Consider the following 60948-nt stretch of genomic DNA (forward strand, 5'->3'; position numbering starts at 1 on the left):
AGGCGCCAGACTGCCCAATGTTACCGAAGAACACTCTTGGTGAGACCTCACCCAGCATCCGGTTTCTATCTCCGGACGAACAATGAACGTCTCTGCAAAACTTTCTCCTGCCCAGACGGAAGCCCTCCTCCTCCTAGATGCACCTGCTATTGTCACCGTGCTGCCACAAAGAGTATTCTTAATAGAAGAGAAAGTTCCAAGGGAGCTCGCATCGTGACTCCGGCAAATGGTGACTGGCGTGCGCCGATCGCACCGAAGGGCTGCCAATGAAGACGGCTGCCCCTACCGGATTCTATAAACGTGCGCGACCGAATTCGTGACTTTCGATATTTCTTGACGCCTTTCTGGTCCTTCCTCGTAGTGTCGTTCCGGTCGTCCGATAATCGTGGATGGACGCTTTTGGCAATGCGTCTTCTCTGCACGTCGTGCAATTCGATGCACTTTCCTTTAAAAAATCAAACGCGGGACCAGTTCGGAAGGGATGCTTCGAAGTGAATTTTAAAGACGTTCGATCTCAAACGTCCGTACAGCGGTTTTGTGGGTCTAGCGTCTTTCACAAAAGTACTTCTACACATGCATTTTAGGAATAACTATACCACCGAACGTCACGATATTTTTCTCTCATCAATCAACATGCCTCGGAAAAACTTTCGACTTTGCTTCAGCGGATTGAAAATATTGTGCTGAGGGTGTTGAGCTGTCCCAGAGTGTCCCACATATATAGTGAAGACATCGTCATCCTACAAACATTCGTTTACGAAAGTTGTGTCCCTAAAAGGTCCGATACGGAGAGAGCTTGGGCTTGTCGTGCAACATTCGCGAAGAACACGATCCACTGTATGGATCAACAGTACCTCAAGTAAATAACTATAAGAAGGCTTAGGACCGGACTCCAGAAACCTACCCTTCCCTCCTCGGGGGGGGGGGGGGGGATATAGATTTATTAGAGCTTAATAAATGTATCCTCGCTTCCTTTGTTGCCTCATTAGATAAACTCATGCATCGTTCAGCACTCACCCCAGTGGATCTGAACTGCTAGTTTCACTCCCCTACACGCAAAAAACAACAACTTTATTACGGGACGATGGCTGGGGAGTTTCATCACCGGAGGCGATACTCTACCCCATTGCTGGTGGTGCCCTCACACGTATGAACAAATAATGAGGTTCGAAGGCAACGCTGAATCTGAAAATTCAGTCTCTCATCACGTTATAAAACGGGGGGAAATCGAAGGGAAGCAGAATCTTTGTCCTAAATGGGCATACTGGAAGCGCGCTTTAAAATAAACCTGCTTCCGCAAAGCCTCCAATTAATGAATGGCACTTGACGTATACATACGCCAGGAACGTGATACCAACCCGCACCTTCCGATTTCTCGCCGGGGATGCTATCGGTTACATCATGCCAGATACCCTCTCCCCTATAGATGTTAAGCCACACCAGGAAACACAGGGACACGCACTCATCCTCAGTACATCATCCTCTCTTACATTGTTGCCAGAATCACTCACACAGACACGAACACACCCGTCTCGGGCATTCAGAAACTGAAGTCTGCAACTGGACTGTTGTGAATTGTGGAGTATAGTGTGAATTGTGTGAGTATTGTGAATAGTGCATACGTGAATATTGTTGAGTATGGTGAATGGTGAAGTTTCGTGAATAGAGTGAGTATTGTAAATGCTGTGAATAGTGTTCATCATGCTATATTCGTTGCCTCAGCTATACTACTGCTTTTCCGCGAAGTATTTTCGCCGAAAAGAACCGAACGTCACTTTTACTTCCTTTATTTGTCACCTACCTTACATTTCTTTTTATAGATATATTGAAAAAAGGTGAAGCATTGATGTTGAAACCACGCTTTCAGTATAATCGCACACGCATTCGTTTCGAATATCGAACACGACTATATTTAACTCCATCTGGATCAGGAGAACCACAACACGCTATCGCTTCGGCTCTGACCCTTCTCAGCCGTTAACCTGCTCATCATTAGGTGTAGCGGCCATTTTTACTTCAATCTCAAAACGGCGACCCTTCGAGGAAGTCGCAATTTTAGTGGCCGTAGTTTTTTTCCCCTTCTTGTCCGAGGTCGTTAACGCAGGGGTCATGCGCGGGTGCAATCGAGCCGTAAAAATATGCGCGCCATAACGTATATATATGCATCTTGCCCAGGGTGGAAGTGAGGTAATCGTTTCCGGGGCTCTCGTGCCTTGCATCGTTGAGGTAATTCTCGCTCCTATTTGCCTGCCTCTTTTCTTCCCTTCGTCGTTTCCGCGGAATTCTGAGATAGGCACTCGTCATCGTTAGGATAGCGATGTGGTTTAGCAATATCACGCATCCTTTGTTTCGTTTTGATTTCGTGTTAGCGTCGCGAAGCAACTGTGGCTATATCCCTGCATCTTTAATACGCTTTAAGTGCCCACTAAGGACTAACTCTCGCGTCTACAGTGTCCTACCAAACTTATGTCACTGCACCATCTTCGTGTCTCACACTGTATAGACGACACTCTGTTGACTAACATGTGACGTCACGAGAAGACCGGTTCGAGGTTATATTTTGCTGTGGTGGGCAAGAAGCGGGAAGAACGCGTCGGCTGATAAGGATGATAGGTGTTCACCAGCATGCATTGCGCGTCAGCGTTACGTAATCGATGACGCAGAGGCTCAGGCCATCTATGTTCCCAAAATGTCGTTTCCGCGCGTGACGTGAAAGTTTTGAGAATGATGACGTCACGGGATGCCCAGTCGGCCACGCGTCTCGCAAAATTGGTCCTCGAAGGAGGTCAGTTGCCGCCTCTCGACACCACAGCCGCCGACAGTCTTCCAACATGGGGCGGAGAGCTGAGACGCACGGTGTCGCTGGGAGACAGACGCCAAGGAGCTCTCTGTGACGTCACCTACTCTTGGAGAGTCCGAAACTATGAAGCTTTGCGGGTTCTTTCGGAAATTTGTGGAAGCGCGTAAAGTTCACTGGAGGCATTACATCCGATTTTGGGGTGTTCCGGCAGATTTTCCAGGCGAATGTCGACACGGTTCCCCCAGAAGCCGACCCAGGACTGATACTAACCCCCCCCCCCCTGTCCCACATGCTTTCCTGCTGTCCTCTCTCCATCTGTCCATGTCTATACGCCGCTCATAGCCACAGTTGCTTCACGGCGCTAATACGGAGTCAACAACAACGTATCGTATTCTGCGTACTGAGTCTAGCGAGGTTGACGTAGAATACAAAATGAAATCAGCATCGTTTTTCGTTTTTTAGTCTATGTGGTATACTTTGTACGGCACACACTTGGCGATGCCCGTCAAAGGGTTTCAGAGTGCTACTTGGTCCTATATACAGCCAACTAACCTGGACGTTTCCTGACAGATGCAGGTCTTGTCACTTGTCTTTAACCGTGTCACGTCATGTCAATGCTGGTGCAGTGCACTTGGAAATAGCGTACCAATGGACGCTCCTGTTTTCGTTTTCGTACCCCCAATTGCTCATTTGCTAACCGCTAGCAACAGCTTTTAATTTTTGTTACCTCTATATACATGCGTGTGTCTATGAAAACGTCCGCGGCCCTGACGTTCACGTAGGAACGAACGCGTGCGTAAGTAATTGCAACTGTCTTCTTGTCACGTGCATCACTCGTAAGTACCTCACTCGTCGCCACTAGATGTATTTGTTATTCTTATTATTGTATGTAACGACCAGCGAAAATTATTCCTGAGCACTACATATAGCGACCTTCTTCGCTGCCGCGCAGTTTGTTTTGACAGCATTTCCAATGGGCGGCGATAATGTCCTGCAAATCAATCACCACCCATGATATCTCCTCTTCCCGTGATAACCGCATATTTCAAAGATGCTCACAAAGGCGAACAGAAATCAAGTCTGATGCCGCACGGATGCCAAATGTGCTATATCCTTACAATAGATTGTGTGGTAATTTACATTTAGTTTCTTTTCTTTCTTTTTTATGCGAGTTGTGCAACGGCACTCTGTGTCATGTGTCTCAGTAATTACTTTACTAATGAGTTCAATGCAGCTGTGGCTTACAGACACGATCAAGACATAATGTATGCTTTGATACGGATACACACACACACACATAAATGGGATGATGAGATAAACGGATAAACGTTCGGAATAAAACAATGCAAATATCGGTTGGAACAGACAACGACCTGATATTGTCACGCGGGCTAACAGGCCCATTTATTACATAACCATTGGCCCAGAGACTTGAATGCTTGCTAGCTGAACTATGACATGTACTGCTTGCGACACGCTTGTCTCCAGGTGTCTCAAGGTCATTTATTTTGAGTAATGAACACGTGCAGCATATCGTCTTTCTTTAAATGCAATATTGAAACAATGTTTCCGAGGACAGCCAAGAAAATATGGGCTGCAGATACTACTGACAACGGTGTCGCAAGCAGTACCGTTCCGTTGGAGATTCGTTTGCAAGTCCGACTGCGCGGATAAACCACAGGAGTACACGGCTGACGCTGAACCACGCGTGCTCAGCGGATCATCTTCTCGACTGTCCAGGTAAGCAAGGACGTGGACTTGACATTATCGGAACATCGATACTTTAGTCGTTAGATTCTTCGGTCGTCGGTGGCACATCTAGAAAACCTTGGAACTGGACATGAGACGAACCGTCGCGTGGCCCTCGCGGTCGTACATTATATCTACACGAGACCACGTAACTCTGCTGAATGTGCTTCCCAACTCTCGCAGCGTGACTCACTTCGTGATCTCGGAATCATAGAGTGCATCAACATTGAGCGCCTCACATACGGAACAACTTTCACCCCCACTGGATATTCTGCGTGTTGAGAGGCCTATCCCTTGGGCAACGTCGACTATTTCGTGGTAATCGATGTGAAAGTGAAGTGGACGCCTATAGACAAGGATGCTGCTTTCGGGGAACGGATGAAGCTCTGAGCCACACGACAACTAATAATTCCATTTATTTCACTGCATTAGCATTTACTAATACAAAAAAGTCAATAACTGCTACACCGCGTCGACACAGGTTGCTCTACTTTCGCGTCATGGTACACCGACCCAGAGCTTGCCGCTGCTTTCCCGACATCGTTCCCTATAGGCCGTTTGCGTCACTTTACCACCGGCTCCGCCTCAATATGCACTACAGCCGACGTCTTCACAAGCTTGGAAAGGCAGATTCACTTAACTGTGGCACCTATGGGATTGTTGAGGGCACTGAACACATCCTATTATCCTGTCCACGGTATCAGCAGCACAGACTATCTCTACAAGCTTCTTTAGCTCGGCTGGACGGCACACCCTTCGATGTTGTTAAGGTTCTGGGCTCTTGGACATCCGACCGTCAGTTCCACGCCATGCAGGCATTTGTGCGATTTTGCGCGGACTCCCATTTGGTGGACACGGTGTGACTGACAGTGTGTGTGACAGTGTGTATGAACAGTGTGTGAGAGATTCATTGTTCTTATGGTAGTTAGCTATTTTTGTTTTCCTAAGTGATCTGGAGTGGCCTGCTCTCGTAATGAGCATGTACCTATTTCTCCTTTTTTTTTTCTTTTCTTATGAGCTCAACTCAACTCAAAAATAACTGAATACCCGCACGTTTCGTCTACTCTTGGTCATTAAAGAGCAGTGCGTTCCTTTTCGCGGCAGACCTCAACGTTGCTATTCTCGGTCTTGCTCTCGATGTTCCGACGGGCCGGTGACTGACAGAGACAGATCGCAATTTTCCTGAACCATCTTCCACCCTGCCGGGAATATCGTTCAGAAGCGACACGAAGAGCATACTGTTTATCTTTGGATGCCATAGATCACGTACTGTGAACGGGATGTTTTCAACACCTTCAAATTTCGGCCGTGCGTTGGCGTATGCGATGGGAATGTAGAACGACTGGTTGCTTTCTCCGCTTGAAAGGCGGCTGTCGAGGTTCGTGGAAGCTGTGAAAGTGGTACCCTGGAGACGTTCAATTTATCAGGGCCTGTACGGTATCGAAATCGTATGCTTCTCTGGGGACTGTGCGCGCTCCTTCTCCGTTTCTAAATCGGAAGCAAATGCTGTTTTTTTTTTGTTGTTGTTTTTTTCATATTCGACCGGAAACATTGTAAAAATCGGGCCATTCCAGAATTCCGGTATAGCTTCTCCAATTCTGCATTACAAATCTTCATGCCGTGCTGCGTCTTCTGCACCGAGCTTTCCTCAGCCGTCGCATCCTTGAAACTAAGGCAACACAAGGCAATTACACAGCGCACGTTTGCTGGTTTTGTCCTGCATTACCTCCGTCTCAAGGATATGACACCTATAGGGGATATGGCACCTTACACCCGCTACAGTCGTGTTCAACGCACTGATCTCTATTTAGAAGGCTGGATAGCGGATGGGTGAGGGTATCGCGGGAAAGGGTACGCCAACCGGCCGCCATATTGCGGTGCTCAAAATGAGCGATTACGGCCCATAGGAATGCATGTAAGCTGTGACATGTTTTGCTGTTTGTGAGCGCTTCCCTTGCTGCTTCGCTAAAATTTTGCACGGGTCAAAAATTCCTGAAGAATCCCTGTTGAAGAATTATTTATTGTCTCTAAGTAAACATGCTGGAACGCACCCAAAAAACATGTGGCTGGTGCGTTTGTATATCCCACTAATATGAGTTTGTAAGGCTAAATTTTCATGCAATACTTTTTTTTTACTTTATATGCTTTTGCCCATCTTAGTATTGTCCTATGCAATATGGAGTGGCTTTTAACTGCATATGCATGCATAATTCAGGAGTGTTTTCATATATTGGACTAGCTGGCAGCTTTAAGATGCCCTTCATGCAGTACTGATTCCAATCAGAAACCATCGCTTGAACTCTTAACTAGGGAGCATGGTTCATAGAGGCGATTATCGTGCAAATACATACTTTCAACTCTGCATGCTTTTTGTACACTGCATAATGTAAAATACTGTTGCTCCAGCGAATTTGTTGCGTGTTTTAAATGCATGCAAGTGTATTTCTAGAGGTGCATATTTTGAGCAAGTTTAATGAATTTTTCATGCATGTGTGTGCAACCAGCTTTTAGTGAATATAAATCTGGCCTCTACATATGACTCATGCATTATTACTTTCTCGAGGTGCTCTTGGACGTCGAACTTGGTGGACACAGCATCAGGCCTCAAACAAACGGTCTGCCCCGTTCTGCCGAAGCAGCTGTCTAAGATGTTTGCTGAAGACCACTGATGTCTTCGACGGCGTCCAGTCCTTTCGCCTGACATTCACCACCCACTTTTTTACAAGTTTTGAGCGGCTGTCAGGGAACCTGCATTGAACAATTTATGCCATGAATTACGGCAAGGGTGACAAGGTTGATCCAAGGCAAACAATCGGCGATACCGTGACCAACAACTCAGCGGTAGATCCCATACCTGACAAGTGCACTTCAACGCCTACTGAGTGCCGAGACCGTACCCGTGAACTGCAGGAAGTCTGGATGATCACAATGACACTATCCAGATAACGTACTGCTTAAAGTTTAACGTTTAGATCTTGAGATACGAGTCACAAAGTGCCGCGCATGTGCTTCAACAGTAACGTTTTGTCGCCCCGCTCGTGGACTAATAAACCACATTTATTTGTAAAACTAAGTCACTTACTTGTGAAATGTCGTCCCCGGTGCCTTGCCAGTACGGGCAGCACATCCATAACTACAGCAGGCGGGCATATGACACCACAAAAATGCTACGCAAAGGCGCATGCAGAATATGCAGCTGAGTGTCACAGTCCTCGAACAAAGGCAGCACCCCACACGAGTATATTGCAGTTCTGTTTCCCCGGTTGCTTAAAAAAACATCTGTCCGGCACAGCAACACGGGCAAGAAACTGCGCGAATGGCCTGCGCTCTGTTAGCAGCCATTCGCACACATGTGATTCCAAGAACTATTCCCCTATATGGTGTCTGGTCCACACTTCGGGCCTCTGCAACTGGACCCGCAGTGTTGCACGGGATTTGTTGCACGGGATTGCACAGATTTATGGAGGGGGGTGTTCTAGTCCCGAAGCGGGACAGAATAATGAACTGTACGCAGTTGGTATCGGGCTAGCTCACGAAGAAGTCGCACACTTTCACGTGGCGTATCGGGCGTCTCGATGTTGTGCCACCAGTATGGGGCTGGTGTATTCTTCAATCAATCTGTGCAATAGTGTTCTCTGCTTCAAGCTCCATCTCCATCCTCCTCAAGTACAATCAGACTTTTCTTCAAGATCATCTTCTCCACTGCGCATCTCGTCTCTACGAGGGACCTCACTCACCGGCTATTGGACAGTCTTTGACCGCAAGTTTGCTTTGTTCTTATTCTTTGTATGTTGCCCTTCTGTAATGCGTAACTGTAACTGTCAGGCAAATTTCTCTCTCGTGTTCAACTAGTGGTTCAAGTAACTGTCTATAGCTGATTGTTTCTTTGTTAATTGCTTATAAATGTGTGTGTTTCCAAAAACGATTGTGTGACTTGGTCTGCTCATTGGTCGGTGACAACACAGCTCTTCCCCAGTTACGTCGTCGCGTTGGGAAATCCCTGGCTCATCAAACCACGTGACACTGAGTCACGGACGGCAATGTTTTGAGCTTCGCAAGATGGCGGCCGGTGACCGTACGGTTGCGCCCTCGGTCCACTATCCAGCCTATTACTATAGAGATCAGTGGTTCAACGTAAGAAGGAAAAGAAATTAGTCCGGCCGCTCTGAAAGTATTACTGCGCCGCGGATAGGATGGCTGGGCACAGTGAGGTCACGCCGCCTCCTTCCGCCAGATAATGTAATCCATCACGCTCACTTTGCTTCTGTATTGGCTGTTAAGACTGGCCGCATTACACTACGCTGCGGCAAAAAAGTGCGCCCCCGCTGATGGTGCATGGTGGCGCTGCAGTGTTTCTCCTGACGCGCAATTGCTTCCTCGTATCTCCAACGGCGTATGTATCTGACAGACTAGATTTTTTCTTGTTGAACACGACTATAGCTTGCATACTTTTGCTTTCAACGTTTCCACAGCTGCCGTTTCCGTTAGCCTCTGTGAAGTAGAGTAGGGCCATGTGGCTACCACGGGGAAACATCCCACGTCATCATCACTTCCCCATCATTTATTATTGTTGTTGTTCCACAGCTCTTCGTATACGACATTTCGCAGACTCGGCAGCATCATAGGCAGCCATGAAATACGCTGGCTTTCCATAACTATTTCATCTGGCACATCAGGGTTTGTACACGCGCTGCCTGTGAAGCATGTTGGCATGCTCCGGTACTGATGTGATCCGCACCCTTAAAACGGAACTTCACCACATAGAATGCTGTGAATATTTGTTTTAATCGTGCGGATTTCATCGCACGGTATTGCCGGATCTATCCTGCACCCGTTGCCGCGTTCCGTTTCCGTACCGACTAAATAACCTCGTGTTTGCCGCAAACAGGCACATAACGAACATCAAAACGCTACAAGAATAAGAGTAAAGCCACTACAAGGCTAAATGCTCCAGCGATCAAGAAAGTACCGTCTAAAACGAAAAACTGCATTTCCTTAATACGAATTCACGTGGAACAGCCAGTGCTGCAACGCACGACCTAGCGGTGTCGACGGCAGAAGGTCAAGTTCAAGCGCGACAAATTCGCCGGCTTTCACGGAATGCAAACGATAGTAATATATTTAATCGCCGGCGCCGACAGGGTATTAGCATAAATCGACTGCATTTTCCTTTTCTGTAACGTGATATTGTAAAAGATAAGCCTCTATTCGCACAGGGGAGCTTATCTTCACACAGTAAAACAGCAGCGGGTAACACAGCAAAAGGTAATTGAAATTCAAATGCTGTTCTCGTAAAACACGGCTGACTGCACTGGTCTTATCTTATCTTGAATGAAGTTGTACAAGGTACGGCACAGACCATTCAGTGCTTCCCTTATTGAGACGAGGTCTTCGTCGTGAATAACAATCGACAATGCACTGTTGCTATATCGCGACGATGTAGTGACATTTATTACACCACACGGGATTTTTGGATTACATTGGTTCATTCGCGTTGAATGTTCCCTAAGCGACCGGTTACTACGCAAGTTTGGGACGTACAGACATGGACAGATGGAGAGAGGACAGCAGGAACGAGTGAGGGACAGGAGGGGGGTTAGTATGCGTCCTGACTTCGGGGGAATTGTGCCGACATCCGTCTGTCAGAAAACCCAGGGATATCCTGAGACAGCACAGTGGTTTGTAAGATTTGAACCCATCACCTCCCAGTGGTGGTGGTGGTGGTGGCGATGGGATTGCTTGCTGTATTTGGCCACGCCCTCAGGCGGGCAAAGCCCAGAGTCTCTATACATTTGTAGTAAGACATGAACCAATAAAACCGTTTTGCACACTATATATATTGTTGACGTAATAATGTGCTTTGAGTAGGAAACAAAAAGCTGTAGCTGCTAACTGATCCATTAGTTTTTTGTTTTCTTTTTCACATACATGTAATCATTGAACAGCATCTTTGTCACACAACAGCCATTACACACCACCCTAATGCGCACCCTAATTATAGAGGAGTGATCCACATTTTTTCCCAGGCTTTCTTTCTTTCTCGTTTCGATCAATTTAATATGTGGGCCGATAAATAGTCTTAAGCTCGAAACCACGTCCAGCAGTAATTACGTCCGACTTCCAATAACAAGGATTCCCCGGAAGTAATGAGAGCTGCAAAGCAAATGAGGATAGGAAATCTCACGCCGGAACTGAGACGTCCTTAGAAATGGTGGAATTATTACGGATTGCGGTTGCAGGAAAAGGGGGGGAGGGGGGGTGACGTAACACGGCGCCCGTGTGAACGCCGTTATGTAGAGCATCGGCAAAGCGCAATGCCCCTCAGCGGTGTTTTGCGTGTTCGCAAGATAAAAAAGACGTTTCCAGATGGTGCCCGCTAATGACACAAACAGTCAGTTTCCACTCGCGAGAAGGGCGCGTCGTTTTGCAGTCGTGAGCTTTGAAGCTCCACTTCTAGTCAAGCATTGTGCGCGATGCCGTAATGTTCCGCATGTCCTACAAAGACCCGCAGGACATTGATCAATCGAGTTCTTGTCTCTCCGTGCTTTTGTGGCATGGGCACGATTTTGCCAGGCCAATGACCATTACACATGGATCCCGATTTATGTTTTGTTGAACGAAAGAAGTGTTACAGACTATGCTTCCCCGGTTCCCTTCGGGACCCTCCGAACTGTAGAGAGCGTGGCGTTGTAGAGGACGTAAAACACATCTTTCTCAGATGTCGTAAATACGTTGATGCTCGAAGGGTATTAGAGACGAGCCTCTCCCGTGTGAACTCCCGAGCCTTCGACATCGCGAAACTGTTAGGTCCTCCGTCGTCCGAGATGGCGTTGAGGGCACTTGAAGATTTTCTACGTACAACCGGGCTTATGGACATTCTATGACTCGCTGAATGTGTGCGCTGTGTGTGCCCCCAGCGATTCCGACATTTTACACTCGCTTGGTCGAAACTTTTGAACTGCACGGTGAACTCCATCATCATCTCTTTGTTTTCTCATCACCTCACGATGTGTTTGTACTTTCTGTGTGTAAGCGTACTGGGGTAGCCAGTTCGACATCTTCAAAACTTACATCCCCATTTTTTTTTTTTTTTTTTCTTTATCGCATCACCATCACCGGTTCGCTTCGGACTGCAACAGAGCCTTCTCACCTCCACATCCAATGTCCAGAGACAATGTCCGATATTCAGAGAAAACTTCCACAGGACTTCATGAGACCTCACCACTTTCCATGGCTTTCTTTTTGGTTTTTAACAAACCAGCCAACCTGATCATATCTGTAACGATTTCCGAGTTGACCAAACCGAAATATGGCAGTCGTCGAGAAAGAAACTGACATCGGGGGGATTCGGATCTGCCCCTCTTGATTGCATGTGTGGGAGTGAGCTGTCCTTTTCTTTCACTTTTCTTTTATCTGCTTGTTTTTGTAGCACTGGATTGGATTGCACGAGAAAATAAAAACAGAGATGTGTTCATCCATCGTTCGACGAATATTCTGCATTGCCATGCTAGCCTCCCATCTCTCCAATAAAGAAAAGAAAAGGAACTGAAGAAAAGGCAAAGAATTTCGTTTATTTCGTGTATTTTCTATACAGTTTACCGGACTATTTTCCTTCTTTTCGTTCTCCTTCCCCAACCTTTTCCTGCGGTACCCGGTACCTTTCACTTGAGTACGTATGTCATATTTTTTGTCAAGTACAGCGTTTCAAAGCAAGCTTAAAGAAAGCACGCAATCATATATAGTGCAAGAGGAAAAAGAACATGGAATGTCGTCCACACTGCTTGTCAGTCCTCAAGCGTGCCAGTGTCGCCAAAAGACCGGACCCTCTTAATCGACTCTTATAGCGACAACTGCAGATAGCACTTAAGCGGGCCAGCGGATGCTTAAGCGCAACCAGACATAAAGGCATAATCTCGAACCGGTTTACACCTGCTTACGTGTGACAGCATGGCTTCCATCCCTCATACAAAGATATGTACAGAGTTCTTTATAAAACAAAGAAAAAACAAAACAATGGAGAGTTGCTGGCTGAGCTTTTTAACGTCGCACTCATTTTAAGACAACCACATGTATACGAATATATTTATATACACAATGTACATAGAACTGACTAAAAATAGGCACGCCTTGTCAAATAATACGTTATATAACGAGATTGTTATGTCGGTCTTCTGTCGGACTCCGATTCAAACATAGATACGAGTACCAGAATGGCAGTTTCGCTTCCTCCGGCTTTGTTCGGATGTTACCATTCGTGTACTTCCTGCAGGGTTGCCTGACGGTTTTCAAACGCAGAGAAGTGGTGCGACCAGACGCAATCGCTTATAGGTAGAACAATAGTGTCGTAAATATAGATTCGGAATTCACCGCCGGGGTGGGCCTGAGATGTTACAAACAAGCTGGAACCGGACATGTAAGCAGACCGGTTGAAATGCTTGCCATAGAACGGTTCCCTGATTCGTAGTAGATAAGATACGCTTATGCCCAGCGATTCTTTTTTTTTTTTTTTTTTTCGTTTCTGACATCAAGCACAGGTAGGCCCCCGTGAGCTGTTTAGGGTGGACGGCGTGCCCCCTGGAAGCCAGAAACAGAACCAGTGGTGCCAAAGGCACACTGGAAAATGGTGATGGTGCAATAATTATTATCTTGTAATGTAAAGTTAGGTGTAGTGAAGTGTTCTATAATCTGTTATTTATTCTATGCAATTTCTTTAAATCCTTCGCTGTAAAACGTAATCATATATAAAAATTGCACAGATATGCCACTATTTCTGGAAGAGTCTAGGACTTTACAACTACTCGTACGTACGGGATACTGCACTGGAAGCGCAAGCAAAACACATGAAAGCGGAAGACTGTTTTCTTGTTTCTTCTTCGGTAATATGATGAAACAGCAAACAGTATCGTTGTCATTTTGCCGCAAGGCACTTACAGCAGGAACTGTAAGGACAACGTTTCACTTCCAAATACAAAAAAAAACATAAAAATTTACAAATCCATTTGATTTGATTCGATTTGAAGAAAAAATAAAATTGAGATTTCGGCTTCACTATATAGTGTGAGGCCCGCAACTCCACATGACTTGCACCACTTACTTTTGTTGGAAAACTCCTGGAATAATGATGCCAATGAAGAGGATGATGATGGCGATGATGGTGATGATGATTAGTGGTGGTGGTGGTGATTCTGTCAGAAAACAGCAGCAAAGACGCACTGAGTTGTCACGGAACATGTAACACGCAAACAGTCGAACAGCAAAACCCACAAAACACCGGCTCCCGTGGCATAGTGGTTAGGATGATCGCTTTCCACGCCGAAACTAGGTAGTTACACGGGTTCGAATCGCTGTGCTGTCTGAGGTTTTTTCTAGGTTTTCCAAAGACTTTCCAGACGAATGTCTGCACAGTTCCCCCTGAAGTCGGTCCAGGACGCATGCTAACTCCCCTGTCCCCTACTCCTTCCTGCTGTTCTCTCTCCATCTGTTCACGTCTGTACGCCGCTCATAGCCAGAGTTGCTTCGCGGCGCTAACACGGATCGAATTTAAAAAAAAAGGCCCACAAAACACTCATAAGCTCAAAACTTATTGTCTGCGTCAATGTCCCGGAAAAATTTCACTACGGCCCTGTGTCTGCCAGTGCGAGGCCAGGGCCCAAGTACTTTTGAAACATTCAGCGGACGGTACAAATCCACTCTGCCACGCCCGCCAGTACTTCCATCTGTATTCCGTTCACTAGAGATCATCACAACTTCGCAAATACGTTCACTTTCTTCGATGGGCAAAAGATATTAGAGAAACACTGAAGCCGCATGGCAACAGAAGGTGTGAAAGATGAAAGTCACTGAAAACGTTAGCCAGCTGTAGGACTCGAACCCACATCTTCTGGATTGCCGGTCCAGGGCTCTACCAATTGAGCTAAGCTAACACGCCTTCTCAGTCACTTTCAGGGTGCGTCATCTGAAGGGACAAACCTGCCACTCTCGCTCACTCATCCTCCTTTCACTCTTACATTTTTGCTCACTCAAACACACACATTCATACGACGGGATCGACGCAGGCGGCAACTGTTGAACATGAAAGAACTGATGTTCTGAGGCTGGAACAACATATAGAAGGGACAAATACATACAAAGCCATACAGACAAATTGAGGCTTTGTATGTATTTGTCCCTTCTATGTTGTTCCAGCCTCATAACATCAGTTCTTTCATGTTCAACAGAAGGTAGTTCGTGCAGCTATAGTTCGGCGTTCCGTGCAAACGACTCCATATAAAAATTGATCACGGCGACGGGGGCACGTCTTTGACACGGTAATACGTTCTCATCGCGTTCGACTGGCGAGGAACATGACAAGAATGTGGAGCCCTTCTTTCCAGTGGACGTATCGGGAAGTGTGTGCAGGATGTGGGCCGAGACCACCTATGGTTGCGGAAATCCATGTATCATTCTTTTGTCGATACCGTTCAGATCGGTGTGTCTCAGTTCCGTACGGTAGTGCGTCTACGAATTCTGAGAATTATTGAATTTCCTTTTTTTTTTCTTTTTTTTTCTTTTTTTTTTTTGTGTGTGTAACGTCGAGGAAGACCGTCACTTTTACTATCCTTCCTGTTCTTAGTTTGTCCCATATAGTTTTGAACAAAGATTTCAAAAAAGGAAACGTAAGAGAAATAACAACTCGCGGAACATTAACTCCTTCCAGAGAGCTTCCATAATTGATTATAGTCCTTAAAGTATCTATAGGTAACGTTGTAACGCGGGGGTGACTGGGGGTGGGGAGGCTGTCACCGAGAAAAAACATATACTCGTATCATGATGCATAACTTGATGGGAGGGGGGGGTGATATGAAGATTTACTAAAGCAAAATAAAGAAAGGTCAGTCCGACAGATGTCGGCTTGCTATTGGAAAACAAAAGCCAAAAAAATGTGAGAAGGAGGGAAAGAATGAAAGAAAAAATCACACGCACAGTCACACAATCACAAGGCGTTGACAAGGTTCGAGGCGTGGAGAAAGCAGAGGAGCGCAGTGATGACGGCCCGCTGGGTCGACGGAGGAACGGGACCCGGTAAGGTAGCCAATGTCGGAGTGCTGTAGCCAAGTTGGGATACACGACGACAGATGACGTCGCGGTGCGGAATGTGTTGCCGGCAGTGTAACGCATTGAAAGAAAGCCAACAGTAGAGCACGAATCTCTACAAACCATGAAGCAGTAAACGATGTACCCAACCTACCAACGCGCCGACAACGTTGCTTCTCGAAGATCGATTTCCAACGTAGGACGGAGGGCGGAGACGCGGGCTTCGACGCAAAAGTTCACGACGACACCGCCTACCTTTGGCGAATCCGAAACTATAAAATTTCGTGGGTTCTTCCGTAAATTCGAGGAAGTACATATAATCTTCACTGAAAGGCAATATTTCGCGTAATATGTATTTCAGCTTTATTTCACGAAATAAAATCAAAATTTTCAGTCCGTAGTTTAGCACTTCAAACAACGCAGACACCAGATCGTTATAGAAGTCGTTCTGCGTTCAGAGTGAGACTACGTAGACGACTAAAAACGCCCACTTTACAATGTCTCAGACTTCGGTACCAGATAAAACTTACACGCGTCTTGTCATTTGCACAATCCTCGTCGTTAACCGCAGCACCCTAAATATATCGTACAAGGATAGATGTCGCACTCTCTACATCTTTACAATCACAGCCGTACCAGGAACCGCAGCCCTCTGAATCGTCATGTCCCTCTTCTTCCATAGAAATGCCGTACACGTTCTGGAAACACTTTCTCCAGAACACACATCCTATCATTACTGCTCTATTCGACCGCCTCCTTTATCGCGCATTCCTCAAAATATCCTGCTATCTTTCACCGGCATCATCCATTGCCGTATTCGGCACTGTATCATTATGACCCTCGATGACTGTTACCAGGAGTCTCCACCTCAGCGTTCCATCTTCCTCCAGCTGAGGCAGTCCGTCAACCTTCCATCTGCAACACTATGCACTTCGTGCCAATCAAATCACGAAGGTCGACTCAAAGAACCACAACCATGGGTAATGATGGTTCTCGAGTGTGTTCAAGGTCGTTCTCTTCGTCACTTTCTCCACTTAGAACCCCCAAAGTGTGCCCCACACTGGATTCGGGCGGACCCAGGTCAGTGCACTGGTACACCCGAAAACTGGGCCTCTGAATTCAAGGTTGTATTCATTTGTTCACTGTGGAAGTCGTTGCTTATATGTAGCTTTTAACGCACTGCACGAGGTCAGCGAGAACGGACATAAAATACGAGGGAGAGGGAAGCCTTTGGCGATGCGGGAGCACAACCTACTAGATTATAACGACCATGTCATAGGCACCCCTTCCCAGCGCCGCATTTGGAAGTTAGCGGTGGCGCAACTCATCGTCCCGGTTATATTGCTACCTCAATTTCTGCAATACATTGTACTTCAGCATACCTTAGTATTTTTGTACAAGCGGTGAGTGTCCCACGGGAGATGCTTCTTTCTAAAGTTGATTCTCATCATCATTCTAGGCTTTTCACAGGAGCGGTTGCTGTCGTCTGCTACGGTAGTCGTACGTCCGCTTCAGCGCGTTCAAAATTCAAATTTCCATTGTCCAATCATGTTGTAGATCTTGCGGGCCTACGGGTAGCACCCCTATCAGATTGTGCGGACGGGCTCCTCATAGGGGTTGCCGATTATGACATGGTAGTTATAATCTAGTAGGACGTGTGCAGGAGAGTGCTACTGCGGCTTGGTTAGTCGTGACTGAAAGATAAAAGATTAATATGTTATGTGTAATTGGGAATGAAATTAGGTGCTGTTTAACCTCTAGTGCAGTGTTTCTCAACCGGGGCTCCGCACGCCTTGTCCGGAGGTTCCGCTCAGCACCCGCAAGTGTAACCTGACCGCCTACCAAGACTCGCTCTCGAGAAGCCTTATCTACGCGTTACACCCACAACCGTTATCGACCACAACGCGTTATCTGCGGGGAAGTATTGTGAAGCACTTGAATGAATCCGGCAAACCCTAATTAACGAGTCCTGGAGTAGCCAGTCTGGAGTGTTTTGGGGCTGACATTTCCACTTTTGTTATTTTTCCAGTCAACTATTCAATCCGGAGAGCCCCTCAATCGACATCTTGCGACGAAAAAAATAAACGATTAATAAGTTATTATTAAACAATTAAACAATCAGATGAACAGAATAAAAGTGCTGCTATACTTGTACGACATCTAGTTCGCCTCACCCAATTCTACACAGCTGTCCCAGTGCGATAGGTTCCTTGAGATCGTGGTTGCACAATCAGTTCTGTGGACTAAAATTAGTTGAGAACCACTGCTCTAGGGTGTTACTCTATGGGGCGAGAGAACCCTTCAGCCCACGCAATTTTTCGTATAGAGGTGTGTTGGCATCAAAGTGGAAGACCAACCACAGGGGCTGGCTCACAAGCGGTACGCCCACAGACTTACCCTATGTATATTGTCATCAAGCAGGAGAGCTACCTATGGAGGTAGCCCCCTTTGCAAGGACACTACCTTAGAGCCTACATGCCACGGAGAGTTGGTGCGGAGGACAGTACATGCAGTCCTAGCGAGCTGGCTAGAACACGCAATAATTCGTATGTGTATTGTCTTTGTATTCCCAACTGTAGAATGTGTATTGTCATCAAGAAAAATATTTCCAGTGTGCATTGTCATCGTGCACGGGATTTAAAGGAAAAAATCTTCCCGGGAACAGCACCGCAAAGTGTACTGCCCCGGCGACCGTTCAGAGACACGGCCCACACGGGGGCGGACCGCGTTATCAAGAGGCCCTTCTCCAAATTATGAAGGACCAGCTCCCAAAGCGTACGCGGATTTGAAGGGAGACCAGAGCACGAGATTTTAGGAAAAATCTTCCCGGGAACAGCACCGCAAGTGATACTACCCCGACGACCTTTTTATCGGACGCACATTCAAAGACACGTCCCACCTAGAGGCGGACCGCGTTATCAAGAGGCCCTTCTCCAGCATATGAAGGGAGACCAGATCTTAAGAAAAAATCGTCCCTGGAACAGCACCGCAGGCGATACTGCCCCGACGAGCACTACGAGCAGATATTTATTTTGCGTGAGGTACATCTCGGCTGGTAGATTTCCGTGATTTCTAGCGCTTAATGACGCTAGATTTTTGTGGTGTGAGTCTTAGAACCTTTCCAATACTGTTCAGAAGAAGACAAAAATCGCATATCGTGCTTCGTTCACTTTTATTATCACTCACAAAATAAATTTGCATCAAACGCGAATTATAACCTCATAATGCGTTAGAAAAATATATTTCGAATCAATAAGTCCTACAATATTATGCCTATACGTCGGGCCGTTCTACCACCTACACAATTTTTTTTTTGTCGGAGAGATTTTGAACATCAAGTTTTGAGGTTCAAAATCCCAGTATTGCGCATCGCTCTTAATACTTTTAAAGGAAATGTGAAGTTAAGTTGAGTTTCAAGTACAAAAACACGAGCAAGGTCATATAGGAACCGTAACAACGTCCTCACTATAGGCTACATCTGAGGCGTTTAGCCTCCATCAACGCGGAGTCCCTGCGTTTGACGGGAACTAGTTTCTTGCGCGCAGGAAATTGGGTTAGATAAATGTGCAATGTTCCTCATCTTGCAACATCGCCGTTGCGCCACACAAACAGAACGGCGCGATGGCACCAGGAAGGGATTTTAAGCGGAGCTACCAGCACCGTGACCCCCCGAGTGAACTTATTTCGTGCTGCAGGAAGTTTCAGGCGCCCTGTAATAGTTTCATCTTATTCAAGAACGACGGTCACGTGTGTCAGAGTCTGCTCTCAACGACGTATGAGGGCTATTATTAAGCGTTGCAGCTCTGATCACCACGTGCATCTACGCAGCGATATATTGCTTCGATTACCGGTTTCGTTCTCCCGCTGACGTTTTTTGTTGTTTCCAATAAAACCAGTAAAACGCAGGGGAAAGACTGAGTATAGTCATCGCGTAATGCGACAGGTGTGATCATTGTTCCAACGCCTGGAATAAGAAGAGCTTTAGCGTTTAAAGTGTAACTATACCGGCTAAAGAAATGAGTAAAAGTTTCCTGTCCAGATTGTTTGTTTCCGTGGAGGGAATCTCTGGATTCGTGCTCTTCTGCAGAGCCATCTGCCAGCCTGTGCAGTGGCATGTTGCTGGGAGGGAGGTAGTGAGTCCTGGGTCGAATTCACAGGAAACTACGGCGACACTGAACTTGCAGCTTTCTAGGAAAACCTTGGAAAAACACACATCGCTTAAGAGACGGTGACGTAACAGTAAATGGTCCGCCAATCAAGACCGTACTTTCGGCAGCCGTAGATATGACGACGAGCCGACGTCAGCCGCTTGGACAGCCATTGGTAGCCACACAAAAGCCAGTGTTTGAAATCGTCAGCCAATCGTGCGATTGGCTGACATCCTGACTCAATGCGTCCGAGCGTCAATGAGTGGGAGGGGGCACTACGCAGGCCATCTGCCTCTTGGTATGGTGTTGGTTCTGTCGTCAGTCTGACGTAAGAGTGCGTATGATTTCCGGTATCCGCTCTCCGCACCACGTTGGAAGACTGCCGGCAGCTGTGACGTGGAGACAGAAAGCGGTGGTCCAGGAACAATGTTGCCAGACGCGAGCGGATTGCAATGGCTTCAATTAGGTGCAATCCTGATGACACAACGTGTGTACAATGCTGCAATGTGTACAACAGTGTGTACAATGCTATAGTATTTTCGCCACACTTTCTACTGAGAAGTGCCTATGTACTTTTTTTAACCAATGGTTCGGATATAGTCTTATAGTTTTGTAACTCACAGAAGAACGATAGTAATGCACTACTTCATGTGTAAAGGCCCGTGTTCTTCTTTTTCCCTTGATTACACACAGGAGTGTCCACAAGATATGCCAGTACTTAACTGTTCTCTTTCCTTACCGCCACAAAAATGGCAATTTTTGGGGCGGTTTGACAAATATATTTTTTTGCAGCAGTCAGTATCACTTCAAAATATGTTGCTAGTATATATGAAAATATAACCACATGAATGCCCTATCGAATGATGAAAGCTTCAGAAACAAAACTGTCCATGTATTTCCAAAATTAATTTTGGAACACAAAAAATCGGTGCAAAGCTGCGAACAACAATATCAATCTACAAGTTCCAAAATATACAAAATGCTGCAAATTTTATCACAAATAATATCTGCAAATATCAACACTCTCCATCAAGACGTTCATGAGTTATGGAAAATAACGTCAACAGCAATGTGGTTCATGTAACTGAGTGGCGGGGTTCATTAAATGAGTAAAACAGAAATGAACATCATAATTTCTGCAGAAAAAATTAGTTTCATGCTCAACTTTTCTGTTCTTGTACATTTTGCTATTTCACCGCTTTTCTATTCCACCTGGTTAGTGTTGCGATAGGAATAACAGCAATAGCGCAAGTTATACATGTACACACATTCAGAACAAAAATCTGATTGTCTAACACCTTCACAGTCGTTATTTGCGTTCTAATAAAGCAAAATCGAACCCAAATATGTTCAAACGCCAGTATTGTGCATTTGCGTAAGAGGACCGCCACCGTGACCAAGATAATATCTCCACACTGTCTCCTTGGCTTCAGCTTCTCAGCTCCATAAATCACGACCACGAGGAAAAGCTAAAAGTGAAAACGAAACTCATTCCGTAGTGTTTATGGTATCCAACAAATGTGACCACCTGTTCGTATCTACTTTAGAGGCTGAGTGGCGCTGCTCGTAAACCGTCGATCACCGCTGACCGATGTTCTATGGACGCGGTAAGGAAAGTGTTAAATCAACGAAGACAGAGCACACCGAAAGGAAGTGTTCCACAGAAGATAGCATATGACGCGTGATTCGTACAGCTGCCGTCAATGTTAATAACAGCACTGGAAAAAATTCAGTCACACTTCCGAGCGTGATAACCGCCAACCTGGGGGGGGGGGGGGGCACTGGGGGAATATTAAGTGAATAAAATCCTCGCGTTAAACTAACAGAATAAGTTTGTTCAATTAAGATTTCCTCATGGCCCGAAGGGTTGCTGTAATCGCTCTCGGGAACCAGACCACATTTTTTCCAGCGTTATTATTAACTTTGACGGGAGCCGTACAATGCGAATTCGCCTGTATCGCCCGAAGCCTTGCAGAAAAACAAGCACGTAACTCAGAAAAAGTATAACCGCAACTGATATGGATCAGATGGATACCAGGCGATATGGGGCGTCGAAACGAAATCGTGATGATCACTGACGCTGATCGGGCACGCTCAAATGCGTCCGTCGATTCTGATCACGATATGACCACTTGGTGCGTGCATCGGAGCAACCAAAATGCATGACGTCGCGTTGGCAGATACGGCCATCTACCGGGATGCGGGTGAAATGTGAAAGCGGGGCAAACTTGGACGACGTTCAAGCAGTGACGTCGTGATCTGAATCGACGGATGTAATTGCAGACTGGAGAGACAGATATCGAACAAGTTGATGAGAACGTGATATCACGGCATTGTAGCTTGTCAATTTTTGTCACACGTCAGTGCGTCATAACTTCGTGATTCTGCACCAGTAGGTACTTTGGTCCGCATGTGCGTTAGAAAATGCCATCTAGGTCTACGGTTCACTTACTGGTTTGTCCTGCTGAGAGGGAATCCTACCTAAAGAGGTCTTGACCAAACTTCTTTTGCTCTCAGTTGCTCTAAAGAGACGCACACCATGCAGAAAAAGTTACACTGGCTGGAGTGTGCGTGTCACACGGTCGATTCAATCCTACGTGCGCCACGCTTCATTGCTCCTCTTCTCATTGGTCGCTCTCGTTCGTTTCTAGGCTGAACTCACACAGGCACACTGCACTGCACTGCACGAAAACGACCAGCTGAATCCGCTACAAGTGACCCACACAAACATCCACAAAACTAAGACAGCACCAGGGTGCCTGGTTACTGTACCTCCCTCTGTGCTTTCTCTGTGCGCAGACGGCCCTAGTATTGAGGCACCCTACACGCCCTAGACAGCAGCACAGCAGACAGCCCTCTACCGGGTACGCTGTCTACCAGATAACGAAGGCAACGTGACATTGTCTACTCAGGTAAGGATCGGTCGCCGGAAAGAAAGGTAAATAATTCGTGGCTTTACGTCACGAAGCGACTATTACCACCACTGATGCAACAGCGGACACTTCGTTGACCTCTTTTGGTACCTGGAGGATTCTGTAACATGTTCCTACGTTCAACTCAATATTTCACGTCCCAAGCACAGTACGGCGCGTCTAAGTAACTTGTACTATGCCATGAAGTGGTGGTTCAGTACGGATTAGATTTGCGTATAGGTTGCCTAAGTAATTTTGATTTCCGTGCGACACAATCACTGTTGTACCCGCTACCAAAACTAAGTAACGAAATACCGCTACCCGCTACTCCACAGAAAAGAAAACGCAATACCAGCGTCAAAATTTGAAAAAGAACGGGATACCACTACCACTACCAAATAAAAGTAACGTAAATACTATGCCGCTACTTATCCGCTACAGTACGCTACTCTATGCAACAACTTACCGTAGGCATAACGTTGTCTAATGTGTCTAAAGACGGTGCATATAATATAAGTTCCCTCACATAGCTGGCATGCAGTACAAAGTATACCACTACCTACAGCCCATATATATTATTTCATCATGAATCTTGGCCTTGAGATGATGCGCATTTAAGACATAATGTAATGCGCATAGCGCATGTGCGCATTTAATAATTCTCCCGCCAGAATGTTTTTTTTTTTTTTACGACGATTTTTCTGCAGTGATGGTACTCTGTCCGAGATATCTGCCGATCCCAACCTCGAACTCTTCCGTCTGCTTCCTGTCGACCGATTGATCAATGTGATCAAGTGGAGCATCTGCCATGATAAGCGACCACATATCGAGTCATCAATAAGTGGCTACCATGAGGTGAAAGCATCAAACGAATGGCATTGGCATTGACATTTGGTCTCGCCAGGGCCAACGCAGTGCTGTTGGCATAATGCAGCAAAGCTTAGGTCTCACAGGAATTAGGAGTTAATGTTGTTGCCTACCCCCTGCTTCCCTTCTTCCAGCCACACGACGGCCTCCCTTGCAAAGCGTTTGACTATACGAAAATCTATGTTCAGTACGCTTTTTCCGGGAGTATAAGTTCCACAGTAAGAGTCTACCCGTCTGAGATCACCTCCGTAATGAAGCATTTAGAGAGAGAAAAAAATACCATGTAGCTCTTCCCTGAACATGTCCAAGGCTGATCGCCTGTGTACCGCCACCAAGCAAGTGTGCAAAGTGCATAATAAGCATGCTGGGCTCATGTGGTACGTGGCGTACCGACGCACCCTACGTATTTCACCCAAGCGGACGCGAAGCAAGCAATTGGTACCCTTATGAGACGTCTGTGCAGTGAACACTGGCGAAGAAGTATCCCTTCTACGTCGTTCCTGCGCAAGGTAGACCCAGATCTCCGTTTTTATACGCCGTCAGCGTTTCCTCGACCCATCATGTCGCTCATCTACAGGCTTCGCCTCAACGTGCCATACAGTGGACGACTTTTGTTTAAGCTCGGCACGGTCCCGTCCCCCAACTGCGGTCTCTGTGATGTAGTTGAGGACGTGGATCATATACTCCAAGACTGCACGAGGTACAGTGCACACCGTTGTACCCTTGTGTCATCGCTGACCCACCTGGATAATCGGCCATACTCCACCAAAAAGGTTATTGAGTGCTGGCCCGCAAATCAGCTCATACCTGCCATGCGCGCCCTTGCGCAATTTCTCGTCTCGACGTACCTCTTTGACACATTGTGACGCTCTTTGTTTTTGGTGCATTGAGATTTCGCAAGTGGACTCTCCTACAATGTTGCTTTTTGTCCCAAGTTTTGTGGTGATGTTTTCATCCATACCGTTTCCATTCCGTTTCAAAGTGTATAGATTTCTGTAGTTTTTCTGAATAACGCGTCCTGGAGTAGCCAATCCCGAGTGGCTCGAGACTAACATCTCCATTTTTTGCTTTTACAAATCAATTAATCATGTTGGCGTACATTGACTCCAGGATAATATTATTATTGATTCATTTTGTGTGGCTCATATACCCACAGTCGAACGTATAGACCGCGTTTGGCAACCTGTGTAAGCGTAGGTAATTCTATCTCGCGAGAAATGCTTCACCTGAGGAACAACGCTTTAAAGCGAAGTCGGCGGTACGCTTTGATCGAGTGGAATGAATGACTATAGCAATATCTCATTGTGTTTCCGATATATTTTCATATTCCTGTTCCAAAGGACACGACGCTTTGTTTATCTGCTCTGAACAATATAGTTGCAAAACACAGCTTGAAATGTGCTATCCACGCGCTCACACTAGTTTTGCATTTGATTGCATGACGGAAGCAAGCTTCGTTAGCCCATATTATGCAATATGTTATAGATACTTGTTTGTGTTTCGCAAATGAGGGCTAAAAAGGTTAAGAAATGCACAGAATAACACAAATTATGTTCCTCGATATTTAATTGCTCTTAGCTTATGAGAGTTAGAAAGTTTAGGAAGGTCGTCACATCACTATGTCTGATAAACAAGTAACTAAAAAGAAGGACAAGAAGAAATTCTGCTTCATCGTTATCTCACTTTTTCTCTGTGTTCCACGTCTTCCATATTATGAAAAGTAGCGGTAGCGGTAGCGTATAAAGAGTCCGCCGCTACACGTATTTGTAGCGGAAATATTTTTTTCGTTAAGAATTTAAAATGCAGCGCGATCTCTACTCGGCCACTGAAAAAAGTAGCGGATACGGTAGCCGCGCTACTTGTAGCGCCGCTATGTACAACACTGCACGTAATGCCTGCAATTATTATTACCCCATGAAGAACCTGTTGGAAAAACGGTTAATAAAAGCACGACAGCAATTTATATGGAGGTTTATACCTTATCCTGGACAGCGAGCTCTTCCTCCATGCCAAAAATGGAGGAAACACGATGTCAAATGCAACCCGTGCACATGCGCTGCATGAAAGGAGCGCTAAGAAACAACAGTTTACCTGTAAGTACTGTAGCAATTCTACACAGCGTCATCTCGCAGAGCCACATCTGCCTCCGGTCAAGGATAGAGAGTCAACAAAGACCGCTTTTAGACTGCCATCTTTAACACCTTCATTCTTCGTCACACGGCTCGCAGCTTTCACTGCGTAGCGGATGACACTTTAACCGAGTCACTCAACCGCTCAACTTCCTGTACTTTGTCAATTCCGGATCGCTTCGAAGCCGTCAACTAGTACACGGCAAAAAAAAAAGTTGCCTTGAGAGAAAAGAAAAGTTTATTGCGAGAACGCTATTGCATGGTTTCTATTTTGGGTAATGCACGCACCATCGAACGTCGTCTGCGAGCGACGTCGAACCAGGACTTGCGTTGGACGACCCAGAAGGTAGTCCCATGGCTGGGTGCATTCATGCAGAATAGAGTTATAAGGAGGCCTTGCTTCGTGTGTATCTTCTCAGTTTCTAACTGTTCGTCTGAGGATGCCAGACGTTCTGAGGGCCGTAGCACCTGGGATGACTCTTCGGGTAAGACTTGTGACTCCGAGGAAGAAAATGTCAACGCGTAGCTAAGGTCGAATGCAACAGATTACAAAGATACTCAAACCCTATAGTGACTGCGGCCTGTGGACCTGCGTATTTGCATTTGTCTCATGCCTTTTCCTTTACAGCACGTGGCCGTCCTCGCATGTCTACTAGTCTGCTCGCACGCTCAGCAACAAGCGGCGCCTCTTCAGGCAACAGAAGCAGACACAGATTATGAATCATGGCGTCCGATTACGCAAACTACGCAGCAGGAAGCAGAGCGAAGGTATTACAGCCCAGCTGCAGCTCCAGTACCTATGGCCCATCATGGCCATCAGCAACAGCAAGCGCAAAGGAATGAAAAGGTTCCTGGTTCACTTCAGGGAAGCGGACAGACAAATAGTGATGCTGTAGCACAGGCTAGTTATCCAGTGTTGTCAGAGGCAGCCCATACCGGTTCACAGGGCGAAAGCACGGGGTTCGTTGCGGTACCCACTGTGGCGCAAGGCGTTCATGTCGACTCAGAGAAGGCTGAACCTGCCGCTGCCGAAAGCGGCTACGGAGGAGGAGGATACGGCGGTGGCCACAGTGGCGGTTACGGTGGCGGACACGGTGGCGGACACGGCGGAGGCTACGGAGGAGGAGGCGGCGGAGGGGGTGGTGATGGACATGGCGAATACTTTCAGTAAGTGGGATATTTTTTTAGTATCACTTGATTGAAAACATGTGACCTCGCGTCCATGGTGTCTGCAGCCCATTCTGTTCCCCAAAAGCGACATAATTTTGTTTTCCCTGAGCACGTGACGCCAGGAGAGTGTTAGCGGTGCAGCAGCTCTAAGCAAAACGTCTGGAGCTCGATTACTTTAAATGGGAGCTTTTGTTTGAAGTTGCTGCAGCTAATAATTGAACTTGCGGAGTACTCAGCTGTAACATGCGTCCCGTTCACGGCTTGATCTTTCTGCTCTATCGTACAACAGACGTTACGTAATGTGCTCAAATATGTCGTGCGTTTCAGGTTCGTTCGTGTTCCCGGCTACGACACCTACGAGTTCGGCTACAGGAAAGGCAACCCTCACCACTTCCAGGAACGACATGAGTCCAGACATGGCCCTCACTTCAGAACAAAGCAACGGTGGGGCGACAAGCACGGCGGCTACGGGGAACACTACTGGGAGTACAACCATGCACCGAAGCACGAGTACCATGATGAGCACGGCGACGGACACTGACGACACCACCATCTCATTGTCCTGGACAGTGTGTTCCAGGAGGTCCACTACTTGTATCCACTCTGTCCAGCATCTGTACAGTGCTGCACACCGACAAGATCGTGAGGGCATGACTCTGTGCTTGAGTTGACTGATAAGTGGAAGAGATTTTGCGACGTGTCGGTTTTTTTCTACACACAAAGGGAACTATGCGGGTCGTCGCCTGTTATGCCTTTTTCGCGCGAAGGACATCACATGGAGGTGTTTACAAAGAAGAAATGCAGATTAAACGATTGTGTGACTACTAAGACAAACAAATCTTGAGTACTGATGACTACTCTGTATAGAGAGCGTAGAGGTAGACAAGGAAAATGAAGACGTTGACACCCGCGGTGCACCCAGCCGCTCCAGAATACTCGGTGGATGCCATATCAGGACCCTCGTGGGGTATAAATGACCACTTGATGACTACGAATATGTCGCAACCTTTTCAAACGCGTAGACTACCAGAGAATGATAAACAGCTGCAGGCCAGTGCTCACAACAATGAACGGTGACCAAAACCGTGATAGAATTGCCCAATGCTGCATTCCTTACAAATTGAATTACATGTTTATGAGAGGTACATAATGCCGTATAGGAGAAGTTCCTATTACCATATAACGTGGATACAAAATATTCAAGAGCGGGCCATCAATTCAATTAGCGAAGCGTATAGCGAAGTGCTTGATACCTCGCAGTACCATCACCAAATGTCCACGTTAACGTGTCCTCAGTACGCTACCGTCGGACACCTTCCCTGTGTACAAGAATAAAATAGGTGTCCTTCGGTACACAAAGAAAATGAACGGACGATTAAACTTCAGCGTGGTGATTTTGCTGAAACCTGCTGTGCGCTCCACAAGCACGGAAGGTTCTTGGCCTTCCGACACAGAGACAGAGGTGCGCTGATGAACAGATCGGAAGATTGCAGGGGCGTTGCTCAGGCCGCAGTTCAGGAGGTCATTCCAGCTGCTCTGGATATGGGTAGCAAGCTCCGTTGAGCTGGTTATCTTGAACTTGGGAAGGTGAAGGGCGACTAGCGTAGGACGGAGCGACCTCACGGCGTCATGTAGGACTCTGGTTGTTATGGGAGGTGATGCCGACCTCTGTAACAGAAGGAGCAATGCGACGTCCTGGTCCTGGTTCGGAAGAGCCACGAGGTCCGCATTCAAATCAGAAGCGAAGGTGTGAGAAAGGACCCTTGTCCTACGCATGAACACTGCAGGGATCTAGTAAAGGAAAGAGAAATGAGAGAAATGAGATTTTGGTGTCTGCTGCAGGTTCTACTCGTAGACCTGAACATGGGCTCATGCTGCTTCCTGCATGTATTAATTACAGTATGGGCCGCTTTTATTCACGTGTTTAATAACAGTGCAACTTCTTTGGAAATCGCTTCGCATCCACTTTGCTGTTTTTCAGTGGACCTGTCGACGAGATTCCATAGAAGCGGCCATATCGGTCCGCATAGCTGTAAACACGTTTCGCACAAAAACGAATCTTTTTTTACGTACCTCTTCACAACCATTGCTGAGAAAAACGCCTTTGTATGTAGCCTTCTTGCTGAATGGAAATTTCCAGGTGGTCGAAAAAGCTGCCGTGTTGAACAACACTCCGTTCCACGACATCATGCTTCTGTCATTCGTCTTGAACTCTGCTGTAAGGACGTGCTGGAATGACAGCCGCGTAGAAGGTTCCGGTCTTTCACGTCTCGCTGAGTTTTGGACGCATCGCGGAACGTAAAGCCCAGACTTCACAACGACGTCTTGCAATCGCGATCCTCTGCATCGTAAGGTGGACAAGACTTCAGTGCAACAGCAAGGAACTCCGTCTTTGCCGAAGCCACCGTAGTTGAGTACCTCCTCCAGGCTCATCAGGCGGTTTTTCATGTCCAATATTCCAAGGACGAAAAAGATACCGTAGGACGAAATACAGAACGTGCCCTTCTGTGCGTTCAATATCTGCATGGTTATGACACTGACTAATTCTGCAAGGCGACCAGATGTCCTGCTCTGCGCTAGTTCGCGAACCATTGAGTTAGCCTCAAGAGCAACCCGCATCAGGCATCCTTGTTCGAATATCGTAGCTGGGCTCGGACCATCAGGCTCCGGACGACGGGAATGCTCGAATCTTCCAAACCTAGAGGCTATGGTTGTGCCCTTCTTATTTTGTTCTCTTGTTTCCTTGTTGGTTTCATGTTCGTAACATCTGCTCGACTTGGATTCAGACACGAACTCCGCCGTGGTGTGTTTCCCATGTTTCTCCTCTCGAATGATTTTGTCTCCATCGATCGATTCAACAGCAGTTCCGTCTTTAACAGAAGGTTCGTTTGTTTCCTTCCCCTTATCTTCTTCATTGCTAGCTTTCCTTCGATGACATACGGAATCTATTCTGTCACCTGCATTGTTTCTTCCGAATTCTGCAACCGATTGCTTCAGCCGATTCTTGACATCGGATCTCAACCTCGTTATCTTCAAAATCTGCAAACGCCCTTTTTGCTTTTCCTCCACTTTCGATTCCTTCTGGGAAGCCGTACATTGTTCGCTGTCGTCGTCGAGTGGACCTTCGTCTTCACTGATGCTGCCCACATATTGTGAAGTATTTATTGTCGCTGTCGACTTCGTCCTCTTCACGATGACGTCAGTCCTCGGTTTCTTTCGTGAGGGCTCATCTGTCGCTGCAGCTCCGCACTGCAACAAATGCTTCCAGGACTTGTTGCGCACTATCTCAGCTTGCGCTGGCAGAGTGCTAACTGACAATGAACGTTTGAGGGTTTCAGGAGTGACACAAGGCATGCAAGTGATTGCTATTTTGCGACTGTTGCTTTCATCTCCACGTTCTTTTTCGATGTCCCTGTGGTCCGAGGCGACCGCAGTGATATCTAGTTGTGGCTGGCAGGTGGCCTGCGGGTTGATGTAGGTCCCCTCTGAATGACCTTGTAGTCCAATTTGGCTTACCGTTTTGCATGATGGTTCGCTGACAGGATTTCTGTTAATCTGCGAAGTAAAGGCTAGCGTCATTCTCTGTACCTAAAAGCAGTTACTTTCACTACATTGTGATATAGGACTTTGGACCTGGACTCTGGACGTGCAGTACTTACATTCTTGGACCTCTCTGTGATCATTGCGGTGAGCAGAACTTCAAACGTTGATTTTCCTGTGACCGGTACGCAATAGACCGACTGAGATCGATCTTCCAAGCAAGGCAGCTCAAGACAGTGCAGTAAATTTTGACTGAATTCGTCGTCACGTGGAAAAGAAGCCCGTTAGAAGCACGCTCTCCTTCTTCTTCTTCTTCCTCAGTCTAAGTGGCAATGATCTACAAAGGGAGATTGGCCAGGGCTAGCAAACACTAAACTGCCACGATGACTGAACCTAACAACGAGCTTAATACTAAAACATCTCAGAAATAAACTTAAACTACAGACGCCTACAAGCGCTCATGTTCGCAAAAGCTATTTGCAGTCAACGTCGACTCGCATTAAGGGTAATATGGAAGGTGATTTGCTTGCTCCTTATACGAAAACGACGAAGACTGAAGAATTCGATACGTCGCACGTTTTATGACCAATAATAAACATATCCCTCCCCCTCCGGGGGGAGGGATAGTGACTCACGGCCATCTTTTGATTGGACGAAGAAGAAGTTCCCGTGACCGTAGTTCGCGCGATTGTTTCTCACAATGGTACCGTGATGTTACACGTAACCTACCTCACCTCACCATACGCTCACCAAAGTTACCATACTCACCATAGTTACCTCACCATAGTTACCTCACCATATGCTCACCATAGTTACACGTAAGGTTTGTCTGCCTAGTATGGCGACTTGTTGCACGTGCCGCATGGTAGAACTGCGGATAATTTCGACCACCTGGTGTTCTTTTGACGTGCGCCGGAAATCTCCGCCTCGCGGTGCTGGAAGCAATGTTGCTACCATCCTCGGCCGGGATCAAACCCGCGATCTTGAGCTCAGCAAGCTTACACGTTACCGACTGGGCTACCGAGGCCGGCTGTTTCTGACAGCGTTCCACAATCCATCAGCAAACAGACCCACATCTAAACACTTTGGACGTCTCTTATGACTCGATGCTCTTTAGAACCCTATTTGCCTACAGCTGTCCTGTACCGCAAACGGATCCTCGGAGCCTAGCTTCTCAAAGTCAAACGCTTTTCCTGTCGGTGTGATTCTGCATGGTATGTGCGTTGGGACGCCAAAGGGCCTGACCTTCCCAAATTTAAAAGCAACCTAACAGCTCAGGATGGCTCACTTGAGGACTATGGGGCGGGCTCACAAGCTAAGGACAAGGCTCACTTCAGGATTATGCCACACGCCCCTATACGTATCGGGCGACTTACGTCACTGTTCCAAGCACCCGATGATCGTATCTGCGCCGTATGTACTGTAGAGAGTTCTAGAAAAGGATACAGTCATCAGGGTGCTTTTGACGAAAACTAGTCAGACCGCTTGTGAGAACACCACGCCGAATACCACATACACGGTAATATTTGGAAACATACAGCGTTCACTAAACGTCTTTGCTATCTGCGTCGGAGCCTGTCATTGATGAATGTGACTGTGGAAGGCATGGGAAGGTCATACGGCGAATTTCGATTGCTCGGAAAACTACGAAGTTGGCACCGCCTGAAATCACCTTGTGGACCGTTCCTCCTGACCTTCTCGGTATAGACTTTTGCAATTAGGAAAACGCTTGTCTGAACCGTCAGTAGGAACTTACACTAAAGCGTATCGCAGCAGTCAACGGGACGAACACAGATGACCGCTTCCGCAGACAGATCCGGACCTCACGTTGCAGCCACAGCGACGTGTTGCTCTGGCAGCGTGCAGTTTCGTGTGGAACCATGATGTATACATTTCCGCGATTCTCTGTATATAACTCGGCATACAAACTATGAAGGGAATATGACACACGTCTGGTGACAAATGCAAACCTACTTCCAATTACTATATGGTCTGAAGATGAACTGTCACACCACCAAGCAAAAGGAAATGGGCTCTTCCGCTCGACTTCTCTTTTACCACAAGCACCAAGTGTTTTCCTAGACTGGGCACATCAAGGACTAAAGAATGAAAGGTCAACTGAGACGAAAATAAAACAGTTCACGGCAATAAACGTGGGTTGCTCGCACACACAATAAGTGAAGCACAGGAGCTCCAGGATAGCACGTAGTTGAATCGAAAATATATTTCCGCATCGCAAAGAATTAAAAAACGTCACTATAATAAGTCGTATTAATCGATGCAGGCGAAGCGCATCAAATCGCAAAATCGTTCCTCTCGCGCAGTATCGCCACTGAATGCCTATTTCATGCAGCCGTTAGTACACTACCGTCGGACACCTTTCCCATGTAGAGGAATGAGGTAGGGGCACGCTGATAGACAATGAAAGCGAAAGGACGGTTAACGTGAAGCGTAACGTTCTTGTATGAGCCCTTTGTGCTCTCCACGAGCACAGAAGGTTCTTGGCCCTCCGACACAGATACCAACGTGCGTTGATGCACCGATCGAAAGAGCGCCGGAACATTACTCAGGCCGCAGTTGAGGAGGTCGTTCCAGCAACTCTGGATATGGCCGTCGAGCTCTGTCAAACTGATCATCTTAAACTTGGGCAGATGAAGTGTCACTAGCGCGGGGTGCAGCGACTTTAGGGTGTCGTACAGGATCCCAGTAGTTATGGGGGCTGGAGTCGATCTCCATATAAGGAGGACCATGGCCACGTCTGTGTCTTGGTACGGAAGAGCCACGACGTCAGCGTTCAAGTCTGAAGCTAATGCGTAAGGAAGGACTGTTGTCCTTCGCATGAATGTTGCAGAAACCTGGAAGAAAAGGGATAACGCAGCGTTGCTAATTATAAAAGTTTTTTTTTTTTTTTTTTTCTGTTTGGCTCGCTTCTATGGCTCGATTCATACTACCAATATGGCTGCCGACTTAGAACCATTTCTCGATTTCGTTTTTCGTAATCTTTCGATTTACTATACAAGTTCGTGTTAATCATACTGAGACAACGACCTGAGTGTACGTTCCTAGGCTGAAGGGCAACGAGTACGTGGCGAACGTTACCGTATTAATGTGGCGAGGGTCTCGGTTAAGAGGGAAAACACACCTGCATCTTTGCTACTGATCCGTACCATGCAGGCTCTGTAGAGAACCTGTAAACTGTGGCTCAGTAAATTTTGCGACAGAATGCAGTGGTGACTTTCAAGGGTTCACCGATGAACCCGTCGACAAGTTTCGGATGCTTCATTCATAACATACCTTTTGTCCACTTTGGTCGTGAAAAATGCCCTTGTATGTGGCCTGCTTGCTGAATGGAAACTTCCAGCTGGTGAAAAAAGTTGCCGTATTGAACAATACACCGTTCCACGATGCCGTGCTGCTGTCAGCCGTCTTGAACTCTGCCGTAAGTACATGCTGTAATGATGGTCGCGTAGGAGATCGAAGTCCTGCGTACCTCACTGCATCTCGAACGTAAAGTCCGGACTTCACAGCGACCTCTTGTGGCCGGGATCCTCTGCGTCTCAATGTGGACACCACTTCGGTGCAGCAGTCCGGAACACCGTCTTTACCGAAGCCACCGTATTTGAGTACCTCCTTAAGACTCGCTTTGCTGCCATTCACTTCCAATATTCCAATGACGAAAGAAATGCCGTAAGAAGAAATGCAGAACGTGTCCTTTTTAAGGTTGTTGAAGACCTCGACGGCTATAGCATTGGTTAGTTCTGTAAGGCGATCGGGAGCCTTGCTCTGCGCTGGTTCGTGCACCATTGAATTAGCCTCAAGAGCAATCCGTATTATACTGCCTGGTTGCTGAAGTGTCGTACCTGGGTCCTCGCCCGGGAGACCATCGGGGTCGAGACGACGAAGGTATTGAGATCTTCTAAAGATGGAGGTTGCCGTTGCTGTCTTCCTGTCTTGTTCTCTTGTATCCTCGTTGAATTGACGTTCGTAACGTCCTTTCGACTTTAATTCCGACTCTACGTTCCACGTGTTGTCTTCGTCGATATTATCACGCTCCAACTCGCCGGCAGTCGCTTGTTTCTGTCTTGAACTTCGTGTGAGCGTTTCCGCACCGCATGCACATCGTCTCCCCGTTTCAATGACTCCGGTTGCGTTGCTCGCTTCAACAGCAGCGCCCTTTCTGACGGGCGGCTCGCCCGTTTCAAAATCCTCCCTTCCCTCGTCATCTTCCTCCGCTTCACGGTCAGCTTTCTTCCGATCGGATACCGAATTCATTTTGACTCCACCATTTCTTCCCTCTAGTTCGGCCACAACCTGTTCGTACTGTTTCTTGACAGCCGATCCCCATTTGGATGTTGCAGCAGACTTCACACATCTTTTCTCCTTTTCATCCACTTCGTCCCGCGCGTTCGATTCCTCAAACGTCTCAAATGCCTCGCTGTCATCGTTAAGTGTTTCGTCGTCTTCTACACTGTTTTCATCTTGTGACGTCTGGGTCGTTTTCGCCCTACATGCGGTGTCAATTCTCCGTCTCTTTCGGTGGGGTTCATCCGGAACGAGACCTTTGCTCTTTGCCACATGCTGCAAGGGCCTGTTGACCAGTACTTCGACTTGCGCTGGCAAGACACTAACCGACACGGAACGTTTCGGGGCTTCCACCGTGACATCTGGCAAGCAAGCGAATGCGGTTCTACGACTATCGCTTTCGCGTCCCTCGTTAATCTCACTGTGGTCCGCATCACATCTGGTGCCATCTCGTTGCGGCCTTAAGGGAGTCTGCGAAATGTTGTCGCTGACACTGTAAGTTTCCGTTGCACGAACCCGGAATACAAATTGACTGTCTGTTTCACGTGGTGACTTGCGGTCCTGCTTCTTGGCCTGAAAGAAGAAACAGTGGTTACTTTGTGGCTTCAGTGCAGCGTAACAGGTGCAGCGTAGTGTATCCTTCTTCAAACGCGCATTACGAAACGAGAGTAGACGTAATATATTTGGCGCTTACCTTCTTGGTAGTCCGTTTGGTCATTGTTGGACCGAAAATATTAAGAGTAATGCGATTGATATATTACAGAGAGACAATAGAGCGATTCACCTCAGGCTAAGCTCAATAAATTTAGACCGAATTTTGTGTCGCGCGAGAAAGCAGCGCGTGCTCATGGCTATGGTGATCTAGTCCGTGATGCTCTTCCAGGGTGCCTACCAAATTGCGGCCTTCAAATTCCCTGACTTTTCCAGATTTTCACTGTCTATACTTCAAGCGAATTCCCTGGCCAAAACAAAAGGGAACTTGGTGCCTGCCGCTACATTTTGATTGGTATGGATGCCTCATAAAACAGATCATTTATTGAGTATTATACTGAGGGTGCCCTACTTTTCTGCCTCTGAGCTTGTCGTATTGGCGAATTGCTATAATCGCGGCAACGTTGCTGTGGCTTGACCGCTCAACCACAGACCAGCACTCGCGATTCGCTGCGCATCGCCGCAGTACTTGTCGGCGATTTTCCTTGACTTCAGCAGCTTTTTTGGCAAGTTCCCTGACGATCCTCTGACTTTTCCAGTCGCTTCAAAGTTCCCTGACAATTCCCTGTTCTCCAGGTTGGTAGACGCCCTGTCGTCTTCTTGGAACGAGCCGTGGAGCAATTGGCCACGGACCATTCTGTCAAGGACCATACTTATGTTCACCTTTCTGTAGCACCTGAGCACGTTCGTACCAGGCAAGCCAGCACCAGCAAGATCGCGTGCACGCTACAGTGGCGCTGGGACCATTTGGTGCCATATGGTTCCTATACTTGGAACTATACGTGCACAATGTTACCAGTGATGTTGGAAGCTATAATTACCATACGATAATTATGACTGTCACCCCTATAAGGCAGCTCTGACAGCCTAGGCGACATAGCAGTTAGGACGGTGGTGTCGCAGCGCCGTCAATGAACTATGACGCATCGACAACCCATACACGACTGTGCATACATCCCAGTTTGCCCTCTAGATTGTATGAAAGTATGAAATTCGTCCATGACGCGGTCGACTTTTATTTTCCATAAAATGTCTTCACATTCGTTTTGTTGTCCAAAGATCCTGGTGATCCTCGACGAAATAGCCATGCTCGATGATACGAGTTTCACACACTGTATTTGTCAAATGTATTTTAAGAGTCTTCAAAAACGGATAAAGCTTCGTCGCGAGAATACATGTCTGCAAAATAATACATAACCATACAATTCGTAATGCGTCTCTACAACACGTGTTGGAAGAATCACGAGATGGATCACGCAGAGCTAACTCCACAGGTGTCCTTCAGGTTCATTTTCGAGTGCGGTGAACAATTGAAGGCCTTCGAGAAAGGCGAGAACTCCTTCAGAACTAAATTGCACGCCGGCGTCACATTCTTGGGAGAAGTATTTCCACACAACGAATAACAGTACGCGATAAAGAACAGCTGCTCGGGAGTGTACTGCTCCATACGCTTCACACCGCTGTACCACGAACCAGACTCGGGTCTTCGTAATTCTGCCCTCATAGATTCGAACGCTGACTGCATTGCAATAAGTTCGTAGAAAAGATGCTTGTCGCACCGTACCTCCGACCAGAACTGCTTAGAGCTCTTCTTGGACCACCAGGACATAGCGTACCCGCTGGCATTTAGATGGATACCATGTTCGTCGAACGCTTTGACGACCTGCCTCGCAATAATGGCGCCCACGCCGCCAAAATTCAGTGGCGCAATGCCGTCGTGATAGAACAAAGGTTCCAGCAAAGCGTTCAAACCAATCCTAACAGTGTTCGTGATGTAGTCGTATTCCCCGGTGTCCGAGGATAAAGGATTTAAAAGGTCCTTTCTTTCGATCTTTCGAAGGTCGTTGCGGAGGGCTTTGTAAGCCACATGCGACTTGATCCAGAATGCTATGAAGAACTTCTCTTCGGAAGGAAACCTGTCATAGGCTTCAATTGTAGTGTATTTCTGTGATGGCCAAATGGAAGATTCTAAGGCGGATAACTTCTCAGATAGGCTTCCCAGTGTGACAGCGTCGGTGCGGAACATTCGGTGCACAAGATTTGTTGATACATTGGCGATGGTGCGCACGAGCTTGTCAACATCATCTTGATCTCTCCGGTTAAACATTTGCTGAACGTAACCGGATGCCACGGGCGTTTTGTGAACGCGTAAGACTGTCGAAAGACAGAAACTAGGGTCGTTGAAAAGCTGACCATCTTCTGGGTTTTTACTTCGTCTCATGGAACTTTTCACTAACGGGAGGTAATTTTGTACGAACAGCCAGCTAATATGGGCAAGAAGTTCTTCCCTCGTGTATTTTGTGAAAAAAGACGAAATCATCTTCAATAAGACATTGTTCGGAGCACCGACTTCATCGCGAAACTCAAATAGTATCTTCGGTTCTAGATGCTCGTTGAGACTAGAAAGCCACAACTGCGAAGGTATCGCCGGTGTCAGCTGGCCAATGTCTTCAAGCCGAGTGACTACCGCGTGTCGCAAGTCAGACTCGATGGCACGCTTCAGAGATGTCAAGATGTCAATTTCGACCAAACGGATGCGACTTACAGACATCCTGGACACATTCAGACCAAGGCCGTGCAAGACTCCTTCGACGTATTCCTGGTACTTCCCTGAAGCCTCAACGTTTCTTAGGCCGTCGTGAAATAATACAACGTCTATGTTTTCCGCCACGATAATCCTTCTGGGTGTCGAACTCGTGCGAGGCGTTACCGATATTTCGAACCAAAGTTTCACCTGCCAGTTCGCAGCCAAGTCAATCAGGAGGTCGAAAGGATGCAGTTGCTTAGGAAACGCTAGCGACCAAGTCATGCCACGGTCAGCCATGAATTCTCGAAAGAGTATGAGAGATTCCTCGTCATTGTCTTCTCTGATACAGGCTTCATACATTGCATTTGCTTTGACTACTACGGAACTCTCCCGGTTCCGAAGGATTCTGACGACGCGCTTCGACCACTCGTAGCGCGCATCGTCCACTGTGCTCTTCGAACCCGGGTGCACTGGTTTCCAATCGGAGCATACAAAAGCCGCGAAGTCATCGCAAGGATTGATGTTCGAGTTGAGCTGCTGCCCGACGGTGAGGGCGAAGCTGGTGCAGCTCGTGGTATCGCATAAGCCAGTCCTGAACTGCCCGACCATGAACAGACCGCTCCTTATCATCATGGAAACGACGAAGGCGGTAAGAGCAGCGACGAGGCAGACTCCGGTTATAGCCATGATTACTCTTCTTCGTATGGCCCGTTTATGTGCGTCGCTTTCCTCCACACTTGCACAGCTGGAGTAAAGCTGAAAAGGAGCGCGTCATCAGAGCATGGGAAGAGAATAATGTGCATGCGACGGAAGCAACGACATCAAATGAGCGCTGCTCTTCGTTAGATTAGAAAAGAAAAGTCGCATAAAAGCGCTAAAAACGGAAACACAGACAAGCGAGACACCGTATTTCTGTTCTTTCTTAGCGTTTTAGTATGGGTATACAATAACAACATACCCAAAGGAATAGTACCCAAAGTTTATAGTACAACGGAAAATATTCCGGCTGGTGTCTTGGAGATAGTACTGGTCAGTCTCTGTATGGAGTGCTTAAGGCTGAACTCTAGCTAGATTTTAGCACCACCAATACCATACACTACCACACACAGCGACTTAAATCACATTAAACCGCTGGTGTGAATTGATGGCGGATCTTACCAAGTCACGGACCCTCTTAAACTTGTCGTGATGACTTTGGATTGGGCGGTCTTGTGGAGGTCCTGTCTCGAACGTAAGGGGCCCGCGGATGTCAGCAGTCATGGTTCCCAGGAGCTGGACGTCCTCTTTCGGCGACACTTTGATGACAGCGAAATATAAATAGGACTAGAATATTCCTGCAAATACGTGAAGGAAAGCGCGGATTGTTCTTTTTTTCTTCTTCCTCACATAATAGTGGCCGTGAAACACGGAGATATCTTTTTCTTCGTCCTCGGAGCAGTGGCAGCAGTCTTCTAGCAGAAATTTACCTTCGTCTTCTACATGTCGGTTGGTAAAGTGAGCAAAAGGGCCAACGCCAGCTGCTGGAGCTAGTTAAGCCTCGTACTGAATGTCTGGGGCAGTAGAGTCCGCTCGGCCGTCGGTGAAAGGCACACATTAACGGCATAGATAAAAATTGCGCCATGTTCCGTGTTCCTGCCCTGGCATGGAGCGAACTACGAGTTTTACATCGGCGGGTCACTGTTCCGACACGGTACTCGAGGTGCTGTGCATCAAGGACCGTAGAGCAAACCCTCCCTTGGTAAGTTGGCTTCTGTGTACCTACCAGGGCGGACGATTATTGGTGACGAAGCATTCACTTTGCAGTCGTCTGTTCCATCAAAAACGCTTCTCACTCATTAATTTGTTGCGGTCAAGACCACCTGGCAGCCTTCTTTTATGTCGGAGGTGGTATGCAGGTAGGTACGCGAGGTTTGCTGACTCGTCTTCGTCTATGAGTATGAGTATCGTAAAATCTCTTATCGTGTCCAGACCTTCCCCCGCATCAGAGGGTGCTAATGCCGACGCTCTCGCCGACCATGGAAAAGGGCAACATAGTTTCATGGAGCAAGAAAGAAGGGGATAAGCTTGGCGAAGGTGATGTTCTTTGTGAAATCGAGACGGACAAAGCTACGATGGGGTTCGAAACACCGGAAGAGGGCTATCTGGCGAAGATTATTGTACCAGCGGGAACGAAAGATATTCCACTTGGGCAAGTAAGTCCTAGGGCTAAATATCATCACTGTCTCCAAGGTGACGTGTCACAATATGCCAGTAAAACAAGCAAGTTCCAGAGCGTTACTTGAGAAAGTTGCCACTGAAGCATTTGAGCGGACTCCATCCCAAAAGCTTTTACTTTCATTCATTTCATTCATTGTATTCTTTTTGTGTACAGTGCTCCTGGCTTGTGGACAAGTATGCAGAACCGTAAACGTACCACAACAGGCACACGATTTCTTTCAGCTCATCTGCATCATGGTCCCTGATCAACAAAGCGTAGCGGCTTTCAAAGACTTTAAGGACGACAGTGCTTCCTCAGCTCCAAAACCAGCTACTGCTGCAGCAGCTCCGGCTCCTCCTGCAGCTGCGGGTGCAGCAGGACCGCCGCGGACGCTTCCCCGTCATCTGAGGGTAGGCCTGCCAACGCTATCGCCAACGATGGAGACGGGAACCATCAAGAACTGGAGCAAGAAGGAAGGGGACAAGTTGGGCGAAGGCGACCTTCTCTGTGAGATCGAGACAGATAAGGCCGCAATGGGATTCGAGACACCAGAGGAAGGATACTTGGCAAAGATCCTTGTACCTGCTGGAACCAAAGATGTACCTTTAGGGAAAGTAAGGGATGATTTTATTAATGCAATACTAGGCACAGTGATGACGTCCAAGCGGTGCTATAGACATTGGCCTACGAATGCACGGCTCCCGAGGACAACGGGATGGCAGCGTCCTGTTCTCACCAGCTACCTCTAACCTCTTTTTAGCTTATCTGCATCCTAGTCTATGACCCCAATGACGTGGCAGCCTTTAAGGACTTCAAAGATGATGGAGCAGCAGCAGCTCCTCCTCCTACCCCTACGACGGCAGTATCCCCCCAGCCCTCAACAGCCCCTCCAAGGCCTACACTATCAGCACCCGCAGCATCACCTGCTACTCCAGCAAGGGCTGGAGGGCATGTGCTTGCTTCACCTATGGCTAAGCATCTTGCTGCTATAAAGGGAATCGACCTGGCTGTGAGTATCACACTGGGCACATGCGTCTGACTTGTCTGCCTTTACTCTTCAGAGAGAGAACCTAGCGATATACCAAAGGAGAACCTGAGTTATTTGGAAATCACGAAACTTAAAACCTCTTTCAAGAATTAAACCAGAGTGCTCTCACAACAAAACCATGATTTTTATTTAATACTGCTCCTTGTAAAAGACGGCTGTTCTACTTGTAGCAAGTTCCAGCTGGCAGTGGACCCGGCGGCCGTATCCTTGCAAAGGACTTGGATACAGTCAGTGCACTTCCCAGGGCTACTGCCACCATTGCTCCCTTACCTTCCTCAACTGCTGAATACCTGGACATACCCCTCTCGAACTTGCAACAGGTTAGAACAGCCTTTTCATAGTCACCTAGTGTGTAGACATTTCAGTAGAGTTAGCTAGAGGATCTACTTGGGACATGGTGTCTAGTAGCCTCCAGGCTGTCTTGCATAGAGAGAGAGAGAGAGTTGTTTGTTGGGGAGGTAGATACTAATATTTTACTAAGGAGGGGTACATATTAGAGCCATTTTACCTGGACTTGCATGGGCGTACCGCGAGCTCCAAGGTCACTTGTGAAAATACTGCCCTCTTTAGTCATACGTCGTAATGATTATTCTCAGATGTCGTAATATGAACCTATGAACACCCGTACAGTTTGCTGGGCTCATCTCCAGGAAAAGAGGGGGAGAGGCTTGCACTCCTTGCCCCACCCCCCACCTGGAAGCTCTTTGCCCCCTTTGAAAAAAAAAAGTCCCGGGAACGCCCATGCTGGACTGTACTTGATTTTGAATCCCCCGGCATTATTACATAAACCATCCATAGAGGACAGGAGGGCAGCCAGGACAGGACACCCTTAGAGGGGTAGTTCGCTCTCCAAGCATCGATTCGTTGATTTCTGTTGCAGACGGTAGTGTATTTCTAACTTTATCAGGCCCGCGCATTAGTTTGGAACAGCTCGAGCGTTACGAATTATTGTAGGCATCTGAAAGCAAGGAGGTCCACGAAAGTAGGCTTTCCCGCACAGGAGGATGCGCGCACGACGTCTGTCTGAGAACAGTGTGACGTCAAAGGGGCAGTTCGTTTCCCTAGCATTGGCATGCGGCCTCCTATCGCCAGCCCTGAAGCGACGTCACGAAACGTCACGTGAGCCGACCGCCCCCTCCCCTAATATGCTCCTCCCTCAGCGCTCGGCCACGCTGCCGATATCCACGGGACGATACAGAAAACTCGAAAAATCTGTCACTTTCGAGCGAAAGGGATTGACGGGGAGTTGCTCATTTTCTATTGCACATGTCCAGCACGCTTCTTTTTCGGTTTCGTTACGGAGTGAAGTATTCCTTTTAAAAATTGTAACAAGCTGGGGTGGAAGCTCTCCCGTCCTCGTACTACGATCCCCGTAAGAACAACTGAGAGAGTTAAGAACTACTGAACTCAACAAGAGTACAAAGGCGGCAGAAGAGGGCAGTTGACCATATCATAATCCACTTGATAATCCATACAAATAGTTATGATTTCTCAGTTTTGTTATGACTAACTCGATAAACGGATACATGTATTCCATAGCTCAAACGTGTGCTGTTACATTAATACATTTGCAGGCACGGGGACAAATGGCAGTTATGTCTAAGCAGACAATTCCACATTACTACCTCACGGTGGACGTGACGATGGACACTGTTATGCGGTAAGCTGGTTTGGGTGTGTGTGATAATGGTATGCCGCCACAAAGCAGCTTTATTGCACAGGCTGCGTGATGAGCTGAACGAGACACTGAAACGCGACAAGGTACAACTGTCAGTGAATGATTTTGTCATCAAGGCTGCGGCTCTCGCTTGCAAGAAGTACCCTGCAGCAAATTCTTCGTTCCAAGGAGATTTCATCAGGCAGTAAGTGCCCCGTAAGGCTTCCAACTCTCCGAACCAGATGCTTACCATACTTGAGTGTGTATTCAGAACACTGAGGCACTGCCTTTCAATGTCATAATAGAACCTATCGGTTTTCAACGTCACCGCCATGCCAAAGTTTGGCGAGGTTTGGCATCATTTCAGAGTCACAGAGTACTGAGGTCTGCATTTCCCTAATCCCTTAGGTTCGAGTCTGTTGACATTGGGACTACAGTGGACACCCCTCAAGGCATAGTCATACCAACCATATTTGGTGCTCACAAAAAAGTATGTCCATCGCAATGGTTCTTATAACACCCAAAAATATGAACACGCACGTTCCAACCGTGCGATTCCGCAAATGACAGTCCCTTTCAGTATAAATAGGGTTACTAAATAGGGAGCAGATACTAGTGACACTGAGCCCGCCACCTTGGGTCCAGCGCAGCTGCGTTGCCTAGCAACGGGATGCCAATCTCCCCCTTCTCCGCCGGAGAACAGCTCGCAACCCAGGAAACCAGTTTTGGGTGGAGGGAATTCAACATGGACGGCGTGTTCTTGGAAGGAGAAACCACGTGACTCAATCGGCCCAATCGCGGGCACCGAACGGCAGCTCCGGCGCGAAAAACGAATGCGATACTCTGCACCCCTATTTAGTGACTCTAAGTATAAACAGTGGTGCGGTGACCTGATCCACATTGGGGTTAGCACAATAACCACTTTCGCTGAATTAATATCGTTGAAACTTCACAGGGTCTGTCAACCATCAGTCAGGACTATCAGGCACTGGTAACGAAAGCTCAAGAAAACAAGTTACAACCACAGGATTTACAGGTACTATATTACAATGCATTTCTTCCTACTTATCTAGACCATTGTGCTTTCAGGTGTTGCGTGTTTTGAAAAAAGAAAAAAAAAGTGTTATTACAGGCGATCAAAAATACAGTAAAATCTGTGGAAAATGAAACACGAGCTTGTCTCACATTCCACTCGAAACTGAAATGCAAAGCAGCTACGCTGAATACGCAGTGCTTTGCGATCCGCAGTGCCTGTATTCGCTCACTTGTTATTTTGGGATTCTCACACAACACTATTCTCCACATTAATACAGGGTGCCACAATAACAGTGTCCTATCTAGGAATGTTTGGGGTGAGAAATTTTTCGGCAATTATCATCCCTCCACAGGTAAGTTTCCTGCTCCACACACGAGCATGCAACAGATTTCTGCAGCATGCTCCACCCAATTTCAGGCTTGCATATTGGCTGCCGGATGTCCCGAAGAGATGCTCGTTCCCGACAGTAAGGACCAATCCGGGTACGTAGGAGTTGCCTACCCTGTTTTGATGTTCTAAAATGAGCAGTGAAGTTGAGTGAGCGAACACCTGTGTTCAGAATCAGCGCAGAGTACACAACTGTGACTGAGAAGTGGGCAGTAATAGCAATACGATTTCATACTTTTGAGTATTTGTATTATAAAACTCATTATTTGGATATATCTGTATCTCTGGGGTGCTCTTTATGCTCTAGAGATTCATCTAAAAAATCTTTAAAAGCAGCACACACGTCATGTTCTCTTCAAGAGAATGCCCGCCTGGCTGTATAATGCATCTGCAAAAAACAGCCTGTATATTCGAATTGGAGCGCCTAGCTTTCCGCAAAGCTACAAAATTTTGTGGAAGTGGCCATGTCATCGCAGGACCACCTGTTTCCCCCAGAATAGTGTTTTTTTTTTTTTCACAAATTATTTCATATACATATTACAGAATTACATACGGATTTTTCAATCGACTCATCCCGATCAGTTGTGACAACAATGCCTGACTCAACTGGTACTGCTGACACTTACACGGCTGAACGTGCCATGACGAAAGGAAACTTTGAAGGAGCTCCGACACTTTAATAGATACAGTTGATTACATCGTGCACAGATTATATTGCGCACCAGAGTATTGAGGAAAGACTAAAGTCTTGCACTTCTTGCAACGTGTGTGAAGTGTGTTCGTTGTGTGCATGTGTAGTGCGCTTATGGAATGCTTATGCTTAAGCTGCTAATGCTTGCTAGTGCTATGCTTATGCTAATGCATATGCACATGTCGGGAATGGCGAATGGTAAAAGCAGTAAGAAATCATGAAATATCAGGCACAGCAGTGAATTTTTCTCCTGTACTATTTCTACTGCTCAGGGGATGGTAAATCCCAAAAACCATTCAGGTTCGAAGTGAGATGAGTACGAAAAATCAAGCACGTCTTGCCACTAATATTTATAATAATATATAGAGGGTGCTTGCTCTAACGTGTCCAGAAATGTGATTTAAAGCGAGCGAGAGAAACGAGTGCTACTTTTCAGCTACTTGACTAAGAAACAGGTGCTATACTAGTGAAGCAGTACCTGTTTCTTACTCAAGTAGCAGAGAAATACCACTTGCTTTTCTTGTATCGCTCGCTTTAAATCTAATTTCTGGTCACGTTAGAGCAAATAACCTGTATATTATAATATAATTATATATAAAAATAAACAAATGCAGTTGACCACGAAAAATAAAGGTATTCAATAAGGATCAGAAGTGGAGACAGTGCTTCTACAGGACAAGGAATAAAAGGGGAACTTTATTAAAAACTAAGAGGGGGTATTCGACGTTTTGACAGCGGCGCTGTCTTCAACAGGAAGGGGATATTATGGTGACGTAAGACAATTCCAAAGAATGAGAGGGGAATGACATATTCCCCTCTCATTCTTTGGAATTGTCTTGTGTCACCATAATACCCCCCCTTAGTTTTTAATAAAGTTCCCTTTTATTCCTTGTCCTGTGGAAGCACTGTCTTCACTTCTGATCCTTATTGAATACCTTTATTTTTCGTGGTCAACCGCATTCGTTTATTTCAACTCCTTATAATATAATTATATATACATCAATTGCAATAATAATATATGTAAATAAACTAGTATATAGATAGTTCTACTGGGTCAGTCTGGACCAGTTGAGAGCAGATCTGTTGGCAATAGTGGTGGGTCCCGACCTGAGGCCTCTGGTTCAATGGGTGAAACTAGAGTCAGTAAATTGGGAGTAAAGTAATGACACTGGGCGACACCAGCAAGCATGTCCGCTATCCTATGTCCAGCACGGCAATGCTGTTCGCACCGATGGGACACCAATCCAGCCAGTGTAGCTACGTTACTCGGCAGGATGGCCCGGCAAAACTAGTTTTGGGTGGAGAAACCAGGTGACACGATCGGCCCAATCAGTGACACCTTACAGTGGCTCCGGTGCGGAAAACGAATGCGATACTCTGTACCCCTATTTCGTGACTCTAGGTGAAACAGGCTTTTGCTTATATGTAAGCTACCCAAAGCTCAATGTCTGCTGCTTACACTACACTGTCTGTTCCAGGAGATATCGCACTTCGAGAGTGATGTACGCAACACTGAGCTGCGACCACAGGGTAATTGACGGAGCAGTAGGAGCACGGTGGCTCGAGGACTTCAAAGAGTTCTTGGAATGTCCACACAAAATGTTGCTCTGACACCTGGTGTCCACTCATGCTGTGTGTACTGTGGCCGCTGCCACAAAAATGCTCCAGCCATTCCTAGAGGCAATTTTATATTCTGCTGAACGAGGTTGCACAATAAAGTTTTTATCCTCTCGGATCTTGCGCTCAAAAGTGTGTTGTACCCGGTAGCTTTGAAGACAAAACAGTTCAGTTCCAACTTTTTATATTCTTTTAAGTGTTATCTACATTTTAGGTCCACCTCCAGAGCACTGCACAAACCCCATCACATCCTTCAGACAGCCTGTTTGATAACATCTGTGAAGGTCTTAACTTTCGAAGCAATAGACATGTCCACGTACTTGTCTCCTATGCTGACAATGAGGCCGCCTATTATGCTGGGATCCACCTTCAAAAACGAAGAATACAAAGAGCATCAGAAGTGCACTTGATAATGGACTGGATGACACTCGTGGGATGCCTCACACGTAATGGCGCAGCCCGAGGACACGATTCACTCTACAATTCGTGTCAGCAGCGTGAAATAGCGGCTAACAGACTGGTTGGCCACTTTGGTAATCTGCTTTGTGTTGTAGCACACTTTACTGAGCTCTGACATAATAAATGAAATGCCAAAGCTGGATGAACTAATGTGCCAAAAGAAAAGTGACACTGAATGACACACTATGACACACTACATAAGATGACATGCGATATGGAAAGGCATGCGTGAGACATCGTAAAATGGTCACCTTCTTCGTAAGTATGATGACTTCCCCCTTCTTAAGGAATGCCTTAAGTGCACCTTCAAGTTCCTTTTCTGTCGCAGCATCAAGGGGCTGTGAGAAATAACCATTCAAGATATAATAACTAGATATGACATGGGCCGTCATTATTTCAACAGCAAGGACACGTCAGAGCGTCAAAATTTTACTTCTGTTTACTGGTGCAATTTGAGACATAGGCTGGTGCGCGGCATAGAGTGTATGCACGTAAGCTCCCCCTACTGGTGGCCACTTTTCGCGGTAGCGGCATTGCAAGATACAGAAGCTGCTCGATTTTTCCATGCGGCAACCATTGTTTTCGTAAAAGAAAACGTGAGAACAACAATGACAAAGTGTCTTCGGTATAAAAGGAGGAGATGTACGCGACCAGATTTCAAAACAGCATTCTAAGCTTCATTATTGAGCAAACACCAGATCACCTCTGCAGCTGCGCCGAAAAAGTGACCACCACCATGGTGCCCAAACGCTTCGTTTGATGGCATGTGAATACACCCTATTCAGACATTTCCAGAGTACAATACAAGAGAAGTTTACGTGTACCATATGTACTCGCTTACAAAACACACCCCTAACTTGAGCACCCAAGTCTTGGTACTTTTTTTCCTTCCGCACATAGAACGCTCCCCGAATTTAGCGGCACGGCCGGTTCGTAATTGCGCAACATGAGGCAACGTAATGAGCGCCCGTGCGACAGGAACGAAGAAGGGAATGAAGAGACGTAGAGGAACAGCAAAGCCACAGCTGACAACCAATGAGGTGGACATATTGAATATGAGGTGAAGAGGGCGAGCGGTCGTTAAAGGGACAGTCACATCCAGAAACCGGCACGCAAACGGTATCATGAAACAGATACCGCTATGTTCGGCACGAGCCGACAATCTACACAGCTAAATTTTTCGTCCGGAAAGTGCTCAGACATTAAATAAGCTAATTTTAAAAATCAGCGGTGCTTCCGCGGCCGCAGGAGCTCCGGAGGGGTAACATCACTCCCTGAGCGACCATGTCATAGGCACCCCTTCCCAGCGCCGCATTTGGAAACTAGCGGTGGCGCTACTCATCGGCCCGGTTATTGCTTCCTGAACTTCTACAATACTTTGTACTTCAGCTTACCTTAGTATTTCTGTACAAGCGGTGGATGTCCTACGAAAGATGTTTCATTCTAAAGTTGATTATCATCATCATTCTACGCGTTTTCATAGAGCTGTTGCTGTCGTCTGCTACGGCAGTCGTATATCCGCTTCTGCACGTTCAAAATTAAAATTTCCACTGTCCAATCAACTTGTAGATCTCGCAGGCCGATGAGTAGCGCCCCTAGTGGATCGTGCGTACGGGCTCCTCATAGGGGTTGCCGATTATGACATGGTCGTTATAATCCAGTAGGTCCAGATGCCCCATAACTATAAGAGACGCCTGTACAGCTCCCGGCATTCCCTGTGTCTTGGTCGCACCCCCATTGGTTCTTACGGAGTGACGTTTTCGCGTTTTTCAAGAGAGGGAATTCCGGAAGACTCTCAACATCCGGCGTCTGCTCATGTCGTGTATTCCATCAAGTAACAGTCACACAACTCCACTATTTCATGTGGGAATTTCGATACCGTGGCCAGTGGTCCAGGAGGAATGGGTGCAGAACGGGAGGAGGAATGTGGGTGCGTTCCACAACTAACTCCCGAGTAGGAGTTGGTCACGTGACAGAGTTGTACCACATGACCATGGGAGTAGGGTAACCCTCGGGTAGGTTGTGGAACGAGCGCGAGTACGATTCTCGGCATGGTGATAGCAGACGACAGTGACATTTGGGCCCCGGGACATCAGAACCGCTAGCCGCTGCTTCGCTTTAGTGTGACGCTGTTGACTTCGGTATGGGGTCATCTGCGTGTGTTCAAAAAGCATTCACGCCATGAATTGGGTATTTACCGCGCATTCCGAGAAACAGTAGCGCTGTTCTGGCCCGCAGCTAGCTCTAAAACGCATAGAAGCAGCTTTCGACCTTCACATGCAACGATCTGATGTGTGTTGTATGTATGTCCGTGCATGTTGCTCTGAAGAAAACATCAGGTCACAGAATCCGCACTGGAACTTTCCTGCGTCCTCCGTGATGCAGCCGAGCAGCAGCAAAAGCAGACGACCATAGATTTCAATGCAGACGACAGCTCTGATGTCACTACTTTTAGCTGCTCCCGTCTGATAGGGAGTAGAGAGAGTCTATCTCGGGTAGTTACTCTCGAGTAGGCGACCCACTTTTGGAACGGGGATCGTGACGTCATCGAGTAGGTTTTGGAACGCGGAGAGTAGCTACTCCCGGGTCGACCTTCTTTCAGCACTTTTATCCCGTAATGAATCTGTACCAACAAGCCCAACAAGACAAATGTTAGAAGTGCAGTACGTTTCCCATACGAAAACCAAAGGGCCGTTTTGACCTACGCTGGGTTTTTGTACCTCAAGTGCGGCGTTTCAATTTTTTACCCGCGTACTACACGCACCCCCTATGTGCCACCATGTTTTTCAGGGGGAAAAGTGTGATCTGTACGAGAGTAAATACGGTAATTACAGAAGCAGAAAACACATCCAGGGTGTCTACCAAATTGTGGCCTTCAAATTCCTCGACTTTTCCAGGTTTGCACCGACTATTTCGAGCAAATTCCCTGACCAAATCAAAAGGAAACTTGGTGCCTACTGCTATGTTTTGATGCGGATCCATCATAATAAACAGATCATTTATTGAGTATCGGTGAGGCTGCCATACTTTTCTGCCTCTGAGCTTGTCGCATTGGAGAACTGTTGCTGTGGCGACGTTGCGCAGCTTGCTGCGCATCGCTACGGCTCTTGTCTGCGATTTTCCCCCCCGACTTCATCTGCTTTTTGGCAAATTCCCTGACAATACCCCCGACCTTTCCAGTTGCATCAAAATGCCCCGATAATTCCCGGTTTTCCAGGTTGGTAGACACCCTGACATCTTTGTCTGTTTCTAGGGCTCAGCAAACTGTGTCGGGATATACGATGTAAGCAGGGTGAAATAGTCATCAGCAATATTATACAGCTAAGGACTTTATAAGTATCATAAATGAGTATCATAAAAGTATCATAAATGAAGTTATCGGGAAAGGCAAGCGTGGACACGTTCTACCGGACTCTAATGGTGACGTCAATGACTTATGCAAAAGAATGAATGAAGCCTTCACAGTTACCAGTTCCCTTAGTGGCGATGCTGGAAAATCTTTGAGTTACGTAAAAAATCCTGTTGCGAGTACTTTTGCATTATATGAAGTTACCGCTGAAGAAGTTTTAAAAATTGTGAAGAAGTGTTCGGGCAATACTGCTCCTGGACATGATAACATAAGCATGAAAATCATTAAATATAATATTGATATATTGTGTCCAGTGCTTGTTGATCTGTATAACTCTTCCATTCTCGAAGCCAAGTACCCTGATGCCTTTAAGATTGCTAGGGTCGTTCCGGTATATAAGAGTGGACCGCGTAACATTTTGTCGAATTATCGGCCGATTTCGGTTCTCAGTGCATTAAACATTATATTTGAGAAAATACTATCTGTTAGACTTACAAGATTTCTTTTAAAGCACAATGTGATCAGTCCTAGCCAGCATGGTTTTCGTTGTACTCGGTCAACAGCAACTGCCGTTCTCTCAATTTCAGAATTTATAAATGCGTGTTTTGATAATAATGAAATTTGTGTTTCGATATTTCTTGACTTAAGAAAGGCATTTGATAGTGTATCTCATGATATTCTGCTTTGCAAATTAGATACTTATGGCTGTAGAGGACATTTACTCGATTTGTTTACTAGTTACCTTAAAAATAGAACCCAAGTCGTGTCGGTAGATGGGTGTTGCTCCCATGCGTTACCAGTCCATATGGGAGTCCCTCAAGGATCTGCCCTAGGGCCGATCTTTTTTCTTCTTTACGTAAATGATTTTTCGACCGCGGTAAACACTGATAGCATTATGTATGCTGACGACACCGTTCTGCTTTTTAAGGGTTCGTGTATTGACGACATTCAAGCCAAAATTCATTGTGTTGTCCCACACCTACTAGAGTGGTTAGAGGCAAATTCATTAACATTAAATCTTACAAAAACTAAATATATGGTCTTTAGTTCGTATCGTAAAGCTGTTAGATTGTCGAATTTTAAAATACAAATCAAAGGGGCAAACATAGACTGTGTTAATAGCATTAAATACCTTGGTGTCATCCTAGACTCTCATTTGCACTGGAAGCCACATATTTCGTATATATGTTCTAAGCTTGCACGGGCAAATGGCGCACTATTCAGGGCGCGACAGGTACTCTCAGTTCCTATTCTCAGAACTTTGTATTTTGTAATTTTTCAATGTCATTTGTTATACTGTGTAGAGTCATGGGGGCATACCTATCAGTCTTATCTGAACCCAGTTGAAGTTCTACAAAATCGTGCAGTCCGTATTATATCCAATATATATCCGAGGATCTCTTGTTCTAGTCTGTATCAACCATTAGGCATTCTGCCATTTAATCTTTTATGCTTTGAGAGAACTGTATTGATGATAAAAAATTGCATTATGAATGAGGGAGCTGTTGCTGGAGTAAGGCTTATATCTGTTACACGCACGAGCCGTGCTATGTTGGAACACCACTTTAATGTTGCGCAGTTCTCGAATATATATGGTAAGCGTCTTCTGCGACACCAAGGAGTTATCAAGTGGAACTCTCTGCCTCTATATGTTATAATGTCCAACAATTTAAAATTAGCTGTGCGAAGGTTCCTACTGAATAAGTGTTAGTATTACTGTTTCTTGCTATAAGTGTTAGTTGGTATGATTACGTTTTTATGTTTGCTGTCGACTGGATGTCGGTAGCTTGGCACTGACATTTGACTGTTGCTGCTGTTGAACATTGTTACTGTATTTTTTCTCTCTTTACCGGATCGTACTAGCCTTAGGCTATGATCCGTATGGATTATGCAGTTATGTTGTTTAAAGCATGTGTCAAAAAAGTAATAATAAAAAAAAAAAAAAAAAAACTTTGGTAATCTGCATGCTGCTGTTGCACACTTTGCTGAGCTCTTGTTCCAAGTGTACGGAACAGAACTGGATGAACCTGTGTGCTGTGCACAGTTAAAGAGTTTTCTGAAGCAGACAGGAATTGGGTAGAAGGCACACCTTAGCGCTGGTAATCTCACAGTGCACCTCCCCCCTGACAGCTCCCATGATGCGGCTGAAGGTGTTGATGACGGTTGCGACCTGGCGAATCCTACCGTGCTCCGCGAGGGCACCTGCGTGACACCATGCTCCAATTTACAACCAGGAGTCCAACAGCTTAATAAAAAATTGCCATTATTGTGAGTATGATTCCTGCAACTTTACAACCAAAGTTGACAGCATGAGGACATAAAGTTTGCTAGCAAGAGCCTTTCTTAAAGATACTTATACGCTTTCTCCAATGCAAGCGAGCACTATTAAAAACAGAAGGCTGTAATATGTATTCAATTTGTTGTCTGTCTGCAGCATGTGGTGATTACTAGCAGAAAGGTCTAGCAACCTTGAAAGCCTGCAAATGATTTTGCACACTGTACTGAGCTCTGATTCTCTGGACAGCGAAAACAAAGCTGGATGAACTTGTGTGCAGCAAACTTACATGCCCACTGTTGCTACAATGGCTCGTAATCTCATGCAGGAAACGGCAATCATAGAAGTGGAGTGCCCTACAAGAGCCTTTTGGTATAGCAGAAGATCTTATGAGCCACTTATGCCACTTATGTTGTTGCTTGGAAAAGGATTGGCAGAAGTCTTCCATGTTTTGACAGGATCAACTCATGTCATGAATTGTGCCAGAAGAGGTGCACATTGTCCCAACTCACGACAGTCTTAACGTCATGCAATGCTAATTATGCTGATGCTAGCACATACTATTCATACTTAGGGCCCTGCGTTTTCGGGCTGTACGTTTTTTTGAAAATCGAGAGACGGGGGAGAGGTAACAATCGGGTTTTATTTCAGGAGCTGTAAAACAGGGTGAAACCGGGTGGAAAAGTAGATTTTCCAGTTGAAAATAAAAGAGAGCACTTCTCACATTTTAGACTGACATAAGGTGCGGAATGGAACAGCTGTGCTGAATGTCCAATGCTTAGTTATCTCCAGCGCATCATGCAAAACGGGGGGGGGGGGGGGGGGGGGGGGGGTATGCTAAAACACAGGGCCCTATTCATAGTGTGGTACGAAGTCACCAATAACTCCAAAGCTCATGTGCGGGTGGAACTGCAAAAAGGGTGCCTAAACTGCAGTTCCAAAAACTCGTCATTGCCACATGATCATTAACAACTCAACGTTTACCGAAAACAACGGTCTCGTAGCTGTCAAAATTTAGTATGTGATGCCAATTTTTTGACAAAAGTAGCACAGGGTCAGCTGCAACAAGATGTGCTTGTCCACCATGAACAGGAATGCTACTTTGCTGATCCCGTGGTTCTGTTCACGTGTTCTACCTTGGGGATGCTCATCGTATGTAATGTTCTTGCAGCTGCAGCAGTGTTCTGCTGTACCTTTCTTTGCTTAGCGGCCACCAACTATGCAGCAAATGCCACAACAGATGTAAAGATACAAAAATTTCTGCTCACCAATGAAGTTCACCATGATCTTACTGTAATTCAGCTTAGTCAATGCCTGCGTGAGTGCATCTGCAATATACCAGTGACACCAGCTTAAAACATGCACGAATGTTTGCTGCACTTACTGCACTGACTAGTGTGCCAGTGCCAAAATGAATCTCAGAAATGTTTCATGAACAACTTTACCTCTCTTAGCGAGCTTCTGAACCAATGGGTTGTCGATGAATTCAGCTAACTTTTTATCTTGTTCCAGTTGGCCCTTCGAGAAAAATGCTTGAAAGTTTGTGAACAAAATTTGGCAGGCACTGCTGCACAAATGACGATGCACCGTAAGCTGTTTGTAGTGTACCCTTGCGAGAGTCACATAAGAGGTTTGACATCTACACTGAATTACTACGTATATGCTCTGTCACTGAATGTGAGAAGTGGAAAACCAAAAGGGGTGCAAGAGAGTGGCAAATGTTAGCATAATATACTGCATATTGCTATTTTACTGAGAAAATAACATCGGTTAAGGTGTCCTTTGTTGGTGTTGCCACTCTGGAACTCAGGTTCATAAGAAACGTGTGGGCTAGGGGAAAACACTCTTTACAGTTCACATTCTCTGTGGGCAGACGTTGGGTCAACACAGTTGTTTCTTTAGGCTGGATACGTTGAATAGCGGAGTTACTTTGTTTCAGGGATCCGTCATGTTCGTGCAATTCCCTTTAACTGAACAGTATGAGGCAGAGCATGTATTACAGTAAGCACGGAGATAGAGGGTGTTCCCATGAAACAATTTACCGTGTCCGGTACTTTACTTTACGTCGACGCGTTACCTCAAGCAATCTGCATGTACCGGGTGAAGTTTTTACCTTGAACTTGAGCAGTTCTTTCTCGATTGCATCCAGCTTCTTCTCCTTGGACGCGGCAGAATAGAGAGCTGTGGCGTAGCGGCCATCGACGCCGAAGACAGCGAGTGGAGGCTAATAAACGGCGTATAATTGGGAATCAGTGACAATATTAATGACCACCCAGTGAAATACAATGCCGGCATCAAACAAGGCACAAAATTTCTACATGTGACACAGAAGCAAAAGGGGGCACGGTGGCAAACGGCATGGATGTTTGACCTTTCCGACATCAAGATACAATGACTCTTTCCAGGTACCCCGATTCAGCAAGGACACCTTATTGATCAGACATTGCATATTGATGACCACAAGTGCTGTGCAAACAATCTAACTAACTTTTTTTTTTAAATTGCAGTGCACTACCCTCAGGTATTGCAGAAAAGCAATCCTGCCTGCCTTGCGGCACTCGCTGGACAGCAGGATCTACATATCGCACATTTGACTAGCCGATAAAGGTGAGTGCACAGGCTATATTTTCAATGCACCGTTTGCTCTGAAGAAAAAAGTAATCGTTTCAAAACATGTAGTGTTCAGATGCCATTACCTCTCTGTCAGCAGTATACAGTGATTACTAGACCTGTAAACAATCTAGCAACCTTGGAAATCTGCGGATGATTTTGCACACTTTACTGAGCTCTGATTCTTTCAAGAGTGAAACAGAGCTGGATGAACTTGTGTGCTGTGGAAAACCTTACAGAATGTTAATTGTGTTTCATGTGGTTGGCACATCATGACCTTAGCTGTCGATGTGCCATAAAAGCTCGAATCATCGTCATCATCATCATCATGTGGGGGGTTTCTGGGAACCATGGGGTGTAAAAATTGCAATATGCATTGTAGCGGATGTTGACTGAAAGATAGCTTACGCGAACGAGTGCACTCCTCTGCACAGCAGACGTGCTGAACTGGCGAGCCTGCAATGAAAGACCAGAGAATATATACAACAAAAATAGTTGCCATAAAGTACCTAACTAGATACGCAAATGGAACTAAATTATATGAACGTACGAGTAAACATTTGTAGCAAAGCCAGGAGTATGTATGTGATGTGTACGGTTGCTTCGACAGACCTTACATGCCCTAGGAATGCTATCAGCTTGCGTTGCACTTCTGTAAAGCCGAAGCCGAGCTAAATACGGAAACACCAGTAACCAGTACCTTTTGATGTGGTAATAAACCCGGCGAATCACCGGGTGCATTTTTGAGGACAAACCTAACTTTTCAAAGGCTGTGAACACACCAACCTCTTCAACCTAGCAAAGCAGTTCGTTGGTTAAGATCGTGTGACAAACATAAGGGTATTTTGCTCTAACATCATTAAATGCTGCAATTAATACGGCGATGCTGCTTTTTAGTCTTAGGTACACAAACGAAACAAATGTAGCATTGTTGGAAGTGTACAGGAAGCTCGAAATACTTAAGCATGCACAGTAATCATTACTAGTTCGAGAGCTTTACTAAAAACTAAAAACTGGCAAAGAATGCAATTTAAACGAAAACTTACCAGTCCAACCATACGACCTGCACTCGCCATTGTGAAGGTCAGTTAAGTGTGGCAGTGTGCGCTGTATTTGTACCCTGATCCATCAGTGTCGGTTGTTACGCGCAGATGGCTAGTGCCAATGTTATGATTTTTTGTTTTTTAAATAAGTACCAGCGAATAAATGGCAAAGGAACTATCCGCGAATATACTTTTATTCAAGTTTTGTTTCCGACTTTTTAATGTTGTGCACAAGGAATAATGTACGTAATGATACACATGCCGATGTACGGATACAGGGATGGCGGTGTAAATATTCAATAACATCCATGTGGGGTATCGCGTTTTTGTAAGGTAGCTAGCAAAATGAAAAGTTAATTGATATTTACTTCTTAAACATCGCGTATCAGACCTGTCTTCAACATGCCATGTTACGAACTAACTCTGATCATGAGGACAATGGCCAAGGTAAGGTTTGCAAATCGCCCTGCACCAACATTATCACCGGCGGACGTGCTTTCTATCTCTATCAACAGCGTTTGATAGATTTTTCTCTCATCACACTTTGAAGTAGGCAATATGCACGCGTTGTATACGGAGCCTTTGCGCCTCCAATTGCGCTCAATCTTGAGTGTCTGAGAGGATGAAGTATTGCCGCATGCTTGCCTGAAACTTGGCAAAACAACGTAGGAGGAGACGCCAAGGAACCTGGTTCTTGGAAATATGTATAAGAGAACGCGTCCTTACCTTGATCCAACTGATTTTAAATACGATTTTCAGCCTGACTTGATCTCAGCTCTCAAGAGAACGGGGGAATTTATTCTGAAAAATGGAGCAGTACTTCGGAAAATAGAAAATCTTGGGACGAAAGATCTGCCGATGAAGATGTACCGGCATGGAAATACGTATACCTCTGGAAGGTACGTATGGTACAGTGTTCCAACGCAGTATTCTTAACCATTTCTATTTTCAAATTGTTCCTTTGATTCATTCCATTAAAGGTTTGTACAGTGCTGGGCAGAAGTTTACGGAACTTGCTCTGGTGCATTCCTTCCTCAGAGTGACGTGCTAGCAGCGAATGGGACCGTACAGATAGACAGATATATGTCAGAGTACATGGCTGCAGCATCGGGAGGCAGTATTTGTTCTGTCGGTGGGAACCTGCATAGCACAGAGCCTTGTTCCTAGGAAATTTCTCAAGTTCCCTGCTGCATAACATAAAAACCTGAGACTGGGGACAAAAAACACAGACAAGGTCTTAATGTTGTTTGTCTGTGTTGTCGTTATTTGTCCCCCGGTCTCGGGGTACTTATGTTATGGATCTATACCACCAGCTCACTTGCTACCTCTCAATCTTCCCTGCTGCGTCATTGGAGTATGTTTCAGATGAAGTCAATAATCATGAGTGATACGCTGCGGAAATGTGAAACATTAAGGAAATTGGCCCCAGTGGACTTTATATTGTGTGAAGCTCGCGTTTAAGGTACCTATTACATACATGAAAATAACTGTTAGGATAAGTTAGTACAGGATTCCTTGTGAGCACATAACTTCTAGAAACATTAAATACAAAAGGAGAGACACTTGCATTACACGAAGATCAAGAGACAAGGACGCAGAAGATGATGCACACAAGTTCTCACTTCTCGCCCCCTTTAGAAGATTTTTAACTTTTAAGTTGAGACGAGCCAATAAATTATTGCTGTGTCCGAGAACTTGCGTGTGTCGTCTTCTCTGTCCGTGTCTCTCACTCTTCTTCGTGGATCTACCCCAGCTAGCCTGCACCTTTTCCCTTGTTTCATTAGCACTTGCATGACATTTTAACCTTTAAGTCAGTACAAACCGGTAGAAATATTGCCTGTGACTATCTCGAACAAACCCAAAACGCAGAACCCAAAACAGAATTACTATTAAAGGGTGCCTGCAACTGTCCAGTTCACCTTCAAAGCAGCAGACGCTTCTTTTCCAGTTACTACCTGTTCACCTTTGATGCATCGCTGGACATGAGACGCAATCTAGTAGATGAACTGAGGAGGGACGTAGACATCATTCGCAATGCCATAGTCTCTCAGTCCCCTGGCAAGCCCTTCGAGTGCACGCTGGACGACGAGCTCTTGCCTCCCGCGTATCGGCCCAGCGTGAAGAAGCTCATGGAAGAAGCCAAAGACGACAAGAGGAAGAAAAAGAAGCCGACTGTATGGAACCTTCCTGATGCTCCACTTTGATCGCGTCGGTAAAGTTTATAGAGAGGCGGTGCAGTCGTAAATAGGAGTTGAGATGTTGGGAAGATATTCTCAGTTCTGTACATACAGTCGAGTGTGTAGTATAAATGGTCCGATTAGAACTTTCACCTGGCATGTGCGGGACTCTTTCTTAGACAGCATCAGAAACAAATGTGCTCACCTGGGGCTGCTGTGCTGAATTGCAGATTTCAAGTGTGTAATGGTATTTTTTCAGAAAGATCATGAACAATGCTCCACGTCAAAGGTCTTTTTTTTTTCTTCTCCTTTTTTCTTTTTTTTTCACAGTTATTCGTCTCCCATTTTTCGCCCAACATTTGACGGATCCCATGTCCTAGTCAGTGCAACACGAAGGAATCTATTGTTGCTCCCCCCCCCCCAAAAAAAAGGGGGGGCTCTGGTGCCAGTCATTTATCCAACCCCCCCCCCCCCCCTACACCTCCTAACAGCCCCCCAAATTCTGGAGGAGACCACCACCCCCTAAAATTTTGTGAGATTGCACAATATTTCGTCAAAAGTATGTAAATACACCCCCTTGTGGAGCCCAATCCCCCCCCCCCCCCCTCACCGCTGTGTTTGTGTCCATGCAGGTCACATAAATTGTCTTCACAGAACTTTATTACAGCCCATGTGTCCCTTTCTTGCCACTGTACATGCAGCATTTTGGGCGCAAGATTATTGAATTAATTGTCACTCGAAAAAGACATGGTAAGGTCCCTGTAAGTTTGGAAAACTATTTTAATGACTGATAAAAATTTTGGAGGCTGGCATTTTTGTGCTAAATAATCGGGACCTGCTAATCATCGGTAGATGCTGCTTTCAAGGCTATGCCTTTTCGGTCGGAGAGGAGATAGCCTATCTCCTTTTCTGGAAAGGCCCGTTATCTAAAAGGAGAATTACCATTATGTGTCAATGAGCGCAAATGCCATTCCGTAGGTCTCCTTCTTTGAGATGACCTTTAGTGTGTCGGTTGCCTTAATAGCAAAACAGTTATATCCACAATTCTCCAATGATTATCATCAGTTTTTGGTGAATACCGAATACCAGAAGCCTTGTTACACTTCTCACAGGAGCTGGTTACCAGGAAAGTATAGCTGGTTCTCGCAACTAATTACTTTCCCTGAAGTAAGTTTCGACTTATGGAATAAGATCTTCTGCATTAATTTCAGAAAATGTTTACATTATCTTGCTTTTCTCATTGCGATCTGGTAATCAGTGTCATAGTTTTGAAACAAGAGACACGTGGAAAGGGATGTAGTGTTTAGCACAGCAGAAGCGTGTAAGGTGCGCATTTTTGTTAACACGTCCCCCCCCCTCAACTTGTTGCCAACATTCTATAAAGGGCTAGTTCCATCTCAAATCGAACAATCCGGTACACTTGATGTCTCGAATGAACGGGAAAAAAATATATGTTTAAGCCATCGGTGAGTTAGGAGAAATAAACACTTTCCGAATTTTCTGCGCTGCGCGGTTCGGTAGGTAGGAGAGGAGGAAAAGACTGCCTCTCATAAGACGATGTCGTCGCGCGCGGGTTTGAGCGTTCGCTACAAGGCTATTTCTTGTCGCATTATAGAAATTTCGTGATCTGGCTTTAGACCACTTAGGTCACAATAGGATCCTTCGTTGGCAGTGCTGTACCGGTTTTTGTTTGTCTGCAAAAAAATATCAAAGTTGACTCAAAGTGCCGAAAAACACCATATTCAATGCAGCTTTCCGGACGATGTACAAAACGGATTAGACTGAGCTTTATGCCGTTTAATTTGTCATTCATAGGGCTATCGAATGATGTATAATTTGTTGCTCTAATCTGTCGGGAACATAAGCGATACCTCTTTCAGTAACACCATACCACCAGAAAATGACGAATTTCGGAAGCTTTTATCTAAAAAACCCCACCAAAAACTTGCCTCGAAAATTTTATATGTTGTAGGTAGTTCTTTAGACTCTGCACAGAAGAAAAATCAAAAGTCGGACTTGATCGGTAGGCGCACTGTGAGTTTTTTGCCAGCCCTATACGCGGAGCGCATTCAAGCCGTGGCACCGTGTCCCGCGTGTTACAAAATCGAATTTTCCAAAGGGACTTTCAACTTCTGTCTTCATATAAAAAGTAACTGCTGTCATTTGAAACCGTTCTGAGCGCTTGCGTTCATAATAGTATTGTAATCGCTGAATGTAGATTGTGGAGCAACAATATGTGCTCACATTTTTTGCGGGATGACACACATGCATTGCAAGTGCTGGGAGCCCGTGAAGAACAGAATGCTTTAGAATACTTTTGCGTCTTTATAAGAGATATATTTGTCCACGGTGATCATATCGAAGCATATTTAGAGTACACAGAATAACAACGATTTGACAGAGAAGAAGACAAGGTAACGAAGGTAAGAAGGTAACGTAAGTTATGCAGAGCATTCGGGGTGGATGACAGTGAT

At 46.1% G+C, this 60948-nt stretch overlaps 7 protein-coding genes across 9 annotated transcripts; 3 read left to right on the top strand and 4 right to left on the bottom strand.

Annotated features, from left to right (window-relative positions):
* Positions 1-22415: 22415 nt before the first annotated feature.
* Positions 22416-27667, top strand: LOC135389921 (uncharacterized). The gene is made up of 3 exons (XM_064619971.1): positions 22416-22682; positions 26307-26845; positions 27176-27667. The coding sequence occupies exons 2-3, from the start codon at positions 26478-26480 to the stop codon at positions 27387-27389; spliced, it is 582 nt and encodes a 193-aa protein (XP_064476041.1). The 5' UTR covers positions 22416-22682; positions 26307-26477; the 3' UTR covers positions 27390-27667.
* Positions 27668-27937: 270 nt separating this feature from the next.
* Positions 27938-30677, bottom strand: LOC135389922 (uncharacterized). Its single transcript, XM_064619972.1, has 3 exons — positions 30508-30677; positions 28922-30403; positions 27938-28639 (listed from the first exon to the last, which is right to left on the bottom strand). Exons 1-3 carry the CDS (start codon positions 30529-30531, stop codon positions 28130-28132), a joined length of 2016 nt encoding a protein of 671 aa, XP_064476042.1. The 5' UTR covers positions 30532-30677; the 3' UTR covers positions 27938-28129.
* Positions 30678-32587: 1910 nt separating this feature from the next.
* LOC135389923 (uncharacterized) lies at positions 32588-35553 on the bottom strand. 2 transcript variants are annotated; one of them, XM_064619974.1, is made up of 4 exons: positions 35385-35553; positions 33683-35263; positions 33531-33576; positions 33090-33243 (listed from the first exon to the last, which is right to left on the bottom strand). In XM_064619974.1, exons 1-4 carry the CDS (start codon positions 35406-35408, stop codon positions 33176-33178), a joined length of 1719 nt encoding a protein of 572 aa, XP_064476044.1. In that variant the 5' UTR covers positions 35409-35553; the 3' UTR covers positions 33090-33175. The 2 variants fall into 2 exon arrangements, with proteins under 2 accessions (XP_064476043.1, XP_064476044.1); XM_064619973.1 differs by lacking the exon at positions 33531-33576 and having other exon boundaries at positions 32588-33243.
* Positions 35554-36401: 848 nt separating this feature from the next.
* Positions 36402-39344, bottom strand: LOC135388100 (neprilysin-2-like). The gene is made up of 2 exons (XM_064617421.1): positions 39087-39344; positions 36402-38684 (listed from the first exon to the last, which is right to left on the bottom strand). Exons 1-2 carry the CDS (start codon positions 39186-39188, stop codon positions 36654-36656), a joined length of 2133 nt encoding a protein of 710 aa, XP_064473491.1. The 5' UTR covers positions 39189-39344; the 3' UTR covers positions 36402-36653.
* A 25-nt stretch (positions 39345-39369) lies between these two features.
* LOC135388101 (dihydrolipoyllysine-residue acetyltransferase component of pyruvate dehydrogenase complex, mitochondrial-like) lies at positions 39370-46679 on the top strand. 2 transcript variants are annotated; one of them, XM_064617422.1, is made up of 13 exons: positions 39371-39666; positions 39732-39823; positions 39897-40120; positions 40368-40739; positions 40886-41134; positions 41344-41493; positions 42748-42833; positions 42895-43035; positions 43239-43320; positions 43786-43866; positions 44144-44218; positions 44284-44348; positions 46423-46679. In XM_064617422.1, the coding sequence occupies exons 1-13, from the start codon at positions 39548-39550 to the stop codon at positions 46553-46555; spliced, it is 1869 nt and encodes a 622-aa protein (XP_064473492.1). In that variant the 5' UTR covers positions 39371-39547; the 3' UTR covers positions 46556-46679. The 2 variants fall into 2 exon arrangements, with proteins under 2 accessions (XP_064473493.1, XP_064473492.1); XM_064617423.1 differs by lacking the exon at positions 41344-41493 and having other exon boundaries at positions 39370-39666.
* A 49-nt stretch (positions 46680-46728) lies between these two features.
* Positions 46729-56399, bottom strand: LOC135388102 (ATP synthase subunit O, mitochondrial-like). Its single transcript, XM_064617424.1, has 8 exons — positions 56301-56399; positions 55663-55710; positions 54758-54868; positions 54090-54162; positions 53913-53972; positions 52459-52571; positions 47272-47358; positions 46729-46928 (listed from the first exon to the last, which is right to left on the bottom strand). The coding sequence occupies exons 1-8, from the start codon at positions 56328-56330 to the stop codon at positions 46815-46817; spliced, it is 636 nt and encodes a 211-aa protein (XP_064473494.1). The 5' UTR covers positions 56331-56399; the 3' UTR covers positions 46729-46814.
* Positions 56400-56572: 173 nt separating this feature from the next.
* Positions 56573-58626, top strand: LOC135388103 (small ribosomal subunit protein bS6m-like). The gene is made up of 3 exons (XM_064617425.1): positions 56573-56744; positions 57057-57196; positions 58246-58626. Exons 1-3 carry the CDS (start codon positions 56700-56702, stop codon positions 58499-58501), a joined length of 441 nt encoding a protein of 146 aa, XP_064473495.1. The 5' UTR covers positions 56573-56699; the 3' UTR covers positions 58502-58626.
* The last annotated feature ends 2322 nt before the right edge of the window (positions 58627-60948 follow it).

The sequence above is a fragment of the Ornithodoros turicata genome, chromosome 3 (genome assembly GCF_037126465.1).
Source record: "Ornithodoros turicata isolate Travis chromosome 3, ASM3712646v1, whole genome shotgun sequence".
Classification (NCBI taxonomy): domain Eukaryota; kingdom Metazoa; phylum Arthropoda; class Arachnida; order Ixodida; family Argasidae; genus Ornithodoros; species Ornithodoros turicata.

Bases quoted from the DNA above. Each gene is read 5' to 3' on its own strand.
- LOC135389922 (XM_064619972.1), bottom strand. From the start codon at position 30,531: ATGATCACAGAGAGGTCCAAGAAT. The intron at 30,404-30,507 runs GTAAGTACTGCA...TTTACTTCGCAG, and splicing joins TCACAGAGAGGTCCAAGAAT to ATTAACAGAAATCCTGTCAG. The intron at 28,640-28,921 runs GTACGTAAAAAA...TTCCTTTACTAG, and splicing joins TCAGCAATGGTTGTGAAGAG to ATCCCTGCAGTGTTCATGCG.
- LOC135388102 (XM_064617424.1), bottom strand. From the start codon at position 56,330: ATGGCGAGTGCAGGTCGTATGGTTGGACTG. The intron at 52,572-53,912 runs GTGAGCAGAAAT...GGTGTCACGCAG, and splicing joins GATCATGGTGAACTTCATTG to GTGCCCTCGCGGAGCACGGT. The intron at 46,929-47,271 runs GTGACCATTTTA...TCGTTTTTGAAG, and splicing joins TCATCATACTTACGAAGAAG to GTGGATCCCAGCATAATAGG.
- LOC135388103 (XM_064617425.1), top strand. From the start codon at position 56,700: ATGCCATGTTACGAACTAACTCTGATCATGAGGACAATGGCCAAG. The intron at 56,745-57,056 runs GTAAGGTTTGCA...TACGATTTTCAG, and splicing joins TCATGAGGACAATGGCCAAG to CCTGACTTGATCTCAGCTCT. The intron at 57,197-58,245 runs GTACGTATGGTA...CTTCTTTTCCAG, and splicing joins AATACGTATACCTCTGGAAG to TTACTACCTGTTCACCTTTG.
- LOC135389923 (XM_064619973.1), bottom strand. From the start codon at position 35,408: ATGACCAAACGGACTACCAAGAAG. The intron at 35,264-35,384 runs GTAAGCGCCAAA...TTCTTCTTTCAG, and splicing joins CCAAACGGACTACCAAGAAG to GCCAAGAAGCAGGACCGCAA. The intron at 33,244-33,682 runs GTATGTTATGAA...CTTTTCTTCCAG, and splicing joins ACGACCAAAGTGGACAAAAG to GTTTCTGCAACATTCATGCG.
- LOC135388100 (XM_064617421.1), bottom strand. From the start codon at position 39,188: ATGACTGCTGACATCCGCGGGCCCCTTACGTTCGAGACAGGACCTCCA. The intron at 38,685-39,086 runs GTAAGATCCGCC...GCTCCTTTTCAG, and splicing joins TTAAGAGGGTCCGTGACTTG to CTTTACTCCAGCTGTGCAAG.
- LOC135389921 (XM_064619971.1), top strand. From the start codon at position 26,478: ATGGCCCATCATGGCCATCAGCAACAGCAAGCGCAAAGGAATGAAAAG. The intron at 26,846-27,175 runs GTAAGTGGGATA...CGTGCGTTTCAG, and splicing joins GGACATGGCGAATACTTTCA to GTTCGTTCGTGTTCCCGGCT.
- LOC135388101 (XM_064617422.1), top strand. From the start codon at position 39,548: ATGTTCCGTGTTCCTGCCCTGGCATGGAGCGAACTACGAGTTTTACAT. The intron at 41,135-41,343 runs GTGAGTATCACA...TTCTACTTGTAG, and splicing joins TAAAGGGAATCGACCTGGCT to CAAGTTCCAGCTGGCAGTGG. The intron at 42,834-42,894 runs GTAAGCTGGTTT...TTTATTGCACAG, and splicing joins ACGATGGACACTGTTATGCG to GCTGCGTGATGAGCTGAACG.